The sequence below is a fragment of the Pongo pygmaeus genome, chromosome 11 (assembly GCF_028885625.2).
Source record: "Pongo pygmaeus isolate AG05252 chromosome 11, NHGRI_mPonPyg2-v2.0_pri, whole genome shotgun sequence".
Classification (NCBI taxonomy): domain Eukaryota; kingdom Metazoa; phylum Chordata; class Mammalia; order Primates; family Hominidae; genus Pongo; species Pongo pygmaeus.
In genome coordinates this window covers 108,524,892-108,596,762 of record NC_072384.2, presented here as the reverse complement: position 1 = coordinate 108,596,762, position 71,871 = coordinate 108,524,892, and the positions used below count along the sequence as shown (strand labels likewise).

The window sequence follows — 71,871 nt, the reverse complement described above, 5'->3', positions numbered from 1 at the left end:
AAGGTGGTAGGTGTCTTGTGAATTTACTGTTCTCTCCTTTGTAAATGTAAGTAACATGTAGGGAGATACTGTATATGCACACTGCTCATCATCAAGCTTCACCCATTGTTTCAACGTCCACTGATGATTTTGTAGCTCCATCACACCTTCTATAATTATTACACACATTAGCATAAAAAGAGTATATATGTATATTACCATAAAGAACAGCTTTCTCTTCCCTCCATTCATCTATATTGGTATTATTGGTATAGACTCACAGATTCTTTTTTTTTTTTTTGAGGCAGGGTCTCGCCCTGTCACTCAGGCTTGAGTGCAATGGCGTGCTCACAGCTCACCACAGCCTCAACCTCCCAGGCTCAAGTGATCTTCCCACCTCAGCCTCCCTAGTAGCTGGGACAACAGGCATGCACCACCACGCCCAGCTAATTTTTGTGTTTTTTGTTGAGATGGGGTTTCGCCACGTTGTCCATGCTGGTCTCAAGCTCCTGGACTCAAGGGATCCACCTGCCTCAGCCTCCCAAAGTGCTGGGATTACAGGCGTGAGCCACCACGCCCAGCCTGGACTCACAGATTCTTATTTTCTTCAATGGACTGTAATTTACTGCCATGTTCATGTATTTTGATGCTTAGATTGTCTCAGATTTGGCCAATGGGAATCCTATCAAGCTGGGTTGTGTCAGGATTGTAACATATTTTGCAAACAGTTAATTTGGGTATACTGTCTTGTATATTAAACCACCTAGTAGTATGATTCACTTTTCTTCAGTGAGGCTTCCTCTGAGAAGAGCTTTCACATGCGATCCTCCTTTTCTACCAATAGAATGTATTGGTCCATGCGTTCCTTTCCAGATCTAACCAGACAATGTCTCAGCAGAAAGTATTGTTGAAAGACCGCCTGTTTCAAGATGGATCTCCAGAGACTGGAGCCTTACTTAACTTAAAAAACAAGTCTGGGGTAGAAGCAAAGGAAGGTATTAGGGTGCTAGGGTTGTCACCAGTTACTGACCTTTTGGAAAGATGGGGATATCGACTTTCAAATTCTATTACTGGGACTAAACTATGGAGTGCACACCATGGACATTCAGGTAATAATTAATGGGAACAGGGACAGAGTATGACTGGGATAGGCATATGAGGACTTCTAGGGCAGCTGGCTGTGTTCCATTTCTTTATACGGGTAATGATTACAAGAGTACCTTGTAATGGTTTACTACATTATACATTTGTGTGATTTACTGCATCCTTTTTTAATAATAAAAAGTTTTTAAAAGTATAGTAGGAAACCTGTTCTTAATCCTTTGGACTAATTGCATGGGACAACATTCCTCTGGAACAAATTCAAAAACTTTCTCTGCAGTGTCAGCTGACCCTCTTGACAAAGCCTCTTGGTTTGCCTTTGATAGATGACACAATTTCAAATCATCTTTAACCTTTCTAAATATAAGCTTAGGAAGCCTGTCTCCAGGAAGGCGCTCTGCCCTGGAATTTTAATTGGACTATATACTAAGTATTATGAACAAAGACATTTGAGGGTCTTTAGAGGGCTTTCTGGACCTACATTCCTTTACCTGGATGACTTCATGACACTTTCTTGTTAGGAGTATTTGGTTTTAAAGCTTTCATTTGATTTCTACATGAGAATTATCCTTTTCCTAGTTGGTTTTGCTTTGTTTTATTTGGAAAATAATGCTTTGCACATTATTTATATGTTCAGAGACTAACGTTCAAGGCATTCTAACTGAATCACATTTTCCTATGTTCAAGTCACTAAATTTTTACCAATTTCAAATTTTTCTCCTTTTTTTTCCACTTCAGAAGCTTTTCAGTCATTTCCTACAGGGTTTAACTCTGAATTTTTTGAGTAAACTCCAAAATGTTTAAAATACATGATTAAAAACTAACAACTTGCTGGGCACAGTGGCTCATGCCTATAATCCCAGCACTTTAGGAGGCTAAGGTGGGCGAATCACAAGGTCAGGAGTTCAAAACCAGCCTGGCCAATATGGTGAAACCTCGTCTCTACTAAATATACAAAAATTAGTTGGGCGTGGTGGCAGGCACCTGTAGTCCCAGCTACTTGGGAAGCTGAGGCAGAGGAATTGCTTTAACGTGGGAGGCAGAGGCTGCAGTGAGCCCAGATCACGCCACTTCACTCCAGCCTGGATGACAGAGTGAGGCTCCATCTCAAAAAAAAAAAACAAAAAACAAAAAACAAAAAGCTAACAACTTAACTTTGACCCTGAAATATTATTCTAATATTCTAGGGCTATTCTTACCTATTTAAAATGTTCCATATTTCCTGGCTGCAGTTACTCCCTTTGTTAGAATTACTCAGCAAGTTTACTTTTCTTTCGATCACGTTTGTATTTTTATTGTTTGAAACACCCTGCTTGTTGGTGACTTATTTTTTACTGCAAATTAATTACCATGCTCTTGAACTATTCCATGAAAACTTACAATTTGCAGCTCAGCCAATGTTTTTAATCTGGCCTTTCTATCTGCATCTACTTCCTTACAGAAGGATTTTTTTCCTTTCCTTTGATTTTTGAACCTAATTCATCCAACAAGCAGATTGGAGTATGCCTGCTAATCCTGACACTATCTTGGTAAATCAGTGTCCCATAGGACCCACAACCTCTAGGTGACGGTACTTTTATAGGTCAGGCTACTGCAATTGTGCCATTGCTGAGCATCAGACAGAGTTTTGAGTCATTGGTTTTGTGACAGTGTTTCAGTATGATTCTTTACTATTATAATGGGAAAGCTTTTCAGAACTTATTTGGAGTTAACTTGGGTCTCATTTTCTATGAACACATTCTTCAAATATCCTAAAGCTATGGCAAGATAAGCAACATCTTGATCTGTACAATCAGTACTTTAATTCTTGCCCTTTTCCACAGTTGTGATTACCTCATGTAATTCAGCGGTATTGAAAGGTGACAGCATGCTGGCAGCCCTCAATCGCTCTCAGTGCCTCCTCAGACTCAGCATACGCTCTGGCCGCACTTGAGTAGCCCTTCAGCCTGCCACTGCACTGTGGGAGCCCCTCTCTGGGCTGGCCAAGGCCAGAGCCAGCTCCCTCTGCTTGCGAGGAGGTGTGGAGGGAGAGGCCCAGGTGGGAACCGGGGCTGCGTGCAGTGCTCGCAGGCCAGCGTGAGTTCCAGGTGGGCACAGACTAGGCGGGCCCTACACTCGGAGTCCCCAGTCAGTGCCACCGGCGAGGGCAGTGAGGGGCTTAGCACCTGGGCCAGCAGCTGCTGGGTGCCCCAGCACTGCCGGCCTGCCCCAGCACTGCCGGCCCGCCCGCATCGTGCTCAAATTCTCGCTGGGCCTCAGCGGGCTCCCGGTGGGGCAGGGCTTGGGACCTGCAGCCCACCATGCCTGAGCTCCCGCAGACACCACGTGGGCTCCCCTGAAGGCCAGAGCCTCCCCGACGGGGTGCCGCCCCCTGCCGTCCCATCCACCGCCCAAGGGCTGAAGAGTGCAGGCACGCCCAGGACTTGGGGCAGCTCCGCCCCTGCCCCCTGGCTGGATCCACTAGGCAAAGCCAGCCGGGCTCCTGAGTTGGTGGGGTCTTGGAGAACTTTTATGTCTAGCTGGAGGGTTGTAAATGCACCAATCAGCACTCTGTGTCTAGCTAAAGGTTTGTAAATGCACCAATCAGTGCTCTGTGTCTAGCTAATCTAGTGGGGACTTGGAGAACTTTTATGACTAGCTAGAGGATTGTAAATGCACCAATCAGCACTCTGTGTCTAGCTCAGGGATTGTAAACGCACCAATCAGCACCCTGTCAAAATGGACCAATCAGCTCTCTGTAAAAGGGACCACTCAGCAGGATGTGGGTGGGGCCAGATAAGGTAATAAAAGCAGACTGCCTGAGCCAGCAGCGGCAATCTACTAGGGTCCCCTCCTGTGCCGTGGAAGCTTTGTTCTTTAACTCTTTGCAATAAATCTTGCTGCTGCTCACTCTTTGGGTCCGCGCCACCTTTATGAGCTGTAACACTCACCACAAAGGTCTGCAGCTTCACTCTTGAAGCCAGCGAGACCATGAACCCACCAGAAGAAACGAACAACTCCAGATGCGCTGCCTTTAAGAGCTGTAATACTCACTGCGAAGGTCTGCAGGTTCACTCCTGAAGTCAGCGAGACCACGAACCCACCAGAAGGAAGAAACTCCAGACACATCTGAACATCTGAAGGAACAAACTCTGGATACACCATCTGTAACTGTAGCACTCACCACAAGGGTCCGCAGCTTCGTCGTTGAAGTCAGCCAGACCAAGAACCCACCAATTCCGGACACAGTATGACTGCCACATCGCTCACACATGCCATTTCCTCTGGCAGTTACTGGAAAAGTATCAGGTCTGATGTGACTGCCTCCCAAACTCCTTCTGACACAGGGGAGAATTTTAGGCACATGGCTTCTCTGGAATGACAGTATATTAGTGTCCACATTATCCATTCAGTGGTCAGAGATTTCACTGATAATCTCCAAGATAAAATTAAGGAAATGCATTTTAAAGATCACTCTTTTTGAGTCTGGATGAATGAATCAAGCTACCACTGTCAAAAGTACAGAAGTTCCAAGAAGATTGCTGCTTCCAAAGCAATGAGCTCATTTATGAACTCAATGAATGTGAAATAGGCAGAACCCCCAAATTGGAGGATTTCAAGCAGTATTTGAAGATGAAGGATTGAAGCCAGGACCAGAGATATAGACAGCTGTTGAAACCTTGAAAATAGATACTCTCTGACAAGAATAGCAAAACGAGAACAACAGATGGTCAATGATTGGCTACACATAAGAAATAAAAAGAATCAGTGAAGGACACAGAAAGAACAACCTGAAAGACAACCAGAGGAGATCAGTGTCAAACGAAGTCAGAGGGAAAGCCAATTCATGTAGGAAGGAGTAAACATCCAGCTCAAATATTAGAAGAAGGCTGAAGATGAAGGCAAACTGAAAAATTATCACCGGCAACTCTGGAGAATCATACTCTAAAAAGCATCTGAAGATTTTTAAAGAAATGATGTTTATCACATTCCCATCTTCTGAACTGATTTTCTTTGTTGTTGCTGTTGTTCTTTTTTTTTTTTTTTTGAGATAGAGTTTTGCTCTTCTCACCCAGGCTGGAGTGCAGAGGTGTGAGCTCAGCTCACTGCAACCTCCGCCTCCCAGGTTCAAGTGATTCTCCTGCCTCCACCTCCTGAGTAGCTGGGATTACAGACCCTCACCACCACGCCCAGCTAATTTTTGTATTTTTAATAGAGATGGGGTTTCACCATGTTGGTCAGGCTGGTCTCGAACTCCTGACCTTGTGATCCACCTACCTCAGCCTTCCAAGATGCTGGGATTACAGGCGTGAGCCACCTCATCCAGCCAGCTTTTTCTTTTTTTTTTTAAGATGGGGTCTCACTCTGTCGCCCAGGTTGGAGTGTAGTGGCGCAATCTCGGCTCACTGCAACCCTGCCTCCTGGGTTAAAACAACCCTCCTGCCTCAGCCTCCCGAGTAGCTGGGATTTCAAGCAGGTGCCACCACATCTGGCTAATTTTTTTTTTCTTGTTTAGACGGAGTTTCACTCTTGTCACCCAGGCTGGAGTACAATGGCACCATCTTGGCTCACTGCAACCTCCACCTCCCAGGTTCAAGTGATTCTCCTGCCTCACCCTCCCGAAGTAGCTGGGAATAAAGATGCCCACCACCACATCCAGCTAATTTTTTTTTGTATTTTTAGTTGAGACGGGGTTTCACCATGTTGGCCAGGCTGGTCTTGAACTCCTGACCTCAGGTGATCCACCCGTCTTGGCCTCCCAAAGTGCTGGGATTACAGGTGTGAGCCACTGCGCCTGGCCATACACCCGGCTACTTTTTGTACTTTCAGTAGAGATTGGGTTTCACCATGTTGTTGAACAAGCTGGTCTCAAGCTCCTTACCTCAAATGATCTGCCCACATCATCCACCAAAAGGGCTGGGATTACAGGCATGAGCCACCACACCTCGTCTTCTGAAATGATTTTCTTTGCCATCTGATCAGGAATCACTTTGAACAAAGGTAGTAAAATAATCAACAGGTAACAAAATATAGGGTATCACATAAACAACTGAATAAGCTTCTAAGAGAAATTCAACTCCTACTGAAATTCCAAACCTATGCATTCATTCAACAAATTTTTTTTTGAGGGTGAACTGTGTGCCAGGGACTGGCCTGGCCAATGGGCACACACAATGGGCACAGTGTGATAAGTTAGATTTGAAACTTAATACTACACCATTTATATACTACCAAAAAGAGAGGGGAACTTATGCATCGTTCTGCATTGGCATTTGGGGACCATGTGTACAAATTACACAGGCAACTTTTTGAAAACAAATGTAAATCTATTTATTATTTCAATAATTATGTGAATTGCTCATGGAAGATTCAGTTTTGTTGTTTATTCAGATACAAAGTGGGTAGGCAAAGGTATGTGCAGTGGCGCATGCCTGGAGTTCCAGCTACTCTGGAGGCTAAGGTGGAAGTATCTCTTGAGCCCAGGAATTTGAGTCCAACCTGGGCAACATACTGAGATGCCCTCTCCAAAAAAAACAAAAGCAAACAAAACCCTTCAAAAGTAGGCACTTTTGAAGTATTAGTCGCAATGGACAATGTCTTAAACATTGTTTTCTTAATCTAATCTATATAAACCTTATGAAAACATCAATTCCTTAAACACTGTTTTCTTAATCTGTTGTGCATAAACCTTATGGAAAATTATTAAATTAAAATTATTAAAAGTATTAAATTAGTGGGGATTGAGTAGACTAGGAAAGCAATACAAAGGAGAAAAAAAAAGACAGCTTGGCCAACATGATGAAACCATCTCTATTAAAAATACAAAAATTAGCCAGGTGGTGGTGGTTCACACCTGTAATGCCAGCTACTTGGGAGGCTGAGACAGGAGAATCACTTAAGCCTGGGAGGTGCAGGTTGCAGTGAGCTGAGATCGCACCACTACACTCCAGCTTGGGTGACAGAGTGAGACCCTGTCTCAAAAAAAAAAAAAAAAAGAAAAGAAAAGAAAAGAAAAAGAAAAAAGAAGAATGAATTCCTGCAGAGCCCTGAGATTGTAAGAGCATGACAAACCTTAGGCCTATGACACAGTGTATAGGATTTATAAGTGGAATTATCCCGTGTAAACTAGAGTTATGGAAAAGCAGTGTACAGACTAAGTTCTATGCAAAATTAATGACCTTAACATTTATGCTGACAGTCTGTAGCATTAGAAAGTAAATTGCAGCCAGTGCGGTGGCTCATGCCTGTAATCCCAGCACTTTGGGAGGCCGAGGCAGGCAGATCACGAGGTCAGGAGATGGAGACCATCCTGGCTAACACGGTGAAACCCTGTCTCTACTAAAAATACAAAAATTAGCCAGGCGTGGTGGCGGTTGCCTGTAGTTCCAGCTACTCAGGAGGCTGAGGCAGGAGAATGGCATGAACCCAGGAGGCGGAGCTTGCAGTGAGTGGAGATGGCACCACTGCACTCCAGCCTAGGCAACAGAGCAAGACTCCATCTCAAAAAAAAAAAGAAAGTAAATTGTTTTCTGGACACACGGTATTTGGTAAATAAGTTCAACCTTATACCAGGTTCAAGATGCAAGGATGCAAATAGACTGCATTTCAAAAGTTTGGATAATTCAGTTTGGCATTAGAACACAATTTATTGGGGAAGCAATGTAGTAAGTCTTCAGTATTTAACTAGAATAACAGTTGAGGGAATTTACATTTATGTGTGTGGTCCTTTATAGGTATTTTCATTTCATTCTTACCATCATCTACCATTGCATTTTACACAGGAGGAAACTGAGGCCCAGAGAATAAGAGTGACTTGCTCAGGGTCAGCCAGTAAGTAGCAGAAGAGAGGTCAAACTATCATTTTCTCAGTGCATCTAGACAAAATGTTTCTCGAAATATGAACCAAGGGTCACCTATATGAGACTCATCAGTGACAGGTAAAACACACAATGGATAATTAATTTGGAAACACCCAATCGAATATTCAAATGCAGATTCTTGGGCTCCATCTACTGAATCAGACTCTAAAGGCAGGGCTCCAGGAATTTCCAATTTTACAAGCTCTCCAAGTGATTTTTATGAATGCCAAAGTTTGAGAACCATGAAAGGAGGTTAGGTAAAAGCTGCCATATGTAATAAATTTACATAAAGTTTTGATTGGTTTACGTCAGCCATTTTAAAAACAGGATGATGATAATTAATTGCGAGTAATCTCTAATGGGTACAATTTAAGATAGTATATAAGGTGTATTATTTACTTCTTACCCCTTGCTGGCTTCAGCAATTTTTGCAGGAAATTTTCTCTGAGGTCTACTATTCCAAGCTGTTATTCCCAATTTCCATTCTCCTACTCCTGAACCCACAAACTCTCTCAAATGGATAAACTGGGTTTTCTGTCACTGTTACTCCTTTCAGAACTCCTATTAGGGCTTTTCCACTGGCTCCCCTCTCCCCCAGCGCTGCACTGCTGAAGCTCAGGGCTCCTGCTAAGCTAGCCCCGCTGCCTCTCCCTTCAGCCGCAATTATGATTATTCACCAGGACCTCATCAGCCACGATGAGATGTTCTGCAACATTTACAAGATCCAGGAGATGGCTGTGCCTGGAGGTGGAGGAGAAGATGGTCACTAGGACAGAGGGTAGCATTGATGACTCCCTCATTGGTGGAAATGCCTCCACTGAAGGCCCAAAGGGCAAATGTATGGAAAGCACTGTAATCACTGGTGTTAAGACTGTCGAGAACCATCCCTTGAAAGAAAGCAGCTTTACAAAGGAAGCATACAAGAAGTACATCCAAGATTACATGCAATCAATCAAAGGCAAACTTGAAGAACAGAGACCAGGAAAGACTAAAACCTGTTACAACAGAGGCTGCAGAACAAATCAAGCACACCCTTGCTAATTTCAAAAACAATACCAGTTTTTATTAGTGAAAACATGAACCTAGATGGCATGGTTGCTCTATTGGACTACCGTGAGACTGATGTTACTACAGTAGGTAGCTAGTTAGGCGTAAGCAGGGAAAAAGAGGGCTCCACCCACCCCCACCAGGAATGTCAGGCAACCATCAGGTGATGGTCAGGTGATTGTTAACTGTCTCTATAAAATAATAATTGGTCGTGCCCAGGTGTGGTGGCTCACAGCTGTAATTCCAGCACTTTGGGAGGCTGAGGCAGGAAGATCACCTGAGGTCAGGAGTTTGAGACCGGCCTTGTCAGGCCTCTGAGCCCAAGCTAAGCCATCATATCCCCTGTGACCTGCACATACACATCCAGATGGCCGGTTCCTGCCTTAACTGATGACATTCCACCACAAAAGAAGTGAAAATGGCCTGTTCCTGCCTTAACTGATGACATTGTCTTGTGAAATTCCTTCTCCTGGCTCATCCTGGCTCAAAAGCTCCCCACTGAGCCCCTTGTGACCCCCACTCTGCCCACCAGAGAACAACCCCCCTTTGACTGTAATTTTCCTTTATCTACCCAAATCCTATAAAACGGCCCCACCCCTATCTCCCTTCACTGACTCTCTTTTCAGACTCAGCCCGACTGCACCCAGGTGAAATAAACAGCCATGTTGCTCACACAAAGCCTAGTTTGGTGGTCTCTTCACACAGACATGCATGAAAAGCCTACAAGGTGAAACCCTGTCTCTACTAAAAATACAAAAAAATTAACCAGGTGTGGTGGCATACGCCTGTAATCTCAGCTACTCCGAAGGCTGAGGTAAGAGAATCACTTGAAACCAGGAGGCGGAAGTTGCAGTGAGCCTAGATTGTGCCACTGCACTCCAACCTGGGAGACAGAGTGGGACCCCATCTAATAATAATAATAATAATAATAATAATAATAATAGGTCGCAGCCAGCTCCAGGGAAAGGCAGTCTCCCAATAGATAGAAAAAAACCTGAAACTGGTGATAAGGAGCTTCCCAATAAGATCTCAGGAATTGAGTGAGTGGGCTCAAACTTGCACACTAAGAGGCAAAATAGCGGAATTTAACTGGTATATAACCACCTAGGAAGATTCAGCTGGTAAGGGAAGAATGCCTCAAGTGAGCATGTATACAAGTCCAGTAAACACACTACACATGCTCCCCTCCCAAAAGCCAGCAGGCCACCGTGCATGCAGACAGCCCACCCAAGGGAAGAATCCGGGGAGAAGGGATGCAAGACCCCAGAAGCATGCCAACATATAAAACCCCAAGTCAAAGGTCAAACGGTGCAGTTGATCTCTCAAGTTGCCCACTTAGCCCTCTTCCAAGGGTAATTTACTTCCTTTCATTCCTGCTCTAAAGCTTTTTAATAAACTTTCACTCCTGCTTTAACTCTTGCCTCGGCCTCCTTGATTGAATTCTTTCTTCTGAGAAGGCCAGAACTGAGGTTGCTGCAAACACGTTCAGATTTGCCACTGGTAACAGTGTGACCCCATATATAATTTTCTTTCTTTTTCTTTTTTTTAATACTTTTCAAAACCTTTTGACTCAATTGTTATTTTGTTTAGTCTACTTATGTATTTTTTTTGAGACAGGGTCTCCCTCTGCCACCCAGGCTGGAGTGCAGTGGCACAATCTCAGCTCACTGCAACCTCCACCTTCCAGGATCAAGTGATCCTCTTTCCTCAGCCTCCCAAGTAGCTGGGACTACAGGCACATGCCACCAAGCCCAACTAATTTTTGTATTTTTTGTGGAGATGAGGTTTTGCTGTGTTGCCCAGACTGGTCTCGAATTCCTGAGCTTAAGCGATCTGTCTGCCTTGGCCTGTCTGCTGGGATTATAGGTGTGAGCCACCGTGCCCAGTGATTGTTTTTAAGGATGGTTTAGAAATGGAAAAATGTTAACAAATTTGGCAATTACTTTGGACCTCTCACCTGTTGTCATAACTGGCTTCTGCTTGTCATCCACATAACACCAGGACTTCACACTAATGGGATTGATATCATCTTGAGCTCTTCATTTATTTTGACCATAATTTATTTGGAGTGGAGACATTGTCTTTAAGAAAAATATGTCAGGTAGGTTGTCTAAAAATTAAATGCATTTAAACTCATTTGAGAGAATGCCTTTTAGTTTAAAACATATTTAAACTAAGTCCATCTTGTAGTGTTCCTGGAGAAGCTAATCCTGATTGTAAGCCACTACTAGAAAGAATAAGACTGTCATCAGATAACTTCTACAGTGGAAACTACTTCTGAGACTGGAATATAAAAAGCAAGAATCAGGCTGGACCTGGTGGCTCATGCCTGTAATCCTGGCACTTTGGCAGGCTGAGGCAGGAGGATTGCTTCAGCTTAGGAGTTTGAGACCAACCTGGGCAACATAGTGAGACCTCATCTCTAAAAACAGATATATATAATTAAAAAACCCCCAAGAATCAAAAGTGTTAACTCTGGATTGCAGTAAAGGGAAAGACAATGCTCACAGCAATGCCAGCATCTGAAGTAGAGCCTTATAAATTTCATCACTTATAATGGAAGTAGTTAACTCTGAAAGAGACTACCAAGAGAGTAAAAAGAGACTAACTTAGCTGGGACAGAAAGAAAAAGAACTTTCAGTAGGGGTGTCAGCAGAGTGGCAAGGTCACCTGTGGCTCTTTGTAAAGCACAGTTATTTGTTAAGTCAGGAATTCTTGGTTCTGTAGCTGCCAGAACATTTGCCCTACTTTTCAGGCATTTCTACAATATTTTCCCCACAATCTCCTGGCTGAAATGCACATTTGCATTCCAAGTCACTTTGAATGGGAAAACCTTAATGAAAAAGGCCATTAATCACAGATACATCATCAAATATACTACAACAATATTGTCACAGCTGCAGCAGGAAGTCGTGGTGAGCCTTCCTGGTTATCGTTTAATTTTTTTGTGATAAATAAACAGAGTTCAAATTGATAATGAAGAAACTGTTTCATCATCTCTGTGTGTGTGTGTGTGTGTGTGTGTGTGTGTGTGTGTCTAGACCTCTTCTTTCCCCAGCATCCCGCTCTAATTCCCCTCCCATTCAACACATCAGTTTTCTCTCTCATTCATTTCATTTATTTATTTATTTATTTATATTGTTAGTAGAGACGGAGTTTCACCATGTTGGTCAGGCTGGTCTTGAACTCCTGACCTCAAGTGATCTGCCTGCCTCGGCCTCCCAAAGTGCTAAGATTATAGGCATGAGCCACCGTGCCCGGCCTCTCTCATTTATTTCTGTCCAGGGATTAAGTATTACTGACAAGATGAACTAGGCTGAGTCAGCTATAGTGAATCCAGATTCTAAGGTAACCTCAAAAAACAAGCAGATCAGGGCAAGGACTGGAACCTAAGGTTTAATGATTTGATATTTTCCAAAGTCTGAAGTTCTAGGTACCTAGATGCTACCTAAGGATTTCTATTGCAACTGTGCATTGCTGCCCTGCCAGACAGCTGCAGTCAGCATCTTTGGGTTGACTTGGTTTCTGACCCCCACTTGGTTTCCGGCCAGGCACTAACCCTTGAGGAGAATTCAGACTCCCTGAAGGTGGTCTCACAACCCCACACTCCTTCTAATCAATTCTGCCTCCGCTTCTGCCTAATCTTTCTTCCAAATTGTCTGCTGCCCTTATCCATTAGGACACTGACAATAACCATGCTTTCAGGAGGCAAGAGTATGGTGGGAATTTCTTTCTTTCTTTCTTTTTTCTTTCCCTTTTTTTTTTTTTTTTTTGAGATGGAGTCTCGCTCTTGTTTCCCAGGCTGGAGTGCGATGGTGCAATCTCAGCTAACCACAACCTCTGGCTCCCGGGTTCAAGTGATTCTCCTGCCTCAGCCTCCCAAGTAGCTGGGATTACAGGCATGCACCACCATGCCCAGCTAATTTTGTATTTTTAGTAGAGATGGGGTTTCTCTATATTGGTCAGGCTGGTCTTGAACTCCCAACCTCAGGTGATCCACCTGCCTCAGCCTCCCAAAGTGCTAGGATTACAGGTGTGAGCCACCGCACCCATCCATTGGGAATTATAGGGTATTATTATTATAGAGTATAGGGCAATTATTGCTTTTTATAACCTGCTTCAGATAATTTTTTTCAATAAATGATGTAGTGAAAGGGGGTCCTTAAAGATACTTTGATTTAGCATGCTTTGTGCTCAAATTGGAAAAAAACAAAGCAGCAAGGCCTTTTATAAGGCTGTGTATTATAATAATGGACTTCCAAAATAGTTCAAGTGTTGTTCATGCAATAGATATTTTCCATGAAAGAATGTTTTTTGACCCATGGGGGCAGATTAGCACCCACAAATACCTTTGGCTCTGAAGGCTTTTATCCATATAGAAGAAAAAAGTTACTTTCTCTGGAGTCGAAGTTTCAGTGGGGGACAACTTAACAGAACCATCACTTACTTCTATTTAGAATGTATGTTTACCCCACAGGCAAATCAGAGAATAGAGGTAATCTCAGGACGTGTCCAAGATAGAAGCCATTCAATTGCCAAGTTCCAGTGGCTTAGTCTCAGTCTCTGGGGATAAGTGGCAAAAAGTCATTCAGTGTCGTTTTGGAATTGTTTTGCCAGTTTTTACGCACACTCATTTGTATGTGCATGTGTGAAGCCCACAATGCTGTCTCTTTGTAGTCACATTCACTCCTTCCCACCCTCATACCTGTCCCCTGGCAACCATCTCTGTCATTTTGTCATTTCCAGAATGTTACATAATGCAATCACACAGAATGTGATCTTTTGAGACTGGCTTTTTTCACTAAGCACATTGAGATCCAACTATACATGTATCAGTAGTTTGTTCCTTTTATTGCTGAGTAATATTTTATATATTGCCTTCTAAGACCTAGCCTGGAAAGTCACACAGTTTCACTTCTACTGTAATTACTGGCTTGTCCAGATTCAAGGAGGGGGACCAATCCCTTGCCCAAACCTTGATGAGAGTTGTGCCAATGTCACTTTGTAAGAAAAGCCTGAGGAGAAATATTGTGTCATCTCGGAAAATATAATCTGCCACAGATGGAAAGTGGTAAAGATGAGATTCTATAGTCTCTACTAAAAATACGAAAAATTAGCTGGGCATGGTGGCGGGTGCCTATAATCCCAGCTACTTGGGAGGCTGAGGCAGGAGAATTGCTTGAACCCAGGAGGTGGAAGTTGCAGTGAGCTGAGGTCGCACCATTGCTCTCCAGCCTGGGCGACAGAGTAAGACTCTGTTTCTAAATAAATAAACAAATAAATAAATTGAAAAACAACACCTGAAATTGGAGGTTGCATGGAGAAATAAAAATTGTATATTTAAATGATTCTGAAATTACATAACATAAAATTACATACATTTTATGTTTATGCTTGCAAAAGAACATATGGAAAACATAATGAGAATAAGTAACAGACCACCTTTTTTAACACCAACATAGATAATGTATTTTCTATATCACACCTATACATTTTCTACATTAGAATGGTTCCAAAGGTCTATAGCTTGTTCGTGGAAGTAAAATTACACTCATAATGAAAACTGTTTTGTTGATAATCATTTATCTGTTGATCAAATAAAGAATTTCATATTAATAAAAAGAACCAGAAAATTAATATTTCTCATCATTATTACTGAAACTCTGTCCCCAGCCTGCTGTGGCAGAGGAAACACTTAAATATGAAGCCCGACTCAGAAGTTTTAGTATGTTTCTGAAACCTTCTATCTAGTCTACTTACAGCTAACAGTTAAACTAGATCCTGAGCAGGAAGGGGAGAGGGAAGTGCCTAGTGACTAATGATCTAACTGAAGTGACAAAGAAAATAAGACTCTTCTTTCTGACACCATGATTCTGAGATTAATTTCATGAAATGTTTCACGGAGTTGGTGAAGGAGGTGTGCGCTCTGCTTGCAGGGCTCCGTACACAACTGTTAATAAGATTGTGCTGGGCGCGGTGGCTCACGCCTGTAATCCCAGCACTTTGGGGAGTGGAGACGCGTGGATCACGAGGTCAAGAGATAGACACCATCCTGGCCAACATGGTGAAACCCCGTCGCTACCAAAAATACAAAAATTAGCTGGGTGTGGTACAGGCGCCTGTAGTCCCAGCTACTCGGGAGGCTGAGGCACGAGAATGGTGTGAACCCGGGAGGTGGAGGTTGCAGTGAGCCGAGATTGCGCCACTGCACTCCAGCCTGGTGACAGAGCGAGACTCCATCTCAAAAAAAATAAAAAAAAGATTGTGATTCTCAACTAAAAGTACAGAGTAAAGAGAGCATGGCAGCAGTGAGAGAGAGGTGAGATGTATTGTTTGATAACAACATATTCTATGTTATATTGTAATTTTATTTGGGGGAGCACTGTAAAAACCTTGTTTCCATAATGTAAATATTTTTTTAAAATAAGATGGTTGAGTTTACCAAGATGGAGGATGTTATAAAAAGTTATGAGAGCACTGAGGTCAACCTAATTTATTTCACTGCTCAGATTCTTTTAGGGCCTTTCTTCAACTTTTTTTTTTAAGAAATCGATGTTTATTTTCCATCAGCCTTATTTCCATGTTGCTTAAGAGCCTGTGGAAGAACAGTTTAACATCACTTGGTGGTTGTTCCTACCCATTCACTGGCCTGAGCACGGGAGCTGCAGACCAGTTTCAGTGGCAGGCTGAGTGCTCCAGTCCTCAGTGGGGACCTGCTGAATAGGCCCAGAGGGCACCTACACAACTTCAGGCCAGTCTGCAACCTCAGGCTCAGAAGCAGCGAACTCAGGAGCTGGAGCAAGCAGTCCATTCACCGTGAAATTCCTCCTGGGTCTCAGCTTTTCCAGCTGTGGCCTGCTCTTCTTTTTCAATCTCTCCAGGATCTCTAGAAACAGAGATCAGGCATGACCTCCTATGGGTGTTCACGGGAGAAAGTGCTATGTGTGCAAAGAAATTCCCAGGCCAAGGTCCACCATTTTGGACCCACTAGCAAGCTCTCTTGTTGTTGTATGGGATGGCCATGTCCACACAGTGCAGAGGACACAAGGCAATGGTGGGCAGGTTAACACAAGATGCCTTTGCGAGAGGCTGGTGGTCAGCCCTGGGATCGGTAACCACCAGCAGACACTCCCAAAAGGCTGACCGGATCTGGTGAGTGAAGGTTCTAGGAGTGAAGCCACCAGCAATAAGAGTGGCTCCCATGACAGCAGCAACCTTCAGCATGGCCCTCTGGCCAGTGTTTCTAGAGGACATGACACTGACTTCAGAGGGGTTTTCAATGGCACGAGCTGCCAGCAGAAGCTTCTCCCAGGTCCTCTTCAGATTGATGATGGTCACTTTTCCTTTTGTAATGTACTGTTCCATTTGGAAGTCAAGGTTGGTGCCACCTTAGTGGGTTCCTGCTGCAAGAAATTTGAGGACATCCTTCTCTTTCATTTGCAGGACATAAAGGGCTCTGGACATTGTGAAAGTTTCCCTTTAAGTTATGACGAGAATCCGGAATAGCACCATATAGATCCCTCTTGGGTAGCGTGGAAAAACTTCGATGTTATTTTTTATCAAGTACTGAGAACAGTGTGTTAAAGGGAATTATAGACACTTTCTCTCATTTGAGTCAAGCTGTACTGGGAAATATTGTTCTGAGTTTATGAAACGGGGCTGGCACTATTTCCTGGTTTCACGGCTCATAAAACTTACCCTATTTTTATTTATTTTTTAGTTTTTTTAATCAATACTTGGAAGAAGTTAATAAGCTTGTACATATTCCACCTTCTTTCCCTGAATTCCAAGATACCTGTTTAAAGAGGGGGCAATAAGGGATTGGCAGATTCATTGCAGAACCTTTACACAGTGAAATGCTTGCCAGGCTTTAATTGTAATGGGATAGGAGTGTATTTGCAGACATGGAAAGATACTCATGATGTGTGGTTGACTGAAGAAAGCATGGAGAAGGGGCTACAGAACAGCATAATATTACTTTGGTTAAAATATTATGAATAACATCCATTGACTGGGTGTGGTGGTTAATGCCTGTAATCCCAGCATTTTGGGAGGCTGAGGCAAGAGGATTGCTTGAGTCCAGGAGTTCAAGACCAGCGTGGGCAACATAGTGAGACCTTGCCTCTACAAAAAATAAACAAAATTAGCCGGGCATGGTGGGACTTTCCTATAATCCCAGCTACTCAGGAGGGCTGAGGTGAGAGGATCGCTTGAGCCAAGGAAGTCGAAGGTGCAGTGAGCTGAAATTGCACCACTGCACTTCAACCTGGGTGACAGTCTTGCTGTGTCTCAAAAAAAAAAAAAAAAGGGCACTTAATGAGTACTTCTGATGTGCCACGTTTGTTTTTTTTGTTTTTTTTTGTCTTTCAAATGAGTTAGTTTAATTCCAGATGATACAGAATTCAGTCAGACTAAAACCAAAGAGCAAGCTCTGGCAGGATGCTGGGCTGGGTTAACTTTAAATTCACAGCTAAGGCTGAAGAAAAACAAAGATGCAATGAGGCACAGTATTTTTTATTTTTATTTTTTATGAAAGATTATTTCTAAATGTACAACAAGCTTCAAGACAACACCTCATTCCAGCTATAGGTGGCAAAATGTGCTATGACAGGGAATCCAAATGTTTAACTAGGAATGGATCAAGGGCCACCCTTACCTCAGGCACAAGGAGCAGCTTGCTTTGTGTCAGGATTCCTGACTCCACTGTGTCCAGAGGCCCTTCGCCATGGCCTCGCTTTCACCTCCTCCAGTTTCAGCTGCCCTCTTTGTGTGTCTGCTGGAGAGCCCCATCTTCCTCATCCATCTCCTTGGCCTGCTTCTTGGGCTGTTTCAGGGGCTTCTATTTGCCACCTTCATGGATGGATGTGGCAACTGCTGCCCCTTTCCCAGACCCTGCCACTGCAAACCTAGGTACTGTTTTAAGTTGTACACATGAATAAACCCATGTAGTTTTTGTAACAGTTTCATGAGGTTGATACTATTAAGATTCTCCTTTTGCAAATGGGAAATTGAGGCACAAAAAGGTTAAACGACTCGGGTCGCAAAGCCATCAGTAGCCAAGACAGGATTCCATAAGCCCTACTCGCCACCATCCATATAAATTTGGGATGGTAGGGGGCTAATAGATAAAATTTACTTTTTGTTTTTGCTCAGATTTGGAGCCATTGAGATCTAGACACAGAAACCAGGCAAAGAAAATGTCAATTTAATTACTGATGAAGCTGATGTTGAAGGAATGGCTTGGATCTAGCCAAGCGCCCTTGCTAATACCTGCTAATGCCCTTATTGGGGCTGTCTCACCCCTCAAGTCACTGCATTGCTACATACCACAGGCCTACCTCCCCCATAGGGCCTGATCCTGTCACAGAGGAGTAAACTAAAGGTACTTCCAAATTTATGATCCAGATAAGTCAGCGGGGGATGTGTTCTTCTAAGCTTCATGAATATGTACAGGACGATGTCTGTAAAAATGAATAAATGGCCGTATGGATGAATACATGAAATAGCAGTGACAACCAACCAAGAGGAATTGTAATTATTTTGTATTACAACCCACAAACAGTAATGTTTCCCAAGAAGATGACTTTGAATGATAATCAATTTTTGAAAGAAGAAAATGAGTTTAAATCAAATGAGCTTTAATTAAAGAGCTTAAATCAAATAATTTTCTGATACTTGTCATCAAGAATATAGCAATTGGGGCCTGGCACAATGGCTCATGCATGTAATCCCAACACTTTGGGAGGCCAAGGCAGGTGGATCACTTGAGATCAAGAGTTTGGAACCAGCCTGACCAACATGGTGAAACCCCATCTCTACTAAAAATATAAAAATTAGCTGGGTGTGGTGGCATGTGCCTGTCATCCTAGCTACTCAGGAGGCTGAGGCAGGAGAATTGCTTGAACCTGGGAGGCAGAGGTTGCAGTGAGCTGAGATCACGCCACTGTGCTCCAGCCTGGGTGACAAGAGCGAAACTCCATCTCAAAAAAAAAAAGAATATACCAGTTAGGTATATTATGCCCAGAGTAGAGTGGACACAAAGGAATTTCACTGTAGAGAATCTGCAAGTTATTTTTACTCACTGTTTCTGAGAATCTGGCCTCGCTGTCTTCATCTCTTCTGGTATGAACCCTTTTTTCCAGATTATCATGCAATAACTGATGAAATGAACGTTCGTATCTCACAAACCACAGGATTTTGGAGGCAGCAAGGGCAATTAAAACTGCCTCTCGGCTGGGCACGGTGGCTCACGCCAGTAATCCCAGCACTCTGGGAGGCCGAAGTGGGTGGATCATGAGATCAGGAGCTCGAGACCAGCCTGGCCAACGTGGTGAAACCCTGTCTCTACTAAAAATATAAAAATTAGTCAGATGTGGTGGTGTGCACCTGTAATCCCAGCTACTCAGGAGGCTGAAGCAGGAGAATCGTTTGAACCTGGGAGGTGGAGGTTGCAGTGAGTTGAGATTGCACCATTGCACTCCAGCCTGGGTGACAGGGTGATACTCCATCTTAAACAAACAAACAAACAAATAAACAACTACCTCTCTCCAACAGCAATACAAAGATAACTTTTTCTGAGCTGGCACCAAACAAATTAAAAAAGAACCATTTTATTCTTGCAGAAAAGCTAGTAAAATTCAACTTCATGCTTCTAGATGTGGCTCTAGAAATGGGATCTAATCTAAAAGAACAGATTATAAATAACTCTGTTTCTAAATTTTGCTCATCCCAGGCACATAAAGATGGACCCATGATAATTACTAATTCCTATGTCCATTTGTAGAACTTTTAATGGAAATACATTTAAATATATAGAAAAGAGCACATGTCATGAGTATATAGCTCAGTGAATTTTTACAAGCTGAACATTTCCTTGTTAGCCCCAGATCAAGACCCAGAATGTTAGAGAACCCAGGAAGTCCCCAGATGTGCCCCTTCCACATCCTGGCAACAAAGATTTAGTAACCGTTCCCCTGACTTCCAAAAGCCTAGAGTCATTTTACCATTTTTTGTACTTTATATACATGAATCAGATCATGTGTGTTCTGTGACTGGCTTCTTTCATTCTACTGTGTTAGTGGGATGAGTCTTTACTTGAGTATAGTTTACAGTTTTTTGAGGCAAGTTTGCTTTTGAGAATTTAAGGAATGGAATGAAACAAGGTTTCACATGATTAACACAGGCAATTCACTTCTTCACTTTAGGATCAATAAGGCATGGCTTATCACAGTATCAAATATCCTAGGACAAATGGCAAAGCTAACTATAATTTATTTCAACAAGGAGGGAGATGGATAAAGGAGTGCTGTTTCGAACAACCTGAAGCTTCTGTTTCATATTTGAAGCCTTCTAAAGTGAATTTGTAACAACAAGGTCACTTGGGCTCTTAATTATGAGGCCTGGCTTCTGGCCTCAGCTTATCTGTGGCCTTAGGGATATTTGTTGTCCTCTGAGACAGAAAATTTTACTCAATATTACCATTCTAGTTCTTACAGCCTATGATTCCGTGTTTCCAACTCAAATCCCTTAACCATCTATCCACACAGCGATCCCGCCTGCATCCAAACCAGCTGGTACAGAGAAAAGCCACAGTTTTAAGTTAGAAGTAATAAAATCAGTCTAATTTTACAAGTTAACTTTCCTTTTTTTCTTATCTGTTCGTTCTTTTTTTTTTTTTTAGACAGAGTCTTTCTCTTTCACCCAGACTGGAGTGCATTGGCACGATCTGGGCTCACTGCAGCCTCCCCAGGTTCAGGTGATTCTCGTGCCTCAGCCACCTGAGTAGCTGGGATTACAGGCATGTACCACCACTCCTGGGTAATTTTTGTGTTATTAGTAGAGATGGGGTTTCTCCATGTTGGCCAGGCTGGTCTCTAACTCCTGACCTCAAGTGATCTGCCTGCCTTGGTCTTCCAAAGTGCTGGGATTACAGGCATGAGCCACCACACCTGGCCTAATAGGTAATATTTTAAACATACAAGTTCTGTAATATACAGTCTCTATCTTAAGATATCTTTAATAGCTTGTGTATCTAATAAGTAGACTTTTTTTTTTTTTTTGAAACAGTCTCACTCTGTTGCCCAGACTGGAATGCAGTGGCGTGACCATGGTTCATTGCAGCCTCGATCTCCCTGGACTTAGGTGATCCTCCTGCCTCAGCTTCCCAAGTAGCTTGGACTACAGTCACGTGACACTATAGCCAGCTTTTTTTTTTTTTTTTTTAATTCTGTAGAGACGGGGTTTGGCCAAGTTGCCCAGGCTGGTCTGGAACTCCTTGGCTCAAGCAATTCACCCACTTGGCCTCCCAAAGTGCTGGGATTACAGGCATAAGCCACCACATCTGGACCTAATAAGTAGACTTATCTTAGAGTGTGGATGAGGATGAAGTGACAGGCCAGGGAGTCTATTATGTCTCCACCTCATATTCACTCCACCCTTGACACCACTCTAATTGTATCTACACTTGGAGTTGAAGAAAACAAACACGAAAATCATGGGTCAACCTTAAACTTATATCTTAATTCTAGATCACCATGGACTCCTATCCTTTTCTTCCTATTATTTTGTAAACAGCACATTTATATTACATTATAATTCAAATATTTTTATATTTAATTCACCATTTAAAATATATGACAGTTTTTACAAACCAATTTTGACTTTTTATTTTCATTTTTCTTATTATACTGCAATTCTGTAAAGATAGAAATGCTGCTCAGCATCAGTGTGAGAAGCGTTGCTGGCAGGAAACTGGGAGAATCTCTTCTATTCACTGCCCTCATAAAGGACAAAAACCAATAGGACAAAGACTCTGTCTTCAAGAAGAACACAGTGAAGAAAAGACAGTTAATATGGCCACCTTAATTTTTTTCCAAGAGATGTTTTGGAAACATGACATGATTGGCCTTACCCAGACCTTTTATTTCTCAACAAACTCAAGGAGACAAATCATCCTGAAGTGCTACCCTTGGAAATACCTTCCTTAAAACAATGATAATAGTAACAAAACAACTAAGAAAATTATTTACTAACCCAATTGGAGAGAATAAAAGGTCATGCTTCAAAAATTACCATTTTCTTTTGTCTAAGAACAAGTTTTACTTTAAAAATAAAAGGACAGGCCAGGCACGGTGCCTCATGCCTATAATCCCAGCACTTTGGGAGGCCAAGGCAAGTGGATCGCTTGAGGTCAGGAGTTTAAGACCAGCCTGGCCAACATGGCGAAACCCTGTCTCTACTAAAAATACAAAAATTACCTGGATGTGGTGGCATACACCTGTAATCCCAGCTACTCGAGAGGCTGAGGCATGAGAATCACTTGAATCCTGGAGACGGAGGTTGCTATGAGCTGAGATTGCATCACCGCACTCCAGCCTGGGCAACGGAGGGAGACTCAGTCTATAAATAAATAAATAAATAAATAAATAAATAAATAAATAAAAATTAATTTTTTTAAAAGGACAATCCTGCTTTCAAGAACTTAGGATAAGCATTGAGGGGGAAAGTCACTCCTAATTAAGATATTTCAACAGCAGCCTGTTTCCCAGTGGCTCACCAGGACCCTCTGTGAGTGAGGGAGGCAGAGTCTTCTTAGTGCAAATACTGGAAGCTTTGCATCAGAGCACTCTAGGAAATTAAAGACTTTTTTATTTATCTTCAGTACACATTCTTTGTTCTGGAAGCTCTTTCCCAGAGGAAGCACCTTTTCACACATTAATATTAGCTGAACTGCCTGAATTAAAGTTATTGAATAAAGATTTTGTTGCAAGCACGGGGATACATTTCCTACCCATTGTCTAAGTTGATCTGCATCCTTCACAAACCTGTTATTAATATTACACACAATGTGTAGATTACCTTAGAAATGTTTAGCACATTGCTTTAATACCCCATGGCTAGCAAATGGCTAGTTACATGTTGCCAAGCATCTTATAATAATGTCTTTTGTTGCAGCCTGAGCCAAAAATGGTGAGTCAGGGAAGATGGCACTGGCATCCACCAAGAGAATATCACAAAGAAAGCTCCTACTGGCACCTCTCAGGGTCTGCTTGTTATCACACCTATTGGTGATGCCAGGTGCCAAGCTGCTGATGTCTGCCTTTCTCTTCTGCCTCTGCAGCTGGTGGAATTGTTCACCATCATGGCAGAAACTGTGGTACCACTACTGCTGCCAAATTGTCCACCCAGAGGCCGGGCACAGTGGCTCACGCCTGTAATCCCAGCACTTTGGGAGGCCAAGGTGGGTGGATCATGAGGTCGGGAGATCAAGACCATCCTGGCTAACATGGTGAAACCCTGTCTCTAATAAAAATACAAAAAATTAGCCAGGCGTGGTGGCAGGTGCCTGTAGTCCCTGCTACTTGGGAGGCTGAGGCAGGAGAATAACAGGAACCTGGGAGGCGGAGCTTGCACTGAGCCGAGATCTCCCCACTGCACTCCAGCCTGGGTGACAGAGCAAGACTCTGTGGACAAATTGTCCACTCAGAGTCCCTTGGTGATTACTTTTTGTTTTTATTCACTCTTCTATTGTAGTCCCTTCTACCAAGAATCCTGGGATGAGTTTTGAGGTTGGATTTAGAAGAGTGTATCACTTAGGGTGTCTTTGGCTAAAGTTACCATCCATCTGCAGCTACAACTGGCTTTAAAAATAAATAAATATATATATATTTTAAAGTAATCAAATTTATAAAAACATATATCTGAGCTGGGCATGGTGGCTCATGCCTGTAATCCCAGCACTTTGGGAGGCTGAGGTGGGAGGATCACCTGAGGTCAGGAGTTTGAGACTGCTGGCCAACATGGCAAAACCCCGTCTCTACTAAAAGTACAAAAATTAGCCGGGTGTGGTAGTGGGCATCTATAATCCCAGCTACTTGGGAGGCTGAGACAGGAGAATTGCTTGAACCCAGAAGGCAGAGGTTGCAGTGAGCCGAGATCACGCCACTGCACTCCAGCCTGGGTGACAAGAGCGAGACTCCATCTAGAAAAAAAAAAAAAAACACATCTGGAATTCCTTGGACTCTGCTCTCATCTATATAGTAGCTTCATCTTCAGATTGATAATAAGTTGGCTATCACAGTGGGTCCGGAATTGGTGGGCTCTTGGTCTCACTGACTTCAAGAATGAAGCCGTGGACCCTCGCGGTGAGTGTTACAGCTCTTAAGGTGGCACGTCTGGAGTTTGTTCCTTCTGATGTTCGGATGTGTTCAGAGTGTCTTCCTTCTGGTGGGTTCGTGGTCTTGCTGGCTCAGGAGTGAATCTGCAGACCTTCGAGGTGAGTGTTACAGCTCTTAAGGCGGTGCGTCTGGAGTTGTTCGTTCCTCCCGGTGGGCTTGTGGTCTCGTTGGCTTCAGGAATGAAGCTGCAGATCTTCGCGGTGAGTGTTATAGCTCATAAAAGCAGTGTGGACCCAAAGAGTGAGCAGTAGGAAGATTTATTGCAAAGAGCGAAAGAACAAAGCTTCCACAGTGTGGAAGGGGACCCGAGCGGGTTGCCATTGCTGGCTCGGGCAGCCTGCTTTTATTCTCTTATCTGGCCTCACCCACATTCCTGCTGATTGGTAGAGCCGAGTGGCCTGTTTTGACAGGGCACTGATTGGTGCATTTACAATCCCTGAGCTAGATACAAAGGTTCTCCACGTCCCCATCAGATTAGTTAGATACAGAGTTTTGACACACAGGTTCTCCAAGGCCCCACCAGAGCAGCTAGATACAGTGTCGATTGGTGCATTCACAAACCTTGAGCTAAACACAGGGTGCTGATTGGTGTGTTTACAAACCTTGAGCTAGATACAGAGTGCCGATTGGTGTGTTTACAATCCCTGAGCTAGACATAAAGGTTCTCCAAGGCCCCACCAGAGCAGCTAGATACAGAGTGTCGATTGGTGTACTCACAAACCCTGAGCTAGATACAGAGTGCCGATTGGTGTGTTTACAATCCCTGAGCTAGATATAAAGACTCTCCATGTCCTCACCAGACTCAGGAGCCCAGCTGGCTTCACCTAGTGGATCCCGCACTGGGGCTGCAGGTGGAGCTGCCTGCCAGTCCCGTGCCATGCGCTCACACTCCTCAGCCCTTGGGTGGTCGATGGGACTGGGCACCGTGGAGCAGGGGGCGGCGCTCGTCGGGGAGGCTCGGGCTGCACAGGAACCCACGAAAGTGGGGGAAGGCTCAGGCATGGCAGGCTGCAGTCCCGAGGCCTGTTCCGTGGGAAGGCAGCAAGGGCCCGGCGAGAAATCGAGCGCAGCGCCGGTGGGCTGGCACTGCTGGGGGACCCAGTACACCCTCCACAGCCGCTGGCCCGGGTGCTAAGTCCCTCATTGCCTGGGGCCGGCAGGGCCGGCCGGCTGCTCCGAGTGCAGGGCCCACCAAGCTCATGCCCACCTGGAACTCCAGCTGGCCCGCAAGCGCCGCATGCAACCCCAGTTCCCGCTCGTGCCTCTCCCTCCACACCTCCCTGCAAGCTGAGGGAGTGGGTTCCGGCCTTGGCCAGCCCAGAAAGGGGCTCCCACAGTGCAGCGGTGGGCTGAAGGGCTCCTCAAGTGCCGCCAAAGTGGTAGCCCAGACAGAGGAGGTGCTGAGAGCGAGCGAGGGCTGTGAGGACTGCCAGCACGCTGTCACCTCTCAACAGTGCTGGGCATCATATCTAGTGTGACAATGGCCAGAGGAAAAAAGTGGTCCACCTCTTCCTCATGTCCTTTTTAGAAAGTGAGGAAAGGGCTGGGCGCAGTGGCTCAAGCCTGTAATCCCAGCACTTTGGGAGGCCAAGGTGGGTGAATCACCGAGGTCAGGAATTCAAGACCAGCCTGGCCAACATGGAAAAAGCCGTCTGAAGGGGTGGGTTGCCCCTCCACACCTGTGGGTGTTTCTCATTAGGTGGAATGAGAGACTTGGGAAAAAAAAAGACACAGAGACAAAGTATAGAGAAAGAAATAAGGAGGCCCAGGGCACCAGCGTTCAGCATATGGAGGATCCCGCCGGCCTCTGAGTTCCCTTAGTATTTATTGATCATTCTTGGGTGTTTCTCGGAGAGGGAGATGTGGCAGGGTCATAGGATAATAGTGGAGAGAAGGTCAGCAGATAAACACGTGAACAAAGGTCTCTACATCATGAACAAGGTAAAGAGTTAAGTGCTGTGCTTTAGATATGCATACACATAACATCTCAATGCCTTATAGAGCAGTATTGCTGCCCGCCTGTCCCACCTCCAGCCCTATGGCGGTTTTCCCCTATCTCAATAGATGGAACATACAATCGGGTTTTATACTGAGGCATTCCATTGCCCAGGGATGGGCAGGAGACAGATGCCTTCCTCTTGTCTCAACTGCAAAGAGGCGTTCCTTCCTCTTATACTAATCCTCCTCAGCACACTCTTTACAGGTGGTGTCGGGCTGGGGGACGGTCAGGTCTTTCCCTTCCCACAAGGCCATATTTCAGACTATGACATGGGGAGAAACCTTGGACAATACCTGGCTTTCCTAGGCAGAGGTCCCCGCGGCCTTCCGCAGTGTTCGTGTCCCTGGGTACTTGAGATTAGCGAGTGGTGATGACTCTTAGTGAGCATGCTGCCTTCAAGCATCTGTTTAACAAAGCACATCTTGCACAGTCCTTAATCCATTTAACCCTGAGTTGACACAGCATATGTTTCAGAGAGCATGGAGTTGGGGATAAGGTTACAGATTAACAGCATCTCAAGGCAGAAGAATTTTTCTTAGTACAGAACAAAATGGAGTCTCCTATGTCTACTTATTTCTACACAGACATAGTAACAATCTGACCTCTCTTTCTTTTCCCCGCAGCCATCTCTACTAAAAATACAAAAAATTAGCCGGCATGGTGGCATGTGCCTGTAATCCCAGCTACTCAGGAGGCTGAGGCAGGAGAACCCAGGAGGCAGAGGGTGCAGTGAGCCGAGATCGCACCATTGTACTCCAGGCTGGGCAAGAGGGCAAGACTCCATTTCAAAAGGAAGGAAGGAAGGAGGGAGGGAGGGAAGGAAGGAAGGAAGGGGCTGGTGCTGTGGCTCACATTTTGGGAGGCCCAGGTGGGAGGATTGCTTGAGACCAGAAGTTCAAGACCAGCCTGGGCAGCATAGCAAGACCCTGTCTTTACAATAAAATAAAATAAATATTAGCCGGGCATGGTGGTGCACACCTGTAGTTCCAGCTACTTAGGAGGCTGAGGTGGGAGGATCCCTTGAGCCAGAGGTCAAGGCTACAGTGAGCCATGATCGCACCACTGCACTCCAGCCTGAGCTACAGAGCAAGACCCTGACTCAAAGAAAAACAAAAAGTGAAGAAAACTTTTCCCCAAGCTAGATGTCAGTGCAACTGCAATAATGGAGCACCACCTGGGCGGCCTTCAGCTTTTCACATGTGTCCGTGGTTATCGGCCTTATCTGTGTATTAGAGCACCTGGAGAAATTTAAAGGCTATGGCTGCCTGGGTCCTGCTTCCAGATATTCTAATTGTTCCAGGGAGTTTTTAACATTTCTCCAGTGATTCTAAAGTACAGCCAATGTTGAGAACCACTGATGCAAATAGAATTCTGATAATCTCACAACCCCTGGTCCTGCAGACTTGCCTACAGGTGCCCAGACATACTTAAATCCTAGCTTGAGCACAGCCATAACCTCATTACCCTAGAATGTCTGGTCTCTGGTTTCACAGAGAAATTTACTAAATCACATCTTTTTTTCATGCAAAAATGCTATATTTATATATGCCGGTTTACTGTACACTATATGTGCATAAAGTTTCATCCCCCTACAACAAATGCAAATGCTAAAGATACTACCATCCAGTTATAGAAGAGGAGAGCTATCTTTTTTTTTTCTTTTGCACAATATAGGTTCATGGCTGAGGCCCCTCTAACAAAAAGCAGATTAACAAGAGAAAAAGCATACAAATGTATTTAATATAAGTTTACATGACATGGGAGTCTTAATAAGGAAATGACCCAACAAAGAGTTAAATTTGTATATTTTTATGGTATGTTTAACGAATAGACAGTCATAGAGAAATATAATTGGGCAAAGGGGGTATAACCTAATGGCAAAAAACTGGGGGGAATTTAGCAAGGCCTGTTTGTTCAGATTCTTTTCTGTGACCCGTTGTCTTCAGAGAAAAGGATGTTCCTTTCCTCCACATATAGAGAGGGCACCTCTCACTTGAGGGCCTTTTGACCTGCTTCAGAAGTAAGTCAGAAAAATGTTTCCTAGGTTTTATGACCTGCTTCAGGGGAGGAGAGGTGGCGGGAAGATGAGAGTGACCTTCCTGCTTCCGCTATTTTCTCAAATTCCTTTCTCTTAAAATATTCAATATGTCAAGGTACCATATTTTGGGGTAGAGAATTCTAAACCCCATTGTGATAAACTCCTGCAGACTCCAATTATTCAACCAATAAGGGCTAGAAAGTTTCTACAAATGAGAAGGCAGAAATGTTGTCTGTTGACGCTCAGGACACGACATGCTCACCCAAAATATGGAACTACGGAATCTGAGAAAATAGCAGAAGCAGGAAGTTCTCTCTGGCCTTCTCCTACCCTTCTCCCTTGAAGTAGGTCATGAAACCTAGGAAGGTCACTCAATGACCTTCTCCCTGGAGGAAAGGGATAAAGGCACAAAGAAGCCAAGAAGAATCAGAACAAACAGGCTTTCCTAAAGTCCCCCCAGTTTTTTACCATTAGATCATACCCTTTTGTCCTCAAATCATACTTCTGCACAACTATCCATAAAAATACACAGATTTTTTCTGTTTCTTTGGGTCTTCATTTATCAAAACTCCCATGTCACATAAAACTTATATTAAATAAATTTGTTTCCTTTTTTTTTTGTTAATATGTCATTGTTAGAGAGGTCTCAGCCATCAGCCTTGCTATGGGTGAGGAAAATATAGTATATATATATATATTTCTTTTTCTCCTTTACAATGTGCAATGTGTTCAGAGTTCTTATTACATTCAGGACATAAAAAAATTTTCCATGTCAGATAATGTTTAGTGAATGCATGATATGTATAAAACATTTGAATACATCTTATTTGGGGGTCACAAAGAAATAGAAAATTTGGGCCAGGCACAGTGGCTCACACCTGTAATCCCAGTACTTTGGGATGCCAAGGTGGTTGCATCACTTGAGCCCAGAAGTTTGAGGCCAGCCTGGACAACATAGTGGGACCTTGTCTCTACCAAAAAAAAAAATTTTTAAATAATAAAAAATAGAAAATATGATGTTTATACTTCAGGAGCTTACTATCAAAATAGGAGATTCAAAAGAAATTCACTCGTAGAACAATTTAAAAGGGCTGGATAAATACAATGAAAGAAGAGGCAAACTACTTTATAATAGTAATAACTACCATTTGCAAAAGACTTATTATAATGTTCCAAGCCAACATTATATATATGATATTTCTAATATTTGGGAGAACCCATAAGGTATATTTTCATTAACAACACTTTACAGAAGAGAGAAATAAAGTGCAGAAGTAACTTACCCAAAATCACATAGTTATCATTCCATTAACTTACCATGTACTACTGCTACTTTTCAGTAATTTAAATATAAATTTTGACGAAGATGAAAAATTCCTATCAATGTTCTGTGGAAGTGGCAATGTTCTGCGACATTTCCACAATATCAAGGTAATATATTATATGTAGATATAATATTGTAAGAATTTTAAAGACTTTGAAAGGGATATTGAAGTCTGATGAAGATGCAGTACTTCGGAAGTCAGAATTGCAGAAATGGTCTTTCTCTGGCTAGGTATTCCTCCTCTGTCCCATCTGTATAAAACATGGATATTATTTTTATACCTGCCTCAAGGATATGCTATGAGAACTGAGAATTTCCTAACTATGGCATAAAAGTGTTCTTTGCTGTTGTGTTATTTGTTTTGATTTTAATGTCTTGAGAATAAAAGGTATAAGAAGAGGTGAATTTCCCCCAAAGCTAAAGCAGCCTAGCTGGAGGGCCCTCGTTTTCCTGGGCTCTTCCAACCCTTGACGTGTCCTCCATGGGGAATGCGAAGAGAAAGCAGCATGGCCCCAGCCTGAGGGCCATTCTCCATGTCCTGATAGTGGTCCCGGTTCAGCCTGTGAGGCCACGTAGGTCCTTGGTTTTGCATAGGAAGGAATTCAAGAGTGAACGAACAGAGTAAAACAAAAGCAAGTTTATGAAGACAGCAAAGTAATAAAGGGGTGGCTACTCCATAGGCAGAGCAGCCCTGATGGCTATTTTTATAGTTATTTCTTGATCATATGCTAAACAAGGGATGGATTATTCATGAGTTTTCCAGGAATGGGGTGGGCAATTTCTGGAACTGAGGGCTCCTCCCACTTTCAGGCCATATAGGATGACTTCCAGATGTTGCCATGGCATTTGTTAACTGTCATGGCACTGGTGGGAGTGTCTTTTAGCATGCTAAGTGAGGATGACCAGAGATCATTTTTGCAGTTTTGGTTGTTTTTTTTTTTTTTTTTTTTGAGATGGAGATGGAGTCTTGTTCTGTTATCCATGCTGGAGTGCAGTGGCATGATGTTGGCTCTCTGCAACCTCTGCCTCCCGGGTTCAAGCAATTCTCCTGCCTCAGCCTCCCGAGTAGGTGGGACTACAGGCCACCACACTCGGTTAATAATTTTTGTATGGTTTTGGCAGGTTTTAACCAGCTTCTTTACCACATCTCGTTTCGTAAGTGGAGTCTTTGTGACCTGTACTTTGCAAAACCAGTCCTGCCAAACTCCCATCTCCTCCCCCATTCAGAGATCATATACTCCTTTTTAATCTTAAAGGGTTGTAGGAAGATAAAGGTCTCATCTTCCATAACTGCTTCATGCTGAACAGGGGCCATCGTCCCTACCTACCCTGCTTCTGGAGGCATAGAAATCTCTCACTATCCGATCTAACGATTTATAGGAACTCAATCTCTTCTGCAGTGGCACAGGCTGGAACCCTCGGGCCAGCTATTTTTGTCTGGAACTGTTATAACTTGGAAGACATAAACTTTAACAGGCTGAACCCCTGTTGAATATAACAAATAATAATTATTTCTAAATATCAAATAAAAACAAAACAGATTTTTAGTAAGAGGCATTTTTATGAGAACAGAAGAAAAACAAAGGTTAATGTTGGGCACAGTCTATCCAGGGGTTAGACTGAAAGCATCTTTAGTTATAGAGCAGGGAGGCAGCGGCAACCTCACACATTTTTCTCATCTATATCACAAGGAATAAGCTTTAGCTTGCAGGGCCTCAGAAAGAAGGTAATAGTGATTTTGAATTTAATCAGGAAAATGGAAGAAAAATTTGAAAACAGTTTGGGGACTTGTAACCCAGAAAGAATTTAGGAGTCAGTCCAAATTTTGAACAATAATAAAAACCCAAAAAACAATGGTCAAGACTAGAATCTAACAACACGTGTACTATAGTTTTCTGTAGTATAATTCTTTCTCTCTGAAGTCCCTCATTTTTATAAAAGATAAATCGTGGTAGGACCAATTTGTTTGCAAAATGTTTTAGTCTTATTATATTTTGCCTGATTATTTGCATAAAGTGCAGCAAGAATAATTATTTGCCATATAGGCTCTTTTTAAATAGGCTTTGATGGAACTTTGTTACATAAATAATCTCAGATTAGGTTTTTTAAGGTCTTGAGCCCAGCCACAGATTTATCTGTGCCAAAAAATGCCTTTATGAGTTGGGTGCATTCCTCTCCTCTCGAGGTCCCAAGATAACTTGGGGATCCTGGGCCTGTCAGAAAGTGACATTTTCACTTACCACAAGTCAAGAACCCTGTACAGGGACTGCATAGACAAGGTGTGAGGCCAGTTTTCCCAAGGGGCTTTTATTGGCTCTATAAGTCAACTTTGATTCCTTAAAGCAGTCTGTTTATATTTGAAAGCATGCTACAGACCCCGTTTTGGGGAAAACTTCTGTTTTCCTCATGGAACCCCAGGAATTCTTTTTTTTTTTTCCTTGAGACAGAGTCTCGCTCTGTCACCAAGGCTGGAGTGCAGTGGCGCAATCTCCGCGGAATCTTGGCTCACTGCAAGCTCCGCCTCCCAAGGTTCACACCATTCTCCTGCCTCAGCCTCCAGAGTAGCTGGGACTACAGGCGCCCGCCACCATGCCTGGCTAATTTTTTGTATTTTTAGTAGAGACGGGGGTTTCACCGTGTCAGCCAGGATGGTCAGGATCTCCTGACCTTGTGATCCGCCCGCCTCGGACTTCCAAAGTGCTGGGATTACAGGCTTGAGCCACCACACCCAGCCGGAACCCCAGGAATTCTAAGCGGATAGATTCCTCTCAAAGTCTAAGGCTTTGCTCTGTTTTGCATTGCATTATCTGATCTCTTTGACTTTTGGGTTCAAGAGAAGGGATGACAAGGTGGGTTACAAAGGACATGACTTGCCAGGCATGCTGCATGTCTGGGGCACCTAGACAACAGAAGACTGCAATCAGGCTACCAAGCCAGAGGTCTCACAGCCACTTCCCCATCTGTCTAAAATAACGAACATAGGAAAGGACAGAGGAGCCAAAAATCAAAGGGGAAAAAAAAGTAGCAAGTTGAGATTGGACAAAGGGAGACTCACCCGCCCATCAGGTCTGAATGATGCCAGTTGGTTTTAGTTTGGGTTCCAGGGGGAGGTCTCCATTGTCCCTTCATTGGTTGTCAGGAAGGATGTCACAGGCTGAACACCAAAGTCCATGAGGTATTTGCCTTCACGAAACAGGAAGGAATTCAAGAGCAAGCCAACAGAGTAAAGTGAAAGTAAAGGAATAAAAGGGTGGCTACTCCATAGGCAGAGCTGCTGGTTGGCTATTTTTATGTTTTTTTATGTTTTATGTTTTTGTGGGTTTTTTATGTTTATTTTTATGTTTTTTAAAAATCATATGCTAAACAAGGGATGGATTATTCATTAGTTTTTTGGGAAAGGGGTGGGCAATCCCTGGAACTGAGGGAATTCCTCCTGCTTTCAGACCATATAGGGTAACTTCCAGGCGTTGCCATGACATTTGTAAACTTTCACGGTGCTGGTGGGAGTATCTTTTAGCATGCTAATATATTACAATGAGCATATAATGAGCAGTGAGGACAACTAGAGGTCATTTTCATCGCCATCTGGTTTTGGCGGGTTTTGACTGGCTTCTTTACTACATATCATTTTATCAGCCGGGTCTTTGTGACCTGTACCTTGTAAAACCAGTCCTGCCCAACTCCTGACTCACTGGCATGGCAGCAGAGTAGGCACACTGCCATCACTACCTCCATCAATGTGAGTCTTAGCAATGACCAGCCCCTGATAGACCACTGCACACGTGGACCTTCTATTTGCCTTCAAGGACTGAAGCTGGGAAGGTGACTATTGGGATCGATGAACACTTGGCTGAGTTGGACCAGCTGCAGCAGCCTCAGCTGGGGGCAGGGGTAAGGGAGTTAACAGGGATGAACAAGCCTAGCAAGGTCAAGGTTGAAGTTCTCCAAGGTTGACTTTGGGTGAAAAGCTCTCTTGATCAAGAAATTGTGGAATACCTTATAATGAGGCATCAACAATAGGGAGTCAAAAAGCTGAAAAATAACTCAGTTTATTTTCTATTTATTCTTTTTGTTTGTTTGTTTGTTTGTTTTTGAGACAGAGTCTCACTCTTTCACCCAGGCTGGAGTGGAGGGGTGTAAGTGGAGGCTTACGACAGCCTCAGCCTCCTGGGTTCAAGCAATCCCCCCACCTCAGCCTGCTGAGTGGCTTGGACTGTAGGGACACACCACAATGCCCAGCTAGTTTTTATCATTTTTTGTAGAGACAGGGTTTTGCCATGTTGCTCAGTCTGATCTTGAACTCTTAGGCTCAAGCAATCTACCCACCTCAGCCTGCTAAAGTGCTGGGATGACAGGCATGAGCTACCACACCCAGCCTACAGTTTAGTTTTAATTATAAACAAAATATTAGAATAAATTGAAAACGGCTGGGCGTGGTGGCTTATGCCTGTCATCCTAGCACTTTGGGAGGCCACGGCAGAAGGATCATTTGAGCCCAGGAGTTTGAGACCAGCCAGGGCAACATAGTGAGACCTCATTGCTACAAAAAAAAAAATTAATTAAAAAATAAAAAATTGTCCGGGTGCGGTGGCTCACGCCTGTAATCCCAGCACTTTGGGAGGCCGAGGCGGGCAGATCACTTGAGGTCGGGAGTTCAAGACCAGCCTCATCAACATGGAGAAACCCTGTCTCTACTAAAAATACAAAATTAGCCGGGCGTGGTGGCACATGCCTGTAGTCCCAGCTACTCCGGAGGCTGAGGCAGGAGAATTGCTTGAACCCAGGAGGTGGAGGTTGTGGTGAGCCAAGATCGCACCATTGCACTCCAGCCTGGGCAACAGGAGCAAAACTCCATCTCAAACAAGTGAATAAATAAATAAATAAATAAAAGTAAACAGTCACAGTAGAGGAGAGACTGAATTATTTTTTAATTCTCTCTATAGAAAATACTATGAAATCTTGGCCCTATTAAGAGATAATCAAAGAGTATGTAAGAAAAAAAGGAATTTTAGTGTATGTTAAGCAGTTAGTAATCATGAAAATATTAATACTGATTTTTTGTTTGTGGTATTTTTCAGCTCTTTAAAATTTGTAACTTGTAATTAATATTCTAAATAAACATACAATTTTGTATTAGTTTCATATTTACAATTCTGCAGTCTTTTTATTAAAGAGGGTCCCCATAATGTATAAACTTCAGGCTCACCAAACCCGGAAGCGTCTAGGTACAATATAAACTCAATATGGAGTGAACAACTAGTTTAGAAAATTCTAAATCTAGGGTTTTGTTAGTGTCTTTCATAATGTGACCTCAGGTAATCAAGTGACTTACTTGGCCAGTGGAAAGGAGTGGAAATAAAGATTAAGAGGTATCAACAGACACCCAGCCGTAGATCGGACAGAAGAACAAACTCTGCCCCCAGTCTAGTGGTATAGAGGAGACATAGACAGAAACCATTAGCAAGCTTTAAGCAAGGGAGCAAGTGTTTAAGACTAGGAGGCAGGTGTGTGGGCAGGGATCTCATCTATAATTAGAAAGATGGTGATAGCTTGAACCCAGGTGATGTTTCTTCAGGATTGCCACTGTTTTGTGTTGACATTCATTGAGGAGAACGATCTTTGGGTCATTGGGTACTTTGGGGCACCCTAAGTATGTAGGAGACAGAGTTTCACTACCTTCCCCAGCAATCCTTGCTTAGTCAATTGATTCCTATGTCTGCAACCAAATGCTATAAAAAAACTCTGGGGGAGGTAAACTCCTCCCATCCTCTTGGTTTTTCAATTAATCATTTAGATAGGAAACATAAGCTTACTCAGGTAAAAAGACACATGAACTTCAGGCCAGGATCACAATCCTGTCCCAAATATATGACTTTCCGCCCTCCCTCAACCCTTAATGGGGGTGGGCGTGGGGGAGTGTATTTTTAAAACAAATGATTTTAATTCATTCACTGTTTCCTAGCAACCAGGAAAAAGCATGTGTTCCCGATGTCTGTGAGCACCAGTCTGAGACGCGCGGATGCTCCAGCATGCCTCCAGAAGCAGAGAAAGAACAAAAGCACTGGAATCGGTCTCAGGTTGGTGAGCGATTCTCAAAGGGGAATTTGTTAAAAACAGGCACTTAATAGAACAGCCCAAGAGGCCTGCGCCACGATTGCAGGTGTGAAGCAGGGAACCTGCATGGAATGTGCAGATATTCTCCAGGAAATGACATTCCTATAGAATTTGGGGGCTTTGACTTCTAGGGAATTGTTTCTATGAAACAGCTAAAGCCTGAGACAGCTGACATCTTTCCAGTATCTCTTTTGTGTGTGCTTGCAGCCACACACAAAACACACAGCGGTCTTGTTTTCTTTAGAGCTCTATAGACAGAGAAGAGGGATAACTGGCAGAATTCAAATCTAGCCGAATTAGAGTCCGTGCAAATGGCCTTCTTTAGACCAGGCGTAGCTACTAAATGCTTATAAATCACTGACTTCTACAGCTGTACGGAACCTCTCCAATCATTCAACGCTTGTTTTACAGAGGAAAAAATGAAAAAATGTAGAGAGACAAATTAATCTATTCAAGGTGCACAGCTAGTTGGTGGCCTCACAAGGTCTTCTGACCTACAGTTTAGTGGTTTGGGAGTGGGACATACTCATATTTTAAAGACTGAAACCTTTGCATATTATACTACATTGAATGGCGGTGGTGGGGGCAGGGGATGGGGAGGATGAGGGATGATCTAAGACGAAGCTGTCATAACAACCAAGCAATGCAAATATTATAACTTGTAAATCTGAAACTCAAAGGGCTTTCTCAGAATTGCAAGACAAGAATGGATTAAAGCACATGCTAAGTGTGCCTTACTACCTGCCACGGAATCGAGATAGGCCAAATAGTCTAGCAACAAATGTTTTTCCAAATTATTGAATCAGAAGAATTTTAATGCATGCCAGACTTTATAGAGTTACAGAATGTTAGGGTAACAAGTGCTCTTGGCAATGTTAACCAGGCCCATCTTTTTTGGGTAACACCTGAGGCTGGGAAGCAGAAGACGCACAGCCACATCAATGAGTGTGGCTTTCCTGGGTCCAGTGCTCTTTCTTCTCTAGGCAATAGGGCCACCTCTATGGCTTGCTGCATCCTCTCCCCATTGACTCTGTAGGGAGCAATATTATTGTCTTCATACTTAATCAATTTCCTGTGAAATGCTCTTACTTTCTTCCCCACTTTCATCTTATCCACATCCCGTCCACTCCCCAAAAACTAAAGCAGATGTAGCAGCAGCAAGAATGATCCAAAATGGCCAGGCGCGGTGGCTCACGCCTGTAATCCCAGCACTTTGGGAGGCTGAGGTGGGTGGATCACAAGGTCAAGAGATGGAGACCATCCTGGCCAATATGGTGACACCACCCTGTCTCTACTAAAAATACAAAACAATTAGCTGGGTGTGGTGGCGTGCACCTGTAATGCCAGCTACTTGGGAGGCTGAGGCAGGAAAATCGCTTGAACCCAGGAGGCAGAGGTTGCAGTGAACTGAAATTGTGCCACTGCACTCCAGCCTGGCGACAGAGCGAGACTCTGTCTCAAAAAAAAAAAAAAAAAAATTATCCAAAATAATGAAGGTGGCCTAGGGAAGAATTCATTTAGATCAGCGCCATCCTGTTGGCTCTCTGCTTACTGTTAGTAGAGCTGAATCAAGTGAAGCTTAGTGTTTATATGGTACCATTTTCAAAAAAAATTTCTAAAGTTTGTTTTCCAATCATCTTTAGAGTAGTGATTTAAATATACGTACAATTTTAAAAGTACAAAGGGTAGTATAATGAACATCCATGGACTTAGAATTCCAGAGTCAACAACTATTAACATTTTGTTATATTTGAGTATTAGGGTTCCTCAGAGAAATCGAACTGACAGGATGTGTGTGGATACACACACACACACACACACACACACACACAGAGTGCAGTATAGGCTTAACCATCTCTTTCACTAAAATATTTTGATTTTACAGAATTGGCTCACATGATTGTGGAGTCTTGGCCAGTCCAAAATCTGATAGAAGAGGCCAGCTGCCCGCAGACTCAGGGAAGAGTTGCAGTTTGAATCCAAAGGCTGCCTACTGGCAGATTCCTTCTTGCATGGAGGAGGTCAGTCTTTTGTTCTATCAAGGCTTTCGACTGATTGGACAAGGCTCACTCAGATAGAGGGCAATCTGCTTTCAAAGTCCACTGATTTAAATGATAATCTCATTAAAAAAAAACCCAGAAACATCCGGGATAATGTTTGAACAACTATTTGATTATAGTGGCCCAACCATAAAATAAATTTAAAAATAAATGAAACATCACAGATAGAGTTGATACCCTATTTATACCTCTCCCTGAGTACCCCATTCAACAGTGATGATTTTCTATAGACTCCTTTTTGGTGACTTCAGACTCCTTTTGACCCCATCACCTGATCTTCAATTTCTGGTTCAATGTGGGGGTGGGAATTGAAGACATATTTCCCATAACCATATTTTCTTTCAAGGATCTCCTGGCAATAGGAGAGATGGATTCTATGGAAAACTCCATTATGAGCCACTGAGCCAGGGTGAACTCACTGGAAATTGAATGCTCACAGAAAAACCCAAACACATTCAGATCTAGATGGATCACATCCATCTAGTTTGGATGGTTCTGCCCGAATAGTCTCATCAGTTATTACACAAACCATTTTGGTTTTACTTGCTAGGTTATTGCAAGGAAGAGTAAATTAAGTAAATAAGTGTTGGAAAAATTTGGAAGGTATAAAAGGTGTCAAATAAACACAAAAGTACAGTGCCTGAGCCTCCAGGCAGCTTTTTGACCCTGAACCTGCTGAGTAAGAGGCCTGAATGAGGTGCTCCCTCGGATCCCTTCCAGAGCCTAGGACTCCATGACTGGTATTTGGAGTGATAGCATCCCTAACTCAAATTCTCTCTGATTTGCTGCTGTAGCCTCTAGGCTCAGAGAAGCTGGGTCAAGTGTAGTGTTAGCTACGGATAACTGCTCAGCTGGCTAAGCCTTTAACATGGAAAGAAGGCTCATAAAGAAGGAAATGAAAAAGCTCTTGTAAGTATGACTGAGAATAACTTTCTTTTATGACACTTGGCATTCGGTGGATTTCATGTCATAGATGGCTTGGGTATTAGCAGCGGGTAAAAATCTAAGGAAGAATCTATTTCTGCATGGTAGGAGAAAACCAGAGGATGATCTGGCCTCTCTCGGTTTCCTGCCAGGGAGGCCTCACATGTGGTGCGAGGCAGGATGCTGAAACACTTGGGAGGATGTTTCTGCCGGCAGCCTGCACATCCGAGGCATCCACATTCTAGAGCCTGAGAGCTGAGCCTATGTCCCAGTCAGCCTGTGTAGGCAAGATACACCGTTGAAAGGGGTTGGCCCTGCTGGTAAAAGGTATAGGAGAGATTCCTGAAAGGGCCTAGAATCTAAATTGCAGCCTCTGCTCTGCCTCTTTTATTGTCAGCCTTATCAACTAAGAAATTCATCTCCTTTTTATTGACATCCGAACATTTCTAAAACGAACACAGAAAACATCAAGTTTCCTTTGAAAGAAATGTTTTCCTCCCATGGTAGTGTTTCTTTGACTTGTACTTAACAAATGTTGGTGAAAGATCACAAACCATATAAAAAGAAAAAAGAAAGATTATGTTCTATCTCATATGTGTTATAGACAACAGTAATAGCCTTTTCATCAAAGAGCTTATGACCATCCCCATCAAATATCTTTTCTCGGCCTTCTAAGATAATTTTATTTTAACAAGCCCTTACTAGAAGAAACTATGAATATACATATATGTACATATATACATGTATACACATATATGTGAATTCATATATAGTACACGTGTACACATATATGTGAATTCATATTCATCTCTTGCTTTTAAGCAGATATTATATTGGCATCAGACTTCAGGAAAATGAATTTGACCCAAAAGGAAGAAGGGAACTTACCTTTCTAGATGATATGGTAAAGAAAGCCACGCTGATGCGAGTCATATTTGTGTTATATGTTAGAGGCCAATAGAATAGTAAAGAACAAACCATGATCAGGAATGCCAACTCTTCCACATATCTCATCCAAAGAATTGGAATTTCAAAAGTGATATAAATACAAGTTTATATCCAAAGAATACATTTAGGCTACTTTAAAGTATCCTGAAATTTCGGCAGAAATTTAAGAATTTTTATCAATCTAGTTAAGCTTAATGACTCAGAAGAAAAGCTTTTAGAAGTCAGAAATAAACTTATTCACCACCTTACATAAAATTGTGAGATGTGCCGAAATCAACCTGGGAGATGCCATAGTCCTTCTTTTCCTGCACCTATTTTTTCTCTCTCACATTCCCAGGGTAGCACCTTTCTCTCTTCTCTCCTCATGGTGCTTATTTTACCTTCTTTTATTAAAAGTCACTGTTAGGAAAGGATCCACTAAGGATAACTTAAAGTGGAATCACTAATAAGTTTTTATGCATTCCTCCTCCTAAGGGTATTTCCATTCTAAAGAGAAAAAGCCTTATGGCAAAAGAATACTTACCTACAGAATTTTGTATATCTGGAATTTATCAACTTTGGACATGCTGCTTGAATTTAACACGGGAAGCAAATGATTATTTTAAATAGTGTGTCTCAATCCTTTTGGTCTTGTAAAACCATTTCTGTGTGTGGGTATCTGGCATATTCCTTGCTTTCCTGTAAATATGTTCCAATTGAGTTTAATTTTTAGATAAATGTTATTTCAGTTAATTATGGTTAGACATTTTAAACTGCAGCATTGTAGAATTATCATGTAAACCAAAACTGAATATTAACTCAGCTACCAGAGCATCAGCAAATTCTCTTGTATTTTGGTGGGGGAGGGAGGGATGGGGAAAATAAAGCCTTTTTCTGCAGACTGAGCCCGTGTCACTCCAATGGTTCAATGCTGCTCTCTTGCTTTTAAGGGGAGATTATATTGGCATCAGACTTCGGGAAAATGAATTTGACCCAAAAGGAAGAAGGCAACTCACCTTTCTAGATGATATGGTAAAGAAAGGCACGCTGATGCGAGTCATATTTGTGTTATATGTGTATTAAAGAGACAGAAAAAGGATCTAATTTATACAACAAACAAGGCTAATATTGACACCCATCCCCCAAATGTCCTCTTCCTCATCTTCCCCTCACCCTGAGATTGTTCATGTGGTCATTTCAACCCACTAACCAGAAAGCAAAAAGAGAATGAGAAAATAAAAATCATGAGAGTTATTTGCTATTAGGAAAGAAGATTTAAAAGCAAAATTAATGCAAGGCAAAATGTTACATCCATGGAGTTAAGAGTTTGACAAAATTAGCTATCATGAAGTCTTCAAAATAATTTCTTTACCATTTGCATTAGTGGGAGAAAATCAAATAAATTAAGTAACCCTAAAAATCCTTGGTGTTATTTATTTTGAAGCCCAGACTCAGGATCTGAAAGTTCATATCACAGAAATTAAGGAAGAAACCATATAAAGATCTAACTCAAAAGAAATTAGCAAACCCTCAGTTTTTTCACTGCCCATTTGCTATCCTTGCACTAATAAAAAAGATTCTCTCTCTCCACTCCCCTCTCCTCTTCTTCTCTGACTAAAGTAGAGCCAGGCTCACTGGCTTTCAAAACTACCCTGGAGCTAAGGAAATAGTTAAGCCTTATTCTCTCTGTACACATATTAAACAGAGAAATTAAGTAGATTAGAGCAGTGCTTCTCAAACTTTAATGAGGTCGTATTACAAGACTGTTTTGATTCAGGAGGTGAAGCGGGATGGGCGGGGGCGGGGGCGGAGGCGGGCCCCCCCACCCACAGCGGCCTAGGAATTTGCATTTCAAATGAGCAAACAAGTGATGCCAAGGCATCAAACTTTGGATCAGGTTGCAACAATTGGTCATGGTCCCATTCTTCCTGTTTATTTATTCATTTAGGTTCACTGTTCAGTTTGGTTCAGTCCCTGGAAGAAATAACTCCACTGTTTAAAAATGTTAAAACTTCAGAACGCCTCTACAATAATTAAAAACAAAACCAATCTTCCCTTTTCTGTGTGTGGGGACTGAAAGGAGAAAAGGAATACTTTGATATAGACAAATGGTAAATATGCTTACTGAACAAGAACTCTTAGGAATTATCTAGGAAAAGGTGGTCACTATGATAAAAATGAGCCTCCGCATAAGTTCTCAGCTTTTTACTGTGTGTGCGTGTGAAACTCTCGGCAAGTCACTTACTCAGGTCTACCCCCTCCCCGCCTGCCCTGTCCTTGCCTCATGCTAGTTCCTCTACCTGTGATTTCCTTCCCCATCTGTAGACATTCTCATCCCACAAGCTCTAGCTCCAATGAAGCTTCCCTCTCTGAAGCTTCTTAGGATTCTACTATCTCCCCAGGTAGACACAAAACGGCCCATCCCTCCAAATTCCCACCACACTGCCCCTGTACTCCTGGAAGCACATTTCTGACATTCTACTCACAGAATCAGAAATTGTTCCCTGCAGCCCTATTCCCCCACCCTTACCTTTTACTATTTTAAAATTCAGGGAAACTGAGGCCCAGAAAGCATCAGTTACTCACCTAAGGATATTCCGTGAGTTGTTGGCAATACCTAGATTTGGGCCCAGATTTTCTGATTCCAAGTTTATTATTCTTCACTGCTCTCTCCTTTCTTTTCCAAATCACAGAAATCAGATAACTGCTCTAGTGGGAAATAAATTTAATGTCTGAAGATCCCAAAATATTTCTGGCTGATTCATCCCTGTGAGGTCTGAGAAAAAAAAAAAAAATCTGGCTGAGCATCAGGTTATTAAAGCTAATGATCCTTCCCATTTTGGACATGACAGACTAGAACAGGCTTAGCAGTGCCATTGTCATTGGGTCCAGGGAGTACTTTGGCCAATGTCTAAGCCTGTTTCTTTGCTCTCTGTGCTTCCTGCTCCCAGGCACACTATGACTTGGCCATCAGTGTTGCTTTGCAATGGCTGGATCCCTCAGAAGACTTAACTTGGCTGGAGTGGGAGGAACTGTAAGTTGAAATAGGTTTGTTGCTTTCCTCTTTAATTTGTGCCTATGATTAACGATAGAGGAAGTTCCAGCCCTAACATCTTCCATCATGAGGCACTCTGATTTGAAAACACTACTGGGTGAATATCCCTCTTCAATGAGACACCTGAGGAACCTGAACAGTTGCCAACTTGAAGAAGTTACATGTTTCCATGTTTTGCATCTCTACTAATTGACTTCTGTGAGATAAAAGACTTTCTCACACAGAATGTTGTGTCTTAAGGGGCCGGGCGTGGTGGCTCACACTTGTAATCCCAGCACTGTGGGAGGCCGAGGCAGACTGGTTACTTGAGGCGAGGAGTTCAAGACCAGCCTGGACAATATGGTAAAACCTCGCCTCTATTAAAAATACAAAAATTTGCCCAGCGTGGTGGCACACACCTGTACTCAGGAGGCTGAGGCAGGAGAGGAGGATCACTTGAACCCGGGAGGTGGAGGTTGCAGTGAGCCAAGATTGTGCCACTGCACTCCAGCCTGGGCAACAGAGTGAGACTCCATCTCAAAAATAAAGAATGCTCTGTCTTAGAAACATGACTGCTTTACTGTGTACATGCCATGATTTAAAATAGTCAGTTCTATGGGTAAAGGCTGTAACCTTTTCCTAAGGACTACCAAACAAATTCTTAAGCATTTAGGCAGACATATATCTGAGCTGAGCTGTTTGAAGCGCAGAATAATTTTCTTTCTGGGATTACCGGCATTTTCTGTCATGTATAGGGAGTGTTCAGACAGACTCACTCCATTGGTAAGAACACAAGAATAATGAGGACTGGATCAAATAGCTTATTCTGGAGGCCCATTATTATTATTTTTTCTACTCAATGGCTCTGGACTACACACCTGAACCTAGAGAGTTGTAACAGTTAGGGTTTAGCTGTAATGAGCAGAAAATCCAATTTGAACAGCCTTAAGCAAAAAAAGGTGGGGAGTAGATTTTATTGCCCTTGTATCTGAAAAGGCCATGGGTAGGACTGTGTTAGACATGGCTTAATTCAAAACTCAAACAATGTCATCTGGATCTACCTCTTGATTCCATTTTCTCAGGGTGAACACCATTCCTAGTTTCAACCTATTTCATTATCGGGGAAGGGTGGATATATTTTTTTTAATCACATAATTGTGTCTCAGTGGCTGTTACCTGGCTTATCTAGGGTTGGACAGTGGCAGCGCAGGGGAGGTGGAATACACTGACAGCTCAGTCCACAGTGTGTTTTTCATCTTTGGAATCTAGGGGTGTAGTCAGCTTCCCTGGAAGCATATAGGCTTACAGTGGGGTTAGGCAGTTCCCCCAAAGCAAATTGTCACAAGAAGGGGAAAGGATAATGGTTTGCAAAACCATAAACATCCACCACAGTGGCCAGTCTGCCAATCTTTGATTGCTGTGAAAACATGGATAGATGAGGCCAAATTCCTCATCATTATTGGAAGATTAAAAATTCAAAGTGTGGGTTTCACCGATGCAGGAACAATCACATCAATTTTCTTAATATAAATAAGCAGATAGCACACAGCCATTGCAGATTACTTATCGATTATCATCACAACCTTAGCAGGCATCAGAAAGAACAAGAATAAATCCTCCACTTGTATTTCCTATTCCCCATTAGGAAAATGCCATTCCATGGCAGACCCATATATCCAAATCGTAGAGAACGAGAAGCTATGATTTTATCATCTTATGCTGGAATCTTAATGGTAAGGAAAAGAATACTATCTGCCTATATGAATATTTCATATCTATTCTGAGCATTTTTACAGTAATGAATATTTACATTATTTTTCAACCAATGCTTTCTAAATGTTTAGGAGTTACTAATAGTAAATGTTTCATTTTTTAAAGTAATAAAAAGACTAACTTCTACACTGTATGTGAAAACATTTATTTAAGAGGCAAAGAAAAAAGAAAAGAATGAGAGGCATAACTAATTGGTATCTGGAAAACTGATTTATCCATTGATCAGAAGTTATTTACTGTATTTAGTGCTTACGATACCCAAGCACAGTTTTAGACATACTGGAGCTATATTAGCTTTGTTTTGTAATAAAAGAAAAGCCATGGTATGATCATACTTTGTTATTGCTGTTGTTGTTTAACAGAACAGTATCCCGATTGAGGAAGTCTTTAAAATTTATGGGGCTGATTCTTCTGCCGATTCTGGTACCATCAAGGTAAGGGTGACCTGGGATTGTCAATAGAAGGGATTTTTAGAGAGAATTTATTTAGTGTATAAATGTATAATGTTGTATTTTCAGACATCAATTATGAAATAACAGTTTTACATCAAAATGTACAAAACCAGACATAACCATTTCTTACTTGAATAACATGTTTGTGAAATGCCTTTCATATATATAAGACCATGCAGTAATAACAAATGTATCTTGTGTACGGCTGAGAAGGGGCAGCAGTGAGTACCAGGCTTGGGGACCAAACTTTACTCTGTTGTGGTTTCGGTTTTTTTGAGACAGAGTCTCACTCTGTCACCCTGGCTGGAGTGTAGTGGTGCGATCTCGGCTCACTGCACCTCTGCCTCCTGGGTTCAAGGAATTCTTGTGCGTCAGCCTCCCAAGTAGCTGGGACTACAGGCATGCACCACCACACCCGGCTAATTTTTGTATTTTTTGGTAGAGATGGGGTTTTGCCATGTTGACCAGGCTGGTCTCAAACTCTTGGCCTCAAGTGATCTGCTTGCCTTGGCCTCCTAAAGTACTGGAGTACAGGTGGAGCCACCATGCCGACCTCTGCTCTGTTTCTAATAAATGTAATTTCTCACTTACACTTTTTGTAATGTAGATCTGGTAGGTCCACACTGTTCCCTTCTATGATGTACTATATCTTCTAGAACTAGGACAAGATCCACAAGGCTCATTCTCATGACAAATTCCCTAGTTTACTGCTGATACATCTTCCTTTCCCACAACACTACTGTTTTAAAAGACGGGTCTCACTATTGGTCTCAAATTCCTGGGACCCAGTAATCCTCGAAATCCTGGCCTCAGCTTCCTAAGTAGCTGGACTACAGGTGTGAGCTCCACTCTCAGCTCCTCCCATGAAACTACTTTGAAATCATTAACAGTAGAAGCAGCAATGACCTGGCAGTTCAGAGACCTGGGTTTGAGTTCTGACTCCACTACCATGAAACCCTAGATGCATCCCTTTCCCCCTTTGGGCCTCCATGTGACTGATCTTTAAAAAAATAAATAAATGGGTGTTCTGAATAATTTTTAAGACCACTTCCATTTTTGCCACGTGTAAATGTATGAACATTAAGTAAACATTTAAATATGAACTGCTATTTAGAGGTGAACTACTGATCCCTTCACCTTTGGATACCTCCAGAAGAGGGAAGAGGAAAGAGGAAAGGGAAGGTGAGGTGGCGCGCGCCATGCAGTGGGAGGGGGGAAGGGGGAACCAGCGCCCTCACACCCAGGTCTTCTGCTCACACTGTGGCTTTCCCTGCCCCCACCTGGATTCAGAAGGGAGGGCCGCGCAGGGGCAGGGCTGTGGCCACAGCCTGCCTCCCTTGTTCCTTTACTGCAGATCATTGTGCAAGCAGTGGGGTCATGTAGAGTTCAAGAGCCCACCAGGTCCACCTTAGGAGTCAAGTGTTTACATCGAAACCAACTTTCCTATCACCTTAATCCATATGTAACCTGACTGTAGTCCTGAAACTCAAATGCCCTTGATCATTGTGAAAATCAGAACTTTCTCTCTGATCCCTCTAGTTTCAACTCACTTCATTCATTCACTCACTCATTCATTCATTCATCTGTTCATTCAGTATAATTATAGGTGCAGGGGATACAGTGGTGAGCAAGTCAGACAAGATAACTTTTTAAAAACTTTTTTGTAGGCCAGGTACAGTGGTTCATGCCTGTAATCCCAGCACTTTGGGAGGCCAAGGTGGGTGGATCACCTGAGGTCAGGAGTTTGAGACTAGCCTGGCCAACATGGTGAAACCCCAGCTCTAATAAAAATACAAAAAATTTGCCGGGTGTGGTGGTGGTCGCCTGTAATCCCAACTACCAGGGAGGCTGAGGCAGGAGAATCTCTTGAACCCAGAAGACGGAGGTTACAGTGAGCTGAGATCATGCCACTGCACTCCAGCCTGGGCAACAAAAGCAGAAACTCCACCTCAAAAAACAATTTAAAAAAAAAAAATTGGGGGGATGGGGGTCTTCCTATGTTCCACAGGCTGGTCTTGAACTCCTGGGCTCAAGCGATCCTCCCGCCTTGACCTCCCCTAATGCTGGGATTACAGGCATGCACCACCACACCCAGCCAAGATTACTTTTCTTATAGATCTTATATCCTATATTGGAGCTTACCTTGTTTGAGATATAAGCCACCCCAGGCCTGATGCTCCTCAGAGATCAAGCTGTTCTTGGTTTTCAAAGAAAGCTCAGCTCTCTGTGTTCCTTGGATAGCCAAGCAAATCATACTGCTTTATTCCTGCTTGTCTTTTTCTGCAGCTTTCTCCCTTCTAGGCTGCCCTTTCTCCTACCCCTCAGCACATATACATACAAGCCTGAGCCCCAAACCCTTCTGCTTCAGTCACTGTTTTCTCCCTGTCATTTTCTGGTACCTGGGAGAGGTCTAGAAAGGCATCAGCACATCTGACTAGTTGGTCCCAACTCACATGGCTAAAAGACTAATATGGAAAAACACATCCTGGAGAGGATGGCACTGTGGACCCCTCCAGGCTTGGCTGGGTTATCAGTCAAGAAGGTTTGCAAATATGGGTGTCTGAGTAGCTCAGATAAATCAGGTTCATTTAAAGTTGCTAAAAGGCCAGGTGTGGTAGCTCATGCCTGTAATCCCAGCACTTTAGGAGGCAGAGGTGGGTGGATCACCTGAGGTCAGGAGTTTGAGACCAGCCTGGCCAACATGGTGAAATCCTATCTCTACTAAAAACACAAAAAATTAGCGGGGCATGGTGGTGCATGCCTGTAATCTCAGCTACTTGGGAGGCTGAGGCAGGAGATCCTGGGAGGCAGAGGTTGCAGTGAGCCCAGATTGTGCCACTGCACTCCAGCCTGAGCAACAGAGCAAAACTCTGTCTCAAAAAAAATAAAAATAAAATAAATAAATAAATAAAGGTGCTAGAAGGGGAAGACAGGCCATGTAGAAGTGGACCAACCAATCTCTACCTATCCATCTGATCACTCATTTATTCATTAAAGAGCCTTTGTTCAGCACCTTCTCTGTTCAGTGACACATAGTCCCCATTCTCACAATCAGTGACAATAACCAGCTCTAAACAGAAAGAGATAATATTATCACAGAGGCTGACTTTTCTTTAAAGGCTTGTATTTGTTTTGTGTTTTAGTTTTTGTTTGTTTGTTTGTTTTTTTCTTGAGACGGAGTTTCCCTATTGTTGCCCAGGCTGGAGTGCAGTGGTGCAATCTCGGCTCACTGCAACCTACGCCTCCCGGGTTCAAGTGATTCTCCTGCCTCAGCCTCCTGAGTAGCTGGAATTACAGGCATGCGTTACCACGCCTGGCTAATTTTGTATTTTTAGTAGAGATGGGGTTTCGCCATGTTGGTCAAGCTGTTCTCGAACTCCTATCTCAGGTGATCCACCCACCTCAGCCTCCCAAAGTGCTGGGATTACAGGCGTGAGCCACCACGTCTGGCCACTTGTATTTTGTTTATTGCTATGTGATGTGAATGATGGCTTGATTATATATATTATAATATATAATATAATGTATATTATATAACACACACATACACACACACTATATATAATATATATGTGTGTATATATATAAAATCGAGCCATTGATTACTACACTACAATATATGTATACATATCTGTATACATATGTATACATATATACAGATACATATATACAGAAATGTATATGTATACACATATATACAGATACATATATACAGATATAGTACACATACATATGCTATATACATGTGTATACATATATGTATATAGATAATATATGTATACACAGATATGTATATATATACACATATGTATACATGTGTATATATAGTATATATATAGATATATTATCTGAGAGGCAGGTTGTATAATGTTAAGCACTAGGATTCCAAAGCCTGGCCTCCTGGGTTTGAATCCCAGCTCCACAGTTACAAGCAGAATAATCCTGGGCAAACGTTCTAACCTCTATAATTCTCAATTTCATTTGTAAAAACAAGGACGCAAAGATGGGGTTGTCGTGGGAATGAAGTAAGTTAGAATCAATGAAGCCCTTAGTGTTTGGCCCATGGTAACCTCCAAATAATAGCTTTAATTAAAGTTCTGGTACTCAGGGAATGGAGGTCTGGGGCTGTCCTGTGCATTGTGGGATGTTTCACAGCATCCTTGGCCTCTGCCCATTAGATGCAAGGAGCTTCTCACCAGTTGTGACAAAAATGTCGGCCGGGTGCCATGGCTCACGTGTGTAATCCCAGCACTTTGGGAGGCCGAGGCGGACGGACCACTTGAGGTCAGGAGTTCGAGACCAGCCTGGCCAACATGGTGAAACCCCGTCTCTACTAAAAATACAAAAATTAGCTGGGTGTGGTGGTGGTCTCCTGTAATCCCAGCTACTCAGGAGGCTGAGGCAGGAGAATTGCTTGAACCCAGGGGGCAGAGGTTGCAGTGAGTGGAGATAGTGCCACTGCACTCCAGCTTGGGCAACAGAGGGAGACTCCGTCTCAAAAAAAAAAAAAAGTCTCTAGACTTTGCCAAATATCCCCAGGGAGGCAAAATCATATGAGATTGAGAACCACTGCTCTAAATATTCAAAAATTAAATAGCTAATCAAGCATCCACGTGTATTATTAACACAATGTAAACTTTGCCTCTTTTGGACAACCAGTGATCACAGAGGGCGTAATTTGAGTTACCAATACAAAAGCCTAAGAGCCTGAGGATCTGCCCCGTGAGCCTCACAAGCTCTCCGCCTCCAGAACGCCAGTTCAGGCCTTACTCTTGGAGCTACACATCAGCTGCACACAGGGACTTTTGCCACATCTTGAATTAGGAATTAGCAGGACCTCTCGATAGAAATATAGCACTTCAAAGACTGAACGCTAAAGCTATTTTAAAAGAGTCTTTTGGAATTTAACATAATTTCAAAAAATGGTTTTAACTAGAAAGAGTTTTTTTAAAAAAAAAGATATTGCCAGAGATTCTTCTTTAATTGCTACATATATCTGAATGATTCCTTCCGATAAAATGTCTCCTAGCTACATATATCTGAATGATTCCTTCCGATAAAATGTCTCCTAAGCAACAGCTAAAATCCTTCCCAACCAAAAGCTTAAAACTCTGTTGAATACTAATCAGATTATGCAGAATTTCCTGCAACTGGAGTTGGCCGCATGACACAATATGGGTACTGTGCTAGGCTGGATGGCTTTCTCCGGGACTATGTGCTGCCACCTGATGGTAGAAAGGCGTCATAGGCGCGGGATTGCTCACCAATTCTGTTAGCCTCAGGTTCTACCTCCTGAGGGGGAACTGCTTTTTGCTGATAGGGAGCTTTTTTCTGCTGAGGATTCTGGACTCATAGAAAAAATTCAACTAAAGACCTTACGCACGTGAGAGTTATTGACAACTAGCCCCGGATAAATATAAAATGTCTTACTCATTTTTTTTTTTTTTTAAGACAGAGTCTCACTGTCACACAGGCTGGAGTGCAGTGGTGCGATCTTGGCTCACTGCAACCTCCGCCCCCCGGGTTCAAGTGATTCTCTCGCCTCAGTCTCCCGAGTAGCTGGAATTACAGGTGCGCACCACTGCGCACGGCTAATTTTTTTGAATTTTTAATAGAGACGAGGTTTTGCCACGTTGGCAGGGCTGATTTTGAACTCCTGACCTCAACTAATCCACCCACCCCCCTCGGCCTCCAAAAGAGCTGGGATTGCAGGCTGAGCTACCGCGCCCGACGGTGTCTTATTCGATTTTAACCTGAAGAAAAGAGAACATAAATCTTCCTTCAACAAATCGAACAAAAATAAAAATATTCTTCAGCTCCATTTGGTGGAGAAAGAGGGAGACAGAGAGAGTGGAAATGAGCACATCAGAGAGAGGAAACAGACAAAGGCAGGTGGTCAGACAGCACTAGAACCTCTGCTTTCCTTCTTTCTTCATGCAGCCGGACCCCGGCGTCTGACTGGCTATCATTCGAGTCCATCCTAACTGACATCCAAGTCCAGTGCATGTCACAGGCAAACAGACTGGTGTCCAGTCCCAACTTTGTCACTTGCTAGCTGTGTGTCTTCGGATAAGTTATTTCTCTCTGATTCCCAATTTCCGCATATGTAAATAGGCATGTCTAAACAGGCATGATTACACTTAGCCAAACACACCTGATCACTCTGAGGACTCAGTGAGACCGCACGTATCGAGCACACGATGGTGGCACCAGGGGACCTTCCATATTAGTGCTGTTATTTCCAAGTTCACCCCCACTCGGGATGACCAGCCTCCTTCCTCCTGATAGCAACCTGGTCCCTTCGTGATAGGCCTGGCTTCCACCCTCTCACACTTACTCCAGTAATTTGCCAAGCGTCTTCTCTTTTTGGAGGATGCTGACTCAGACTGAATTGTGCTGAAATTTTAAAATGTTTTCATGATAAGGGGAGGGACCTATGTTTTAAACAAAAGTTCAATATTGATAGATCTTAATCATGAGGAATTGGCCGGGCGCAGTACCTGTAATCCCAGCCCTTTAAGAGGCTGAGGCAGGAGAATCACTTGAGCCCAGGAATTCGAGACCAACCTAGGAAACGTGGCAAAAACCTGTCTCTACCAAAAAATACAAAAATTCGCCAGGCATCGTGTTGTATGTCTACAGTCCCTGCTTCTTGGGAGGTTGAGATGGGAGGATCATTTGAGCCTGGGAGGTGGAGGCTGCCGGGAGCCAAGATCTTGCCACTGTACTCCAGCCTGGGTGACAGGGTGAGACCCTGTCTCAATAATTAATAATAATAATAGTAAACGAGGGATTAAAAACACACTTTCAATATTAATTGTGTCCAAATGAACACTTACCAATATATATTTAAAGGACAAAGACCAAGCAAATAAACAAATCCAAGTGTGTAAAATGGAACAGTATCAACAGCTTTAAAGCTCTCTGTATACCGTCTCCTGTCTCATACCCTTCCTTTCACCCTAGGTTACCACTAGTTTGAATTATGTGTTGATTACTATCTTTTACTTCTTTATAGTTTTACCACATATGCATCTCTAATCTATATATTGTTTAATTTTGCACATTTTTTGATTTTTTTTTTTTTTTTTTTGAGATGGAGTCTCGCTCTGTCACCCAGGCTGGAGTGCAGTGGCAGGATCTTGGCTCACTGCAAGCTCCGCCTCCCGGGTTCATGCCATTCTCCTGCCTCAGCCTCCTGAGTAGCTAGGACTACAGGCGCCCGCCGCCACGCCAGGCTAATTTTTTTAGTAGAGACAGGATTTCATCATGTTAGCCAGGATAGTCTCAATCTCCTGACCTTGTGATCTGCCCGCCTTGGCCTCCCAAAGTGCTGGGATTACAGGCTTAAGCCACCTCTCCCAGCCTTGAGTTTTTATAAATAGGATATTAGCAAATGTGTCATTTAATGGCTTTCTTTTTTCATTCAACACTATGTTTCAGAAACTTATTAATACTGCTGCACATAGCTAACATAGCTATAGTTTCTTTTCACTACATACACTATTCCACTCTAGGAATATACCACAATGTTGTCATCTATTTTTCCATTTCAGGAACTTGAGTTTTTTTGTTTTTGGTTTTGGTTTTTTTGAGATGAAGTTTTACTCTTGTTGCCCAGGCTGGAGTGCAGTGACACAATCTCGGCTCACTGCAACCTCTGCCTCCTGGGTTCAAGCAATTCTCCTGCCTCAGCCTCCCGAGTAGCTAGGATTACAGGCATCCACCACACTAGCTTAATTTTTTTGTATTTTTAGTAGAGGTGGGGTTTTGCCATGTTGGCCAGGCTGGTCTTGAACTCCCGACCTCAGATGATTCACCCACCTCAGCCTCCCAAAGAGCTGGGATTGCAAGCATGACCCACTGCGCCTGGCCAAGTTATTTCTTGCAAAAGCAAGAAGCATTGTACAGCAAAAAAGTTTCTGTATGGTATATGCCTAGGAATGAAATTGCTAAGCCATGGGTATAAGCATCTTCAACTCGCTACATAAAGCTAAATTGCTTTCCAAAATGGTTGTACCAATTCTATTTCTACCAGCAATGCAGGTTATCTATACCGGCTTTTTCAGTTTTGTCAGTCTGTTAAGTGTATTATGGTATTTCACTGTGGTTTAAATTTGCATTCCCCTGATTACCAATGGACAACTATTGATATATTTCTTCTTCTGTAAAGTGCCTGTTAAAGACTTTGGGCCAGATGAGTGAACTAACAATCCTGCATTGGGTAGGCCAGCAAGGGAGAGTGGGCGTGGGAGGACATCAGGATACATTTCTCAGAAGGGGTGGTATTTGAGCTACATGATAAAAGAGAGGTAGGTGCCTCTAGGCAGAAAAGGAGGAAATGGCTATAAAGGGAACTATGTGACGAGCGTCTGTGCATGACAGGGCATTCTAGGCAATGGGAACCAAGTACAGGAACAAAAGGCCATGTGTGCAAGTTCACCTTCATATGCTTCACGCGCCCCATCAATGGACTGTGAGTACTGTCCGTCGGACTCAAGAATTCTGAGTTGATTAAACAGGCCAAATGCTGTAACTAGCAGGTGTTCATGCCACAGAGGATGGACAGATTTTAAAAGTAGGACTGTTTTCCTTTCAGGTTCCCCGAGTTTCGTCCCTCCGCCTCTCCTTGCACCCCTTTGCCATGTTAACAGCACCCAAAGCAGCAGCATACGCCCGCAAACAGAGTAAGCCTGGTTACTTTCACCTGCTTAGAGGAATGTAAGTCAAACTAGGAAATTAGGAAGTAGGCTCACCAGGTAAGGTCAAAATTGTAATGGGAATTAGATTTCTGTGTCCGGTTGAATTTAAAAGAACCAGGGGCTCTTAGTTACTGAAATCAAGGAAGTCTTATTTCTCAGATGCTTTGGTGATGGGAGCAAAGCACTCCAGAAGCAAAGGATCTAAAACTGTGAGTGGGCTGGACAGGGTGGCTCACACTGGTAATCCCAGCACTTTGGGAGGCCGGGCTGGAAGGATCTCTTGTGTGCCCAGAAGTTTGAGACCAGCCAGGGAAACTTAGTGAAACTTCATCCCTACAAAAAAAAGCCGGGCACAGTGGCTCATGCCTGTAATCCCAGCACTTTGGGAGGCCGAGGTGGGCAGATCACCCGAGGTCAGGAGTTTGAGACCAGCCTGGCCAACACGGTGAAACCCCATCTCTACTAAAAATACAAAAATTAGCTGGGCATGGTGGCGGGCGCCTGTAATCCCAGCTACTCAGGAGGCTGAGGAGAGATAATCGCTTGAACCTGGGAGGCAGAGGTTGCAGTGAGCTGAGATTGTGCCACTGCACTCCAGCCCGGGCAACAAGAGTGAAACTCCATCTCAAAAATAAATAAATAAAATAAATAAATAAATAAATAAAATAGCTGGCCATGGTGGCATCCTCCTCTAGTCCCACCTACTCAGGAGGCTGAGGTGGGAGGATTGTTAAGAGCCCAGGAAGTGGAGGCTGCAATGAACCGTGATGGAACCACTGCACTCCAGCCTGAGTGACAGAGTGAGACCCTGTCTCAAAAATAATTAATTAGTGAAATGAAATTAAATAAAACTGTGGATGGACACATTTTTTAAAAAGTTTTATATACAGATATGGTTACTGCATCTGTCTGTAGGTGTCAAGTCAAGAAAGGGAACAACAAATAAAAATGCCACCAGCATCTCTGCAAAGGAAGCAAATGCCACGGAATGGAAATCATCACAAAGGTTTTCAAACACACAGCCGAAGCACAAAGTAGGTGTGAAATTGTAAATTGGACCAAACTGATACAGCTATTTTGGGAGTACTTTCCTGATAGCATGGTTAAAAGTCTAGCCTTTGGAGTCAGATGCTCTGGGTTTGAATCTACAGCCGACTGCTTACCAGCTGTGGGACATCAGGCAAGCTACTTAAACTCTCTGTGCCTTAGTTTCCTCCTCTGCAAAATAGGAAGAATAATGATACCTACCTCTTAAGCTTGTTGGGATGATTAACTGAGATTATTCATGTTAAAAGGTTAAGACAGTGCTTAGCATGAAGTAAACCCCAAATAAATACTAACCATTATTATCTTTTCAGCATTTGAAAAATACTATCCACAAGTTAATTGGCTGTTACTCTGTTGATGCAAATAAGCATGTTGAGGAGAAAGTTTGTATTAATATCTGTATCCCAAATGTTTCTATCCTTGATCCCTCTCTCAGTAATAATAATTTTCTTTTTTCCTGCTTAATGTCTCCCCTGCTCCTGCCCTGTCCATCTGATTCCTGATTTATTTGTGGCGGAATTCAGAGAATGGTCAGAGATGGACAGGGTTGGAAAGAAAGGAGAAAGGGAGGAGGGCTCTTTGTTCTTTCAGCTCTGGGCTCTCAGCTGTAATGTGCAAAGTGAAGAGAAAATTTAAGAAGTCAGAGAGACTTCTCTGATCAATAGAATAAAAGCTGAGCGGAGAGGGAATCAGAAAAGTGGTACAGGGTGGGTGTCTGGGATTCTGGGATATTTTAGAGTTTTGTTGAATGAGAGATGTTAGATATGCTGGAAGGCTGGAAGGTAGAAAACGGGGAAGAGAACTTTGAGAACTGATATACTGACTTATGATTGGGTTTGCATCAGGAAACAAGTGACAATTTAAATTTATTTTTATTTAGTTTGGCTGTTGTACCATGCATTTTTAAGTTGAATCTCTGAATAGACTGGACTACATGAGGCTTAGGATTTATTCAGATTTCAGAGGCAAACTGTCTTCTCTGTCCCTTATATCTGATTAATTAGAAATGTAACCTTATCATAGCAACTGCTTTAGGAACTGACTGAATTCTTTGGTCATATCAGGGTTTTAATAAATGTTATTCTGATAACAGAACAACTGCACTATTTGGGGAAATTATCAGCATATTCAATTTTCCTTCAAACGTATTTGCTATAATAAGATTTGAAGGTATTAGATTTTCTTTTTTTCTTTTCTTTTTTTTCTTTTCCTTTTTTTTTTTTTTTTTAGACAGAGTCTCGCTCATCACCCACACTCGAGTGCAATGGCACAATCTCAGCTCACTGCAACCTCCGCTTCCCGAGTTCAAGCGATTCTCCTGCCTCAGCCTCCCGAGTAGCTGGGATTACAGGCATGCACCACCACACCTGGCTAATTTTTGTATTTTCAGTAGAGGTGGGGTTTCACCATGTTGTCCAGGCTGGTCTCAAACTCCTGCCTCAGCCCCACAAAGTGCTGGGATTACAGGCGTGAGCCACTGTGCCCGGCCGAAGGTATTAGACTTTCTAGAACCATATCTTTGTTTCTGAAGAATTTTTTGAAGAATTTGAAAAATGAGGTCATTTTTTATACGTGTTTGGAAGCAGCAAGTTTTAGAGAGCAAAACAAAACAATGAAAAAACAATAACAACTCCAGAAATCACACACACACACACACACACGCACAGACACAATCTAGACTTTAAACTTAATCACACACGCACAAAAAGATCTCTGAAACAGGAGTTTGTAGACACGCCCCACAAGCCTCATCAATGGACCCTATGTAAGGAAAACCTACCTCTAAAGATTACTCATTGGTATCTTATTTTGAAATATAATTTTGTTCCATATATGTTTTCTTCCACAACCAATGAAGATTGTTGGATTCTTGATGGAAGCATATCTTTTATTTCCTTAGTATTTCTCACAAGTATATAAAGTACTTTGCAGGCAGCAGAGATTCAGTAACAATTTTTATTTAGCGAGTTGGCAGTAGGTAGTAAGCGAATAGTCCTTAGGTGACAGTTCTCAAATCTCTGTGCCCTGTCTATAGTGATCAAAGGCTCAGTTCTGGGGACCAGACCTTTCTATAGGCTGATTGATGCTTGCGAGCCCAGGAGTGTCAAAAGAACAAATGCCCATGTTTTAGTAGGGCCCCAGGTCCTGAGATGAATCCCTTCCAGAAAGGCCCTTTCTTAACAATCAAGCGACAGAAAACTCATTTGTGTTTTTTCTTTCACACTTTATTATTTGTGCACTTTAGGCATTTTTTTCCAACTCTTTTTTTTTTGAGACGGAGTCTCACTCTGTCGCCCAGGCTGGAGTGCAATGGCGCAATCTTGGCTCACTGCAAGCTCTGCCTCCCGGGTTCATGCCATTCTCCTGCCTCTAGCCTCCCGAGTAGCTGGGATTACAGGTGCCCACCACCGCACCCGGCTAATTTTTTGTATTTTTAGTAGAGACAGGGTTTCACCGTGGTCTTGATCTCCTGACCTTGTGATCCGCCCGCCTTGGCCTCCCAAAGTGCTGGGATTACAGGCTTGAGCCACTACACCTGGCCCAACTCTTGGGTAATGTATCTTTTAAACTAGTTTTAAAAATTTTAATAGTGTACATGCTTATAAGCAAAATTTTCAAGCCAGACAAAAAATATGAAACGAAAAGCAAAAGAACTCCCTCTTCTTCACACCCCTTTCCCACTTTTCAGAAATAACCACTGTTAATATTTCTTGTGATATTTAAATATTTGCTACACATATACATATAAATATACATATATGTATGTCTCACTGGTTTGTTAGAATTCTTTCTATATTAAAGGAATAAGTATTTTATTAAATGGATGAAAAACATGTCTTCACAGCTTGATATTTGAAGAAGATTTTCATTTAAAATATTTGAGCTTAATGTTTTTCCTTTTTGGCTTGTAGATATTATATGTCTTTTAGCTGAAGAACAATTTTTTTAACCTCAGGATAAAACAATGCCTTATTCAGAATTTTTTATTTATTTCCAGCCACCGAATTTCTTCATAGAGTAAGAGAAAAGAGGAAATTATTAAAAAAAAAAAAATCATGGCCAGACACAATGGCTCATGCCTGTAATTCCAGCACTTTGGGAGGCCAAGGCGGGCAGATTACTTGAGGTCAGGCATTCAAGACCAGCCTGAACAACATGGCAAACACCATCTCTACTAAAAATACAAAAATTAGCTGGGTGTGGTGGTGCACGCCTATAATCCCAGCTACTAGGGAGACTGAGGCATGAGAATTGCTTGAACCCAGGAGGCAGAGGTTGTAATAAGCCAAGATTGCACCAGTGCACTCCAGCCTGGGCAGCAGAGCGAGACTCTCTCAAAACAAACAAACAAAACCCTCAGTGTTCTGGGAAACAGTCTTTTTGTTTTTTTGTTTTTGGTTTTTTGGTTTTTTTGCGACAGACTCTTGCTCTGTTGCCCAGGCTGTAGTGCAGTGGTGTGATCTCGGCTCACTGCAACCTCCACTTCCCAGGTTTAAGCGATTCTCCTGTCTCGGTCTCCTGAGTAGCTGGGATTACAGGGGTGCACCACCACGCCTGGCTAATTTTTGTATTTTTAGTAAAGATGGGGTTTCACCACGTTAGTCAGGCTGGTCTCGAACTCCTGACCTCGTAATCCACCCACCTTAGCCTCCCAAAGTGCTCGAATTACAGGCGTGAGCCACTACGCCTGGCTAGGAAACAGTTTTAAAGATTTTTCTTTTTAATTGCATTGTCCTAGGAAAGCGTCAGTAGTGGGCACATTACTAGGAAGTAAATTTGGAATGAACAGGACCATACTAAAGAGCTAGAATACAGCATACTTCTTGAATCCAGGCTACCCACTTAATAACTTGAGTGAGTTACCTAATCTCTCTGTGCTTTAGTTTTTCATCCCTTTAAAAAGTCATAATAGTACTTACCTCATAGGGTTGTTACAAGCACTAAATAAGTTACATGTGTAAAGGCTTAGAAAAATGTGAGGACAGGCCGGACGTGGTGGCTCACGCCTGTAATCCCAGCACTTTGGGAAGCCGAGGTGGGTGGATCACGAGGTCAGGAGATCGAGACCATCCTGGCTAATACGGTGAAACCCCGTCTCTACTAAAAAATAGAAAAAATTAGCCAGGCGTGGTGGCGCCTGTAGTCCCAGCTACTTGGGAGGCTGAGGCAGGAGAATGGCGTGAACCCAGGAGGCAGAGCTTGCAGTGAGCCAAGATCCCGCCACTGCACTCCAGCCTGGGTGACAGAGTAAGACTCCGTCTCAAAAAAAAAAAAGAAAAGAAAAGTGTCAGGACAGTGGCAAGCAATAATATAATCGCTCTGTTTATCACCACTCATGAGAAATTCATGCTATCGTGAAAGGAAATGAGACATAGAGAGAGGACAATTTAAATTTAAATCCAAAGCAATACATCAGAAATTCAAAATAATATCCTACAAGCATAATACATAACTGCTAAAAGGCCAAAAACTGATTTGCTTTGGGTAGGATTGGTTAAGAGAAGTGTAACTTTTTAATGTAAAAATAATTTCAAACTTAGAGAAAATTTGCAAGAATAATATACAAAGAACCCACATATTCCTTTTATACAGTCACAAATGGTTAATGTTTTGTTCTGTTAGCTTTATTATATTCTGTCTTTGTCTCTATATAGACAAAGATATATAATTTTTTTCTGAGCCATTAGAAGTTATACATACTCTACCACTTTACCCTATGTACCTCTATGTGTATTTCTTAAGAACAAAGTCATTCTCTTAAATAAACACAGAATAGTTATCAACTTCAGAATATCTATTGTTGGTACTTTTATTTAATGTACTCTCTATACACCAATTTTGTTAATTGACCCAATGATGTTCTTTTTAAGCATTTTTTTCCTTCTGTATAAGATCCAGTATGGGATCACACATTGCATTTAGTTGGAAAATATAACTCAATTTCCAAATATATCAGAATAATTCCATGAAAATTCCTTTGTAATTACATTAATCTAATTTATCTTTGTCAGTAAGTTAGTATCTGATATTTGACCTTAACTTCCTATAGACTTAAAGCTAATGTCAGTGTCCATGTTAAATTGATGTGCTTGATACCAAAATCATCTTTTATTCTGCAGGTCACTTAGAAAATTGGAATTGTACCATGGAACTTCATAATAGATTCTCTGGGAGCAGACGAGAAGCATCATCTTAAAACCACAGCTCTTGCCAGTACATTTTTCTTTACAACTAGTTTTTGATACAACTGCACTGAAGTGTTATTTTTGATGTTAAGCTTTCTTCTTTTAGAAGCATGTTGCATGGCTATATTTTGTTAAAAAAACTATGATCTTATGCTACTTCATTGTGACTGGAAGACTGCTGGAGAATTCAGAGAGTATATAGTATTTCTGTGTTAGAGCAAGCTGGCTTTGTAGCACATTTTACAAATGTGTGGCATTGAATATTGCACAGTGATGGAGTGGGAGGCAGATTTCCAAAGAGTTAATCCAAAATAAAATTAATCTGTCATTGATTGCCTTTACTGTGTTCTCATATGACAAAAAAATTTAAATCATTTCAATAAAGCATTAAAAGAAAAATGAATACAGGCTTTCTCTTGGTAGAGTATAATGACTACTAGAAGGGAAAATGTTCTGGTCTTTTAGTACCTTTCCAAAATGCTGATTAGGCACATAGCCTATCAATGTATGTAATAACAACTTGATCACATGAATGTCAGTACACATAATACATTTCTTAAGGTTTTGGTGTGCCATCTGTCTACAGAACAGTTTGCATCAGCATGTACAAAAACACAGATGGAGATTGTAGACTTTTTCTGAAAATGGTGGTGTATTCTCATGCAGGGCTGGGAGACCAATGCAACATTTTCCACACTGGGTTTGATTATGGTTGTAAGATTTACCAGTAGGCCTGCAGCTAATTAGGGGAAGGCAAAGGAGGGAATCAGCGACTTGTGGTCCCCGCATGCACTGCTAGGTGTTTAGCTTCATAGGACTTCACCCAGTTTTCTTTTGCCTAGCTCTGCTAGTTATGAGGAAACATTTTTTTCTCGGTAGCTACTGCTGTCTCTCCTTTTACCACCTGCGCATTTGCCTTACATGCTGCCTGAGGATTTTCACAAATGACATTGTGAATGTGTTGCTAGCTGTGGTCAAATACTCTTTTAGAATCCCTCCGTGGGTCTAAAGCACAAAGGTGTTTGATTTCATCTTCCTACATACATGTGGAATGACAAAAGACAGTCTGGGGTTTGGAGTCTTCCTCCACCCTTGCACATCTGAGGAGTGCTTCTAAATCAATAGGTTGGCAGCAATGGAGAAGGCTCTTAGGCAGTCACTTGAGTTCAGTGAAACAGTGATACTATTGAAAGGAAAAACACAGGCAAATCATCACGCTAATTTAAAAAAACAAAAGCAATGCTAGAAGGAGGGTGGCAGGGGGAAGGGAGTGAAAAGATCCTGTGTATTTTTCTGCTCTTTGAGCCTCTCACAGACTCTAAGGGTATCTTTTCATTTTTAGCTCAAGAAGTGTTTAATCTCCAGGCAAAATATACCTGCTTCCAGTATTTACTGCTTTTCACCAGCACCTCAAAGTCATACATTTAAAGATTGATTTTATTATTTTTTCATCCCATGAAATTGTTATATTTATAATCGAATTTTTTTTCTGTCTGGCTGAAGATGGCAGATATAATAGAAAATTAAGAAAACAGCAGCAAAAAACAAAATATAAAAACATAAAGCTAAGATCTATAATCTTGCCATTCATTGATTACCATGATTGATATGTTGGTATAGTACACACTTCTAATCTTATGTTTTCCCTACATAAATATATGCAAAGTATTTTTATCAAAACCATATCATACTGATGAAGCCATTTAAGAAATATAATTGTCTTTCAATTAGAGGATTTTCTGTCTGGGATTTTTTTTGTTGCCTCTTCACACTTCAAGTCCTTCTGGAACGCATATGCTTCTCATAAGTGACCTCAGATGGAACCACCAACCTCCATCTCAGCAGTTTCCATAGGCAAACATTGCAGAATGCTGGGCATGTAATGTATTTCTAGTGAGCTGCATAGGATGAGAAGTGCGCCCTTTGTCTCCAAGGTCATAATGGCTCTGCTGACTTTAATACCTTTCACTGGAGCTAGTGAGGACAACTCGAAAATGCCAGAAAGAGAGAGAGCCCACTGCCCCATGATCTCAAATGAAAAAAAAAGAGAATACAGAAATCCCCCTATGCACCACCCCCAGGTCCCTTTTGTGTTGTTTTTGCCATCACAGCAGCTTCCCTGCTATATATACCAGTTGCCCCTTTGTCCCCATCATACTAGATGCTAATCACCCTCTGTCAACAACCATGGGGAAGGTGAGCCTGTGGAGGTGCTGTGCCATGTCTATTGGGGGTCTGTGGTGTGTGGGGATGTTCCTTCCAGCTGACTGTCTACTGTCACCTTATTTCTACCTCAGATCACCTTCTACGAGGACCGAGACTTTCAGGGTCGCTGCTACAATTGCATCAGTGACTGCCCCAACCTGCGGGTCTACTTCAGCCGCTGCAACTCCATCCGAGTAGACAGCGGCTGCTGGATGCTCTATGAGCGTCCCAATTATCAGGGCCACCAGTACTTCCTGCGCCGAGGCAAGTACCCCGACTATCAGCACTGGATGGGCCTCAGCGACTCGGTCCAATCCTGCCGTGTAATTCCTCATGTGAGTCTTGCTTCAACTTGACTGATGTGAAAGCATCAATGATCCATGGCCATCAATTCCTGTTTATAACAGTCAGTTTGTTCCAACTTAGGATGAGTGTTCACAGTAAGAATAGCAAGGCCTGACCCTCAAACATTAAAAAAAAAAAAAAAAAAGTAATAATAATCTCTATTTTTCTTACTTAAGGTCATCAATAATTGTTTTAGGGCATGGGAAATCACAACATAGCCTTTAAATTAAACTTGGTAGCATCTAGGTGATCCCTGATTTCTACATAAAAGTCACCTTATTCAGTAGTAAAAAAAAAAAAAAGAAAGAAAGAAAGAAAAAAAAAGAAAAGTCTATCTAGTTTATCTAGATTTTTTTTTTTTTTTTTTTTTTTGAGACAGAGTTTCGCTTTCGCTCTTGTTGCCCAGGCTGGAGTGCGATGGCGCAATCTCAGCTCACCACAAATCCTGCCTCCCAGGTTCAAGCGATTCTCCTGCCTTAGCCTCCCTTGTAGCTGGGATTACGGGCATGTGCCACCATGCCCAGCTAATTTTGTGTTTTTAGTAGAGACAGGGTTTCTCCATGTTGGTCAGGCTGGTCTCGAACTCCCGACCTCAGGTGATCCACCCACCTCGGCCTCCCAAAGTGCTAGGATTACAGGCATGAGCCACTGCGCCCGGCTATGATAATTATTTTTTAATGATGAAAAGTTAACAGACTATGTGATAACAATATAGGTATAATGTATTCTGACTGCATTGGAAATTTTTTTCACTACATTCTAGGACTTACTAGAACCTAGGAAAATATGTTTCAACTTGTGTGGATTTATAATTTCCAGGAGTCGTTATCAACTAGTTTCTTACAAATATCAGAGACACACAATTGATTAGGATTTCATAGAACATGGTCCTCACCAAAATGCTGCTTAATCTTTTTTAATCACGTGCAGCACGTGTTTACACTTCTTGATGGCACCAAATTATGTGGTGTGACAAGGAGATTCAAGAATTGAAATCACTGCCAGGCTCAGTGGCTCACACCCATAATCCTAGCACTTTGGGAGGCTGAGCTGGGCGGATCACTTGAGGTCAGGAGTTCAAGACCAGCCTGCCCAACATGGTGAAACCCTGTCTCTACCAAAATACAAAACATTAGCCAGGCATGGTGGTACATGCCTGTAGTCCTAGCTAAGCAGGAGGCTAAGACAGGAGAATTGCTTGAACCCAGGAGTCGGAGGTTGCAGTGAGCTGAGATCATGCCGCTGCACTCCAGCCTGGGTGACAGAGTGAGACTTCATCTCAAAAAAAAAAAAAAAAAAAACAAATTTAGGCCAGAAAAATTTGCAGATGCACAAAGAGGTATAAATAAAATAGGCATTTCTTTGGGGCAAGAAACTCAAATGGCACAAATGACTTGGCAAAATGTCACTTGAAAAGACATGTGGACTCAGTGTAAATATAAATCACTATAAATTGCAAGTGCAAAAACTGACTGAAAAACAAGCTTGCTAAGACTCAATTATATGGAGTCAAAATGGAAATGAGAGTTGAAATCCTCACTACAGACTCACTGACTAAAATTGTATTGATGGTTGCTTACAAAGAACACACTTGTATTCCCTGTATTTTAATGTTTGTTTCTTCCACAACATCTCCAGTTCATTGATCAGGTCAGATTTATTTGAATATTTTTCCTAATTTGTTAGAATAACAACATTGAAAGTGGGTTCAGGGGAGAAACACTTTATCATCTGGTTTAAAAAACCATGTTTCAACAAGGTGCAGTGGCTCACACCTGTCATCCCAACATTTTGGGAGGCCAAGGTGAGAGAATCACTTGAGCCCAGGGATTCAAGACCAGCCTGGGCAACATAGTGAGACTCCCTCTCTACAAAAAAATTTTAAAAAATAAATTAGCCGGATGTCATGGTGCACACCTGTGATCCTAGCTACTTGGGATACTGAGGTGGGAGGATTACTTAAGCCCAGGAGGTGAAAGTTGCAGTGAGCAGTGATCCTGCCACTGTACTCCAGCCTGAGCAACACAGCAAGACCTTTATCTCAAAAATAAAATAAAAGCCATGTTTCATGAAGATGCAGACTGATTGTGTCACTTTCATTGACACCCAAGGATGCACGCTGTTTATTTTTCTTCTTTTGTTTATTGCCATGACAGACCAGCTCGCACAAGTTGAGGCTGTACGAGAGAGATGACTACCGAGGCCTTATGTCTGAGCTCACTGATGACTGCGCCTGTGTCCCAGAACTCTTCCGTCTCCCTGAGATCTATTCCCTCCACGTACTGGAGGGCTGCTGGGTCCTCTATGAAATGCCCAACTACCGGGGGCGGCAGTATCTGCTGAGGCCTGGGGACTACAGGAGGTACCACGACTGGGGCGGTGCAGATGCCAAAGTCGGCTCTTTGAGACGGGTCACCGATTTGTACTAAGCTGTGCCTGCCTTGTTATGATCCCCATAGAAACACAATAAATATACAAATTGTGTTCCCTGCACTAAGTGGCTCTTGTTTATCTTTATTTATTTATTTTATAATTTGTTTTGTTATGGAGTCTTGCTCTGTCACCAGGCCGGAGTGCAATGGCGGTATCTCAGCTCACTGCAACCTCCGCCTCCCAGGTTCAATTGATCCTCCTGCCTCAGCCTCCCAAGTAGCTGGGATTACAGGCATGCACCACCACACCCGGCTAAGTTTGTAGTTTTAGTAGAGACGGGGTTTCACCATGTTGGTCAGGCTGGTCTCAAACTCCCGACCTCAGGTGATTCGCCCGCCTCGGCCTCCCAAAGTGCTGGGATTACAGGCGTGAGCCACCGCGCCCGGCCCTTATCTTTAAATAATAACTGAATTCTAATAGATGGCGACCCCTGGCAACTTACCTGACCCTGAAAGATGTTTTGGATGTCCACTCATTTCCTAGTCAGGCAACGGTATTTACAGAATATCCATTCCTATCATGGAAAGGAGAGAGAAGCGACAATTTCTACCTTTCATGACCTACAATCTGAAGGAAAGAAGAAAAATGAGCATAACAAAAAATACTTTAGAACTCACAGAAAGGAAAAAATACAGGACCCATTGTGGCTGTGGCTGGAATGCCAAACACAAGGGATTGCTGGAAGGATTAGGGAAGCTGAAGTCTCAGGGAAGGTTTTAGTCAAGAGAAAATGCGGGCTGGGCGCAGTGGCTCAAGCCTGTAATCCCAGCACTTTCGGAGGCCGAGGCGGGCGGCTCATTTGTGCTCAGGATTTCAAGACCAGCCTGGTTAATATGGTGAAACTCCGTCTCTGTAAAAAAAAAAAAAAAAAAGCAAAAAAATTAGCCTGGCGTGATGGTGCATGCCTGTAGTCCCTGCCATTCGGGAGGCTGAGGCAGGAGAATTGCTTGAACCTGGGAGGCGGAGCCTGCTTGCTATGAGCTGGGATCGTGCCATTGCACTCCAGCCTGGGCGATAGAGTGACTTCGTCTCAAAAAAAAAAAAAACAGAGAGAGAGAAAAAAAATGCATGAAGAATGAAGAGAAGAATTTTTTGTTTTGTTTTTTGAGACAGGGTCTCACTCTGTCGCCCAGGCTGGAGTTCGGTGGCATGATCTCGGCTCACTGCAACCTCCACCGCCAGGGCTCAAGCGATTCTCCTGCCTCAGCCTCCTGAGTAGCTGGGATTACGGGTGTGTGCCACCATGCCCTGCTAATTTTTGTATTTTTAGTAGAGACAGGGTTTCACCATATTGGCCAGGCTAGTCTCAAACTCCTGACCTCAGGTGATTCACCTGCCTCGGCCTCCCATACAGGCGTGAGCCACCATGCCCAGCTAAAGAGAGGAGTTCTAAAGAGAGCTTCCACGTAGAGAAGGGCAAGCCTGCTTCACTAGGCAATCTGGTAGCAAAAGTGTTAAACCAAGAGTTAAACAGCCTACCTCTGCCACTTACTAGTAGAGTAACCAACCCAGCCCAATTTTCCAGGAACTCTCCCAATTTTAGCACTTAAATTCTTCCATCCCAGAAAGCCCCTCAGTGTCAGGTGAACCCAAATGGTTGGTCACCCCACTTCCTAGCTTATCTCTTTGAGCACGTCACCTCTTACCATTTCTGTGCCTAAATTACCTTACTGAAAACTGTAAGTGATAATAAATTCCTGCTTCACTAAATCCCAGGATAATCACAATGAAATGATGGGAAAAGATTGTGAGCAAATTTTGTTACCGTTAAATTATTATACAAATGTAAGAATTTAATATATCCACAGTGTCTTCTCAAATTCAGTATCACAATGTGGTCATCTTCGTGTTAGACTCCAATATGAATTTTTATCAAGACTAAATTACTGAAGACTCTGGCTGGGCGCAGTGGCTTACGCCTATAATCCCAGCATTTTGGGAGGCCACAGTGGATGGATTGCTTTAGCCCAGGAGATCAACACTACCAGCCTGGGCGACAACGTGAGACCCTCTCTTTAAAAAAAAAAAAAAAGGACTCAACTATATGCAGAGTGAGTGATTAATGTTTGCTATCCTACATATCTCTGGGATATTTTTCCACTATAATAGAGCTGCACGTTCTTTGCATATGAATTTTACGTTAGTGGAGTTCTTTATGAAATAAAAAGCAAGATGAGATACTACTTCATATTTACTAGGATGGCCATAATCAAAAAGAAAGCTAATAATGTGTTGGTGAGGATGTGAAAAGTGGAAAGTCCCATACATTGTTGGTGGGAAAAAATGTAACAAAAAACAAAGTAAAATGATGTGCTGCTTTGGAAAGTAGTCTGGCAGTTTCTCAGAAGGTTAAACATAGCTGGGCGCGGTGGCTCACGCCTGTAATCCCAGCACTTTGGGGGGCTGAGGCAGGTGGATCACGAGGTCAGGAGATGGAGACCATCCTGGGTAATACGGTGAAACCCTGTCTCTACTAAAAATACAAAAAAGTTAGCCGAGCGTGGTGGTGGGCACCTGTAGTCCCAGCTACTTGGGAGGCTGAGGCAGGAGAATGACGTGAACCCAGGAGGCGGAGCTTGCAGTGAGCAGAGATAGCGCCACTGCACTCCAGCCTGGGCTACAGAGCGAGACTCGGAATTAAGTATCTGTCGGTGTGGTGCTCACGCCTGTAATCCCAACACTTTGAGAGGCTGAGGAGGGGGAGTCATGAGGTCAGGAGTTCAAGACCAGCCATGGCCAACATGGTAAAACCCCGTCTCTACTAAAAATACAAAAAATTAGCTGGGCGTGGTGGCGGGTGCCTGTAATCCCAGCTACTCCAGAAGCTGAAGCAGGAGAGTTGCTTGAACCTGGGAGGTGGAGGTGGCAGTGAGCCAAGATCGTGCCACTGCACTCCAGCCTGGGAGACAGTGTGAAACTCTGTCTCAAAAAAAAAAGGGATTAAGTGTCAACTCATGTTACAATATGGTGAACTTTTAAAACATGCTATCTGAAAAAGAAACCCATTGGAGGGTGCATATTTTATAATTCCATTTTTATCAGATTTCCAAAATAAGCAAATAGACAATGAAGATTAGTGGTTGCCTAGCGCTGGGGTGGAAAAAGGGAGTGGTAACTGGGGAGAAATAGGGAATGACTGCTAATGGGTAAAAGATTTTTTTGGGGGGGTGATGATAATGTTCTGAAATTGATTGTGGCATTGGTTGAACAACTCTGTAAATACACAAATAGCCACTAAATTGTACACTTTTAATTGGTGATTTGTATGGTATGTAAATTATATCTCAAATAAAAAATATTGAGCTGCAATTCCAGAATGTTAGTTTTTTTCCCAAATTTATATAAGCAAAAATAATGCTCTGTCCCAGTTGACTTCTTTGTAAAAATTGATAAGCTGATTTTAAAATCCATATGGAGTTGCAAGGGACCCAGAATAGAAAAAACAGCCTTGAGAAAGAACAAAAAGCAGGAACATTCACAGTTCCCAATTTCAAAATTTACCACAAAACAATGGTAATCAAGATAGTGGGGTACTAGTATAAGGATAGACATATAGACAGATGGAATAGAATTGCGAGTTTAGAAGTAAACCTATATGTCTATGTTCAACTGATTTTTTTTTTATTTTACATACCCCTGGGTGGAGATTTATCAACTGATCTTTGACAAAGATGCTAAGACCATTCAATGGGGAATAAATAATCTTTTTAATAAATAGTGCTGGGACTACTGGATATCCACATGCAAAATGAAGCTGGACCCCAATCTCACACCATACATAAAAATTAACTCCGGGCCAGATGCAGTGGCTGATGCCTGTAATCCTAACACTTTGGGAGGCTGAGGCTGGTAGATTGCTTGAGCCCAGGAATTTGAGACCAGCCTGGGGAACATGGCAAAACCCTGTCTCTAACAAAAAATACAAAAAATTAGTCGAGTGTGGTGGCACACACCTGTAGTCCCAGCTACCCAGGAGGCTGAGGTGGGAGGACCGCTTGAGCCCAGGAAGTAGAGGTTGCAGTGAGCTGTGGTCATGCCACTGTACTCTAGCCTGAATGACAGAGCAAGACCCTGTCTCAAAAAACAAAATAAAACAAAACAAAAAACAAAAGAAAAGGAAGAGAAAAGAAATCAGCCTTCCACCAATTAATAAATTGGCCAATCCACTAGAATATATTGGAATTCCTGTTAAAGCCCAAGATGCACAGAATTTATAGGGATTGAACAGGTTATTTGGGTGCAGACCTTGTGGAAATTCAAAAAAAAAAAGCATGACAATGGACCTACTATGACAAGTGTATAATTTAGAGAAGATATAAGATATGCACACCTGAAGAGATAACATCTAAAACAAACCATCAGTGTATGAAGAGACAATTAGCTTAGGCCTTGAGGCAGATGGACTTGAGTTCTATTCCCAGTTCTTTCACTCACTAGCTATGTGTACCTTTCGCATTCGTTTCTCCCTAGTGATCAGTACTGTGATTAGACTTGGTGGACCAGGCCCCCCAGACTGGACTGGGTGCTTCAGAGAACTTCCCTCTGGTTTCCTGTAGCTGAACTCTTCCCAGTGGGGCAGGAACCTGTGCGGCCATGGGACATTCCCACACCTCTCCTTCTAGACCACACTCTTTATACCTGGATCTTCAAAATTCCCTCCACTTAGACCCAAGATCACTTCCGAGACTTAAGAGGGAGTCTTCCCCAGGCCTAACCTACCAGACACGCTGATAGCCACGGGCTGCTGTTTGAGGAGGGGGCATATGGATAGAACTTGGACATGTGAGAGAGTGGGAAAAAAGGAGGATACTTCATGGAGTGGTGGGGGGGGACTCTATTTATGCTCTAAGCATAATATCTCTCAAATATTAGGGGTAGTCCTGATGTTAATTGGACTGAGTTGGCTACATGATGCAGCTTGTATAAGATTCCTGATATGATGTCTGGAACATACTACACACTCATGATACAGTAGGCTATTATTAAGTATTATTATTTTTATCATTGTGAGCCAAATGAGTGCTCCAAAGTTTGCTGCAGGTTCAGTCCTACCCACTTAAGCAAAGGCAGACGTGGCATAGTTCAGCAGGGTCGTGTCAATGATGCAATGATGTACTGATGAACTCAGGAGGCTTCATGTGGAAGATACGTAGCTGGTTATCAGAGAGCCAGGAAAAGAAGTCTGCAAAAGCTACAGGAAAAATCAGATTATAAACTATAATATTTGTGTGTGGGGAGGGGAGAGAGGGTAATGAACTTTCCCACTGAGGCCTCTAAAAGACCTCAGTTAACTTTAATGGCTTCTAAATGAATGACTGTTTTTGGAAAAAGTCAGGGTTTTGTTAGATCCACTCAAATATTTTGATATACAAGCTTATATTAACCATTCTAGAGGGCCTTAAATGGGTGAATTTTTCTGATTTAAATAAGGCCTGTATTTTTTAAGGAAAAGTTTTGCACTTATTTTTAAAGGAAAAAAGCTTGTGTATAACTTTAGAGTTACACTCAGTATTCAAATCCTTGTGATAAAAGGCTCCCGCATTGTCTTCACTCCCCATTCTGAAAACACAAAGAGATGTTATCAGCCAATAAAGCACGTTTTGCTGCATTCAAGACCCAATGTCTCATTCCATGGACCCATCCATCTTCTAAAATACAAGGAAGTGGCTGGGAATCTCTTTCATTATTTCCCTCCACAAAAATGCTGCTTATCACCTTTTCTTTTTCATTTTCTCACTCTTGGTCAGCCCACCTCTCTTGTCCCTCTACATTAACCATGCGAGGTAAGTTCTGAGGCCTTACTCTGACGGCCCTGGTTGTGTGCTTACCCATCCTAGGTACCTGCTTCCACCTCCCAGGGACGTCGCCCCATGATCTATCTACACCAGCTGGCCAGGCTTCTGTGTCATTTTTATTTACCTTCAGGCTTCCCAGATCACCAGAGACTGGAGAGAACTGAAAGAAGAGTATCAGAAGCAGTGGATGTGGTAGAGGAGTGAGCAGGAGAAAGCCCATATCTGAACACATGTGGCTTCTGTGTCTTTGAACTTGAATGGGGTGACCTCATATGGGAGAGTAATTGTTTTCCAGAATAGAATAGGAATCACCAGGGCTCTATTTATCTGTCCAATTAATTAATAAGCCATTATCGGGAATAGAGAAGTGTGGCATAATCCTTATCCTTGAGCTTAAAAAACTTTTGAAGAGAATAAACCTGGAAAAGGAGAAACTGCATGAGGAAGACAATATTTAAAAGAAGCTGGGCAATAATGAAGTGATGTTGGAGTTCAGAGAAGGGAGAGAGGAGTAAGGGCTGGATCTCAGAAGCGATTTCCTAAGAAGAGGACCCTGGGCGGCCTTGAATATTGGGCAGGATTTGGCAAGCTTTAGGGGAAGGGAAGGTGTTCTAGGCTTAGGGAAAAACTCCCATCCGTAGGCCCAAATTTTCATGGACATTCTGAATCTAGAAGGCAAAATAAGAAAAACGTTCTCCCTGGTTTGCCCTTCTTGGCTGCCAAAATTTAAATCAGATAAACCTACAGTTTTCAGAGTGAATTTTATCTACTCTCACTGCTTCTGTACTTAACCATAAGAGTTCAATAAAACAGTGAGGATGAGGACATTTTTTTCTAACTTGTTCTTTATATATTGGCCTTCCTTTTCCAATGCTTCAAAGACTTCCAAAGCGCTATTATAGAAAGGATACACAGCTATAACACAATGAAGGATAAAAGTTAAAATATGCACAAGCTCTCTCTCTCTCTCTCCCAAGTCTCTGTTACAGCTGATGAACAACCCTGGCTTTTGCATCCTCAGTCCTCTGACCACAGTGAGCTGAGTTTAGAACAGGGGCTTGTCATGAACTCATGGTAACATGTTCTGGGGAAGATTTCCCTACTATTGGCATATTCCATTGTAAATGACCACTTGTGGGTGCAACAGTGACCACTGTGATCTGCAGTCCTGCTTCAGCTGCGGCAACCTGGTGTATACAGGTGGACAGCAAGGGCTGCATGCTCTGCTGGAGCAGATACATCAACCACCAGCACATCAACAACTCCATCTGCTCAGACTGCACAGTCCCCACATAGGTTACTCTTCCTCATAGTCATCAATGACTGTGATATCAAAATTACCAAACAGAAGTTCTTTGCTAAATTAAACAA

General features: G+C 42.6%; 2 protein-coding genes and 1 pseudogene across 6 annotated transcripts; all 3 read left to right on the top strand.

Annotated features, from left to right (window-relative positions):
* Positions 1–8,584: 8,584 nt before the first annotated feature.
* On the top strand, positions 8,585–10,893 carry LOC129031869 (translationally-controlled tumor protein-like; annotated as a pseudogene).
* A 24,125-nt stretch (positions 10,894–35,018) lies between these two features.
* C11H2orf80 (chromosome 11 C2orf80 homolog) lies at positions 35,019–60,115 on the top strand. 5 transcript variants are annotated; one of them, XM_054478068.2, is made up of 11 exons: positions 35,048–35,063; positions 35,466–35,580; positions 37,503–37,638; positions 38,472–38,586; positions 40,479–40,560; positions 42,480–42,562; positions 44,208–44,295; positions 44,698–44,769; positions 53,387–53,474; positions 54,405–54,523; positions 59,657–60,115. In XM_054478068.2, the coding sequence occupies exons 4-11, from the start codon at positions 38,546–38,548 to the stop codon at positions 59,663–59,665; spliced, it is 582 nt and encodes a 193-aa protein (XP_054334043.1). In that variant the 5' UTR covers positions 35,048–35,063; positions 35,466–35,580; positions 37,503–37,638; positions 38,472–38,545; the 3' UTR covers positions 59,666–60,115. The 5 variants fall into 5 exon arrangements, with proteins under 5 accessions (XP_054334045.1, XP_054334046.1, XP_054334043.1 ...); XM_054478070.2 differs by lacking the exon at positions 54,405–54,523 and having other exon boundaries at positions 35,019–35,063; positions 59,657–60,107; XM_054478071.2 differs by lacking the exon at positions 53,387–53,474 and having other exon boundaries at positions 35,044–35,063; positions 59,657–60,107.
* Positions 60,116–61,876: 1,761 nt separating this feature from the next.
* On the top strand, positions 61,877–64,765 carry CRYGA (crystallin gamma A). The gene is made up of 3 exons (XM_054478255.1): positions 61,877–61,918; positions 62,020–62,262; positions 64,429–64,765. Exons 1-3 carry the CDS (start codon positions 61,910–61,912, stop codon positions 64,699–64,701), a joined length of 525 nt encoding a protein of 174 aa, XP_054334230.1. The 5' UTR covers positions 61,877–61,909; the 3' UTR covers positions 64,702–64,765.
* The last annotated feature ends 7,106 nt before the right edge of the window (positions 64,766–71,871 follow it).

What these genes read in the sequence shown, in the direction of transcription:
- C11H2orf80 (XM_054478068.2), top strand. Translation starts at nt 38,546, where the DNA reads ATGGAAAGAAGGCTCATAAAGAAGGAAATGAAAAAGCTCTT. An exon ending in AAGGAAATGAAAAAGCTCTT is followed by an intron (nt 38,587 to 40,478) that starts GTAAGTATGACT and finishes CTTGCTTTTAAG; the next exon opens with GGGAGATTATATTGGCATCA. An exon ending in CCGATTCTGGTACCATCAAG is followed by an intron (nt 44,770 to 53,386) that starts GTAAGGGTGACC and finishes TTTTCCTTTCAG; the next exon opens with GTTCCCCGAGTTTCGTCCCT.
- CRYGA (XM_054478255.1), top strand. An exon ending in CCTGCCGTGTAATTCCTCAT is followed by an intron (nt 62,263 to 64,428) that starts GTGAGTCTTGCT and finishes TTGCCATGACAG; the next exon opens with ACCAGCTCGCACAAGTTGAG.